Here is a 72,089-nt window from a genome sequence, read left to right on the forward strand (position 1 = left end):
GACTTACATAGAAAATATAAACCCTAAAGAAAATATAGAAAAATAACTAAATAACCCGGTTAGTAAATGGGCATTGAATGAAACAGACATCACTAGAGATAAAAATATAAGTAGAAAATACATACTGCATACATCACCTACCATTATAGAAATCAAAATTGATGCCACATTGATAGGCCAGCATGTCTACAAGAATAAGTAAGTATAACCATGAGAATTATACTGATGATGTAGAAAGTGTTAATTTACCTGTTTTGAAACTCATAATCCATAGCACACCACTTGTCACTCACAGTCCTGGGCGGGAACATGTCTCAATGGCAGAGCACTTCTTCTGCATGTGGCAAGGCCCTAGACTTTATCTCCAGCACTGCAAAACAAAACAAGAAAGGAAGTCAAGACCGTTTCCTTTCTCTCAGTTCTCTTGAGCCAAGCCAGTTATTTTGTGACTGTTTCTGATATCAGTTTTTGCTTTATCATTTCCATGATTGTTTGTTCACAGTGTTTGCCTCTGTATCCCCAATCTTTTCGTTTAGCTTCAGTACATTTTTCCCTTCTTCTGTGAAATCAAAGTATAAGAACTTAATCCCTGCCTTGAGAGCTTGTTTGGAGGTTCTAGCAGGGGAGCACAGCTACTCGTATACCCTCGAACCAAGATCAGTCCGTCTCTATTCAGGGAAGTCCGTCCTCTTCAACAGAGCGGGCAGCTTCAGAGGGACACACATGGAGCGGTGAGGGAGAAAGAGGACACCCACCTAGCCAGCCAGATCAGCCTAATCAACCCCAGCAATCAATGGGGTGACAGATGTTGCAGCAAGATCGCCCATAGCACAGTGAGTAGGGCATTTGCCTTGCACATAGCCGACCCTGGTTTGATTCCTGCATCCTTCTTGGAGAGCCTGACAAGCTATGGAGAGTATCCTGCCCACAGGGCAGAACCTGGCACGCTCCCCATGGCATATTTAATATGCCAAAATCAGTAACAACAAGTCTCACAATGGAGACTGCTCAAGCAAATTGATGAACAACAGGAGGACAGTGAGTGCTACAGTGCTATAATTCCCGCCTTTATCTTTACTTCTGTTTTGTTTGTTTGTTTAGGCGTCACACCCAGTGATGCTCAGGGTTTACTTCTGGCTCTGCACTTAGGAATTACTCTTGGCGGTGTTCAAGGAACCATATAAAATGTCAGGGATCAAGCTCTGGTCAGCGTCATGCAAGACAAACGCCCTACCCACTGTACTACCTCTGGAGCCCCCTTCACTTTCACTTCTTCCTCAGTCTTCCCTCTGAGCTTACCTGTCAAAGTTTGCATTTCTCCTTTTTTTATAAAGTAACCATCACATTGTATAAGGAACTACCATAGTGATCTCACTTTAACTTGATTGCCCCTCTAAAAACACTATCTTCTAAAAATAGGCACTTCTCAGATAATAAAAGCTTGGAATTCAACATAAGCAATTTCTCACTGGACAGGTTCTTGGAAACTGACTTGAAAGAAAATGAGACCCATCTTCCCATAGTCTAAAAGATATATACAAGAGTTCAGTTCCATCAGTCTACCTCTGGTTACAAAAGTACTGCCAAAATTTTTAAATGAAGATCCCAAATGCTTCTAATATTAAAAACATTTTTTTTTTGCTTTTTGGGTCACACCCGGCAATGCTCAGGGGTTACTCCTGACTCTGCACTCAGGAATTACTCCTGGTGGTGCTCAGGGGACCATATGGGATGCTGGGATTAGAACCTGCGTTGGCTGCGTGCAAGGCAAACGCCCTTCCCACTGTGCTATTGCTCCAGCCCCTTAAAAACAAATTTTGCCTTTATTTCTTATCAGAATTTTCCAGTTCAGTCTTGGATGGCCAGTGCTCATCTTGTTAACTGGAATTTTCCAGGCCAAACTCTGGAAAGGAAATCTTTCCCTCATGGGCACGTTACACGCATGCATATGCGTACATATACACACATGCATATGTGCACACTTGTACTTTCTAAGATCAATCACCAAAACACTCCAGTGTCCTTCTCATGCCCATAGTTGGGATGCTGGAAAAGCTCACACAGATGTGGGAATGTGCCAACTCTTCATTAGTGGTCCCAGCCAGGAATCTACTGTTTTTTCTCCACAATGAAAATGATCGTGGGCAGAACTGTTATTCAAGGACTGATGTATATACTGTGAGGGCCTCAGTACCACACATAACCAATGGATACAGATGGATAAAGCACACAGCCTGGAGGAGTAGTTCTTGCAATGCTCAGAAACTGTGACCACCAATCCAGAAGAGAGAGAAAATGTCGCTGTTTTTTGCTTCTCTCTCTCCTCTTTGCCACTAGGCATAACAGAGTCAAAAAAAAAAGAAGTAGGAGGGTCAGAGATATAGTACTTTGAGTCAGACATTTGCCTTGCTTGTGGCTGACCCACTCTCAATCCCCTGAACCTTGCCAGGATCTAGCCTTGAGCACAGATCCAGGAGTCAAGCACTTGGGCACTGCCAGGTGTGGATTCCTACCCCGCCCCCATCCCCATCAAACAAACATGAAATAGGAGAGAAAGGTGAGAAAGGTAAGATTATGATCTCATCATTTGGTGAGGAAAAATATCACTCCCATCTTGGAAGATGGGAAAGAAGGCATAATGTTTTAAAAGTACAGGACCACGTTCTCCAAGTAGAGTCTGACATATTTATATTAAAATAGTATTACTTTTAGGTAGAAATAGTCTCTAACACAAATAACTCAATTCCTTTATGCAATGATTCATTTGACATTGATTTGAATTTTTGAATTTTGACTTTTCACCTTTCCTAATAATGTCCTTAAATGATGATCCAAAAAGTACACACTCAGCTCCCGGGAGAGAACAAGGCAGAGTCTCCTACCCTGTGCCTGACTGTCTCCACCAGGGCCCAACAGCTGAAGACCTCCGGGGCCCAGCCAAGGCCATGCTGGGACCACTCTCCACACACTTGGATGGGCCTCACGCATAAAAGAACTGGCAGAGGAACCCAGGTGTGTGGGACCCGGGGCTGAGATCTCCAAGCCTGCACGGTTTGGGACTGGTCCTGCCAGTAACTAGACAGTTACACCCACCAACTGCCGTGTAACTCCAACAATGGCCAGGATCCAGAGATTATCACACTCAGCTCCCGGGAGAGAACAAGGCAGAGTCTCCTACCCTGTGCCTGACTGTCTCCACCAGGGCTCAACAGCTGAAGACCTCCAGGGCCCAGCCAAGGCCATGCTGGGACCACTCTCCACACACTTGGATAAGCCTCACGCATAAAAGAACTGTCAGAGGAACCCAGGTGTGTGGGACCCGGGGCTGAGATCTTCAAGCCTGCACGGTTTGGGACTGGACCTGCCAGATTATCACACTCAGCTCCCAGAAGCGCGCGGCCGCAAATGCGGCCGCGCGACATCTTATCATCTCATTCCTACTTTGGACAAACTGGCAGTCTACCAAATGTAACCGGCCCACATGGCAGAGTCTGGCAAACTCCCCGTGGTATACCCAATATGCCAAATACCAGTAACAATGATGGGTCTCATTCTCCTAACCCTGAAAAAGCCTTGAATATGGCACTTTAAAAAAAATCTCAGGGCTAGGATGAAGAAGACATTACTGGCACCTGCTTGAGGCAATCGATGAACAACAGGGTGGTCTTGTTCGTGATCGTGACTTTTCACCTTTCCTAATAATGTCCTTAAATGATGACCCAAAAAGTACCAAAGCCACTATTGCTACAAATTTCATTCAAACTCACTATCAAGTAATTAACTTTCCGTTAATTCTCCTTTTGTTTTTTAGCCTAACTATAAAGGGATAAAAGAGATCTAATTCTCTTTGCTACTTGTAACAAATTTACTTCCCTCCGATTCTGACAAAGTCTTCATTAAGATCTGTGGTTTTAAAGATACCACAAGCCTCTTGACAAGTGTTTGTTGAGCTGAGAGTATCCTATCAGATTATACTGAAAAGCAAGGTGTATTATTACCCTTCAGAGGAAATACTGGGTCCTTGGAAACAACTGATGATTTATTTCCTAGAGAATCATCCATAATTAACATTCTCCTTGGTAACTCCCTGTACATAAATTATCTTGCTTTGAAAATTCCAATACATGGAGACTTCTGGTCTACCTACAAAGGTTCCTTTGGGACATCAATAGCCAGAGGTTTAGTTACTCACCATGAACTACCAAGAAAGGAGCTTAAAAGAAATTCATGAACTGCAACGTTGTTTTCTTAGCAATTCCATGCAGAATTTGCCTGATTCGAGGAAATCTGATCCTTTTCTTGATAATGTATAGATTCAGCAATGATGGCATAACAACTCTCCCTTTTGGACAGTGTCTGAACAAAAATCTAAATGAAGTCAAAAGTGTTTAACTGGAAATACATTTCAAATAACAATATAAGTTAATGAGGAACCATCCATGCAATGCACTCAAGAGTAACTATTTTCCCACAAAGAAGTGACTGAGGGCTTCTATTGTTTGGACTTTGCGTATTCAATTCTCTAGTTAGGAACTTTGTCAAACTGTACAAGCTGCAGCATTCTCAATGCAATTTAGAACTCTCATCATTGGTGTAGATGGAAAAATAAATATTTTTCTCATGTAAGTCATATATTTTAATAAATAACATTTTGTAGAGAATAGCTGAACTCTCTTTCAAATAGCAAGGAAATACTACAATTTCCTAGGAATAACTATAGCTAGCAATTACCTTATTTCTCTGAAAATAACAACTTTACTGAGGGTTATAAAAAGTTCAAATAAATGAAAAAATGTCATGGTCTCAAATATGAAGACTCATTGTTGCAAAAGTGCTGATTCCTTTAAAATTAAGATATGGGATTCATGTAAAACAATAATACAGTAGACAAGTAGACAATTATGTGAACTTGTTAAAGGAACTAGTGTATTTACTTATTAGAGAAGATGAGTAAGATAATTTGAGGAACTTGAACAAAAATAATGATAAATAAGATCAGAGACATTCCCTATGAGTGACTTGTGTTTTACATAGTATAACAATGAAAGTAGCGTGGAACAAACATTCTGGTGATAGCTCAGAGATGCTTAAACTCAGAAACACATAAGAATTCAACAATTAATGCTCTTAACTTCATAGGTAAGTCAGATATAAGTCATATCCTACATCTTACGGAGAAATTAAAGACATATTGAAAAAGCAAGACAGTGTCATGTCAATTCTTATCCCAATTAAGATAAAATGGATATTTCAAATATAGATATAGTTCATGTAGAAAAGTGTCTAGGATAACCTAAGTATTTTAGAAACTACCAGACTGGGTTGTATAAAAATACAAAGAATCACAAAGAAAATGGCAGTATAATAATATGATCAAAAACATTTTTTTTCTAAACAAAATTATTTTTTAAAATTTTATTCCTTTTGCAAAATCATCCAAGCTACAGAAATTGAAAATTTCAAGTAAGCCTGAGGATTAATGGGTCTTCAGAACCTGGTAGGACATCTGACTATTTCACTGCTAACTTTTCACAAGTCTCAACGTGGCGCTCAAGTGACAAAGACACCCAGCTGTTGGCTCTGAGACCAGCTTTGTTGTCTGAGAAAAACCAGATTTGCCAGGTCAGATAAGTGGGCAGGAACCCAGACACATTCTCACAGTCCTCAGACTTCCTATTTCTCAGAAACCCAAAAGCTATCAACAAGTGGAAGCTTGGGGCAGTATCCCGGCCCCTCCCCCCTCCCCAAAACCCCTTTGAGCTTGCTAGGATGACACCATCCTCCAGAGAAGATTGATCCATGTAAACTGCATCTGGGACATTGCCACATCTATCTAGATCCACCAAGTTCAAAATAACAAATAGCATGAACCTACTTAGGACAGCAATGAGTAGAAATGCTGGATAGGGCTGAGTCCATGATTTTGGTTCGGGGCATAGAAAACTCAGGGTTGAAGAAATCAGTTCAAGTGGAGCATTTGCTAAGGCTCTTTTGAGAAGTAATAATTTTATAAATGATAGCAATATTGTCACAAATCAAGTAATTCTGAATGTTTTGAAATGATTCTTAATTGCTTTTCTCATTCCAAGTAAATGACAACCGTTTTACAGAGTATGTAAACTTCTAGTAAACCTTTGGAAAGTTCCTTCCAATTGAGGTACAAATATTTCTTCAATCCAATAAACCCATGCTTGGTTCTAGGACACCTTCTAAATGTTACAGATGCTAGTGACAGATCAGTAGATGAAGTAATTGATTTACTTTTGATTTATTATTGATTAGTGATTTATTTTCTGATAATTCTGTCATCTTTTTGGAACAAAGTAATATGAAATAAACTCACCGTATGCCTACCAATAGGGCCAAATAAAAAGCTTCATTTGAAACAGGGAAGATCCAAGCACAAAATAAAATTTAACATGATATATTTTAGATGCCAGAGTTGAAAACTTAGTTATATAAGTGAGAATAGGCTGTATACCATATTTTATTAAATGATTTGCATTTTTTATTTACATAGACTAAAATTATATAATAATCAGTCACTACACGTTGACTTTCTGGTAATTGCACTTCCCATTTTTTAAGTTTGGATGGAGCAAGTAATATAAAATAAATGTATTACATGCCTGCTAAGGGGGGGTATACTGGGTGGTAGCCGGGAACTTAGGGACATTGTTGGAGGGAAGGGGACATTGGTGATGGGATAATGTTGAAACATTGTATGCCTAAACAACTTTATTATGAACAACTTAGTGAGTTGACTTTTAAAAAGTATTCTTCTGCTCAAAAAAAATAAATAAAAAGAATAGTGTATAGATATACAACGAAATAATATACAGCCATAAGAAAATATAAAATCATGTGATTTGTTACAATTTGGAGGGTTATCATGTTAAGAAAATTAAGTTAGAGACAGGAAAATTTCAGATGACCTCACTCATCTGTAGTTTATAGTGAAACACAAGAGAACAGTCTGATACACTGACAAAAAAAAGCATGACGATTTAAAAATGAATTTACACATCAAGGCATTTTATGCATAATCATAATTAAGTGTTGTTTGTAATGAGAGAAAAATAGACTAAATATTCAAAAGTACTAAATTTGTACTGTAACATAGCTATAGTGTATAACATCATGGATCTACTAAAAATCATGTTAAAAGCAAATTTAATGAATTGACAATTTGCTTATAATGTGTGAAGTGGAGATGGCAGACTAATGAATTGTGTATAGAGAAAGCTTCTTGTAATACAAAATCACCATAGATTTATTCATTTTACTGAAGAGATAAGTGCATAAAATACACACTAAAGAAATATAATGTGGCCAAAAATTTTTTTCTTAATAATTAAATTAATTTCATGCCATTTGCTTTTCTTTTGTGTAGTTTTTATTATTATAGTGTTTTATTTTAAAATTCTGTCAATGTCAATGTTTTACCTTAATGGTCAAAAGAATAGCCTCATGTTGTGTGTTTATGCCTCAGGGGCCTTCTGTAGAATAATTATTTGTGCAATCTGTAGAATAATTATCTGTCTACCTACCTACCTATGGACACACTGAGTTTGCTAAGCTCTGAACCCTATTTATAGCCATTTTCTTCTTGGTTACTAAATTGGTATGCACTTTTTTTTATAATCTTCTCATAAAATCTCTTGAGTTTGTCTTTTTTTTTCATGTTCTTTGAAAAGAAACCACTTTGTGTTCCAAGAATGTTTTGAAAAATTCAATTATTTCTAAAACACAAACAGTTGTGGAAGTACTACTGGGTAATTAATAACAACATGTACACAGGCAAGCACTGGACTCTAATTAATTTATTCTGAGACGTGACTTGAAATTGATTGCTAATTTTAACTACATTAGACACTCTCTAGGTTGAATTTTTTCTGTATTTACAATTTTAATCAGTAAACTTTGTTGGAAAGTATTGGATTTTAAGCATAAAAACTTTGCATTTGTCTTCCTACCAACAGAAATGAGTTGTTAGATTCACCAACCAATTAATGAGGGGAGTTTATTAAGTCCAAAGAAAGGGAATGGACATGAGCCAAAATAAGTCTTTCCAGTCTTCCGCAGCCAACACAACAGATTTATATGCAAGAGTTATGTTAAATGTACATTTCTTTCATGAGTAATTGGTTACAGTTTGATCCTGTGTGTGGCTGTAAAAAAAAATAATGAAAGAATATAAATGGCATTATATTGCACATTTATAAATGTGCGCATTTGCTAAAATGAGGCACAATTATTTTATTCAATAAACATTGGCAGCCTCAATCCTAACACATTAGATAATATTTATGAAAAAGGTTTATGCAAATACTCTTCTCTGTTGGTTTCCATTTGCTTTAAATGGTACGTAGACTTGGATGATGCTGAGTATTCCAAAATTCCCAAGTTATGGACTCACTCTGCATTTTATTTACTATAGACCAAATGGAAAGTTTAGGAAGAACAACAAAAACAAGAGGCAAATTGTACTCTTGTCTTCTTTGCTTAAAACTTTATTTCACAGCTATTCCTTATGACATAAAAATACATTTACTATTAAAAGTTCAGGCTGGAGAAATAGTACAGTGGGCAGAGCACTTGCCTTGCAAGTGGCTGACCCCAGTTTGATTCCTAGCATCCCACATGGTCCCCTGAGCACCACCAGGAATAGCTTCCTAGGGCACAGTCTGGAGTAACCTCTGAGCATTGCCATGTACGTCACTCAAACCAAACCAAAACAAGCAAATCAAGACATAAAATTACATTTACTATTGAAAGTGAAGAACACTTATTCATTCATTTAGCCCATGTCTTTTCAGCCTCCACATTAGATAGTTGGGGATGGGGGAGATTTCTGCGCATTCTATGGTATTTAGTATCATCGCTAACCTCTATCCACTAGATGTCAGCTACCACCTTCAGTTCTCACTACAGGAAAGATCATCAGATCTTCATTTGGGAGCACTTGAATTAATCTATCAGTCAATTTCTTCTTCTCTTTTGAGATTTTGTATCTGGCACTGCACTGAACACAGGAAAAAAAAGAACTAAATCAAATGAGGCTTGGCTTCAAGGAGTTCAAAATCTAGAGATAGACAATGAAAATTGGTTTATGTGGAAGGATGCAATTTTCACTTCATCTGAAGAATCAGAGGTTTGATAAGGGCAAATGCAAATAAATTGAGTTCTGAGGAATGAGTAATACGTGAAATAGTTAGCCAGGTTATATTGCATAAAGCAATTTTAGAAGTCAATAGTTGGGCTGCCAAAGATCCAAATATAAGAGGATTTTTGTAAGGTGCAAATGAACAGCTCCTATCATCATAGTAATCTCCTCTTACATATTGGTTCTGAAAGATAGTACAGGGGTTAAAGTACTTGTTTTGCATATAATTAACCTGGGTTCAATCCTTGCATCACATGGTTGCATGAAGACCACCAGGACTAACTCCTAAGCACAGAACTGGTATTACCCCCAGGGTGTCATCCTCCCAAAATACAATATCTTAATCAGGAAGAATTCATAATAATGGTTTATGGTCCAGGATCACTGTAACATCTTTATCAGAAGATGACTGAGATTGTTACATAGCAGAATATAACATAAAATGATTATGCTAAAAATAAGTCTTAAGTATCTGATCAGAAAAATCCTGTCTTTAGGATATCAAATATAAAGCCGAGATTAGAGAAGCTAACAGACAAAGCAAGATCCCTTGAATTTTAGAGCTTATGAGTGGCCGGGAAACCAAAAAGATTTTTATGAAGGGGTTTATGAGAGCACGGAGAACTGAGTATCTTGTATTGAGATGTGATATTTCTTAAAACTTTGCCATATCATTAGTCTCACACCAGTCAAATAAGACACTTTCGTTTCTATCATAAGGAAGAAAAAATATTTCCCAGGTGATACATTAAAAAATAGCGTGAAATCGTAGATTTATGATGAAGCTCAAGAGCTTCTCATTTGTACATTCCAAGAAGCTGGGAAAGACCCAAGACAGGCATTAACATAATCATGTAAAATTTGTAGAAGATTTTTAAAAAACTAAAGCCTACGGCGAAGTGGGATGGATTTGAGAATACATTTAGTGTGGTTCTTGTGGAATATGTTTATTTGAAGCAACTTTCATGAACCCATTGCTAAGCTCCGTACCATTGTGCCAACTCAATGGATGGCAATGGAGAAAGGACAAGCCAATGTTATCCTACAACAGTCATAACCATTTCTTTTTTCAATATGCAAAAAACATCTGGGTGATTTAAAAAAAAACAAGGGTTTCAATTTAGGGAATCATGTAGAAGATCAGGTCGATATTCTTCCTGTTTTATTCAGATCTCATTTTATCATTTTACCATTCCAAGGCTAGTTTTGGTGAGGATCTCGGCTCCTTTCCTGCCTATCCAGGATCTTCCACTGATCATAGCTATTACCTTCTCAGAACCTGACCTGCAATGTGACCTACATCCTTAACTTCCCTTGAATTATTCCTTATATCAGTCACTTATGGGAAAAATTCTAATCTTGAATTTACCTTTTCGATGCCTGATTTAATGAAGGACCATGCAATTAGGAGTGTTTATAGTACTTACTAGATTTTACATTATAATCAAATGTTACTTATCATCATAAATGAATATTTACTTTATAATATTGTACGTATGTTCTTAAAGCTATATCCAAAAATGTTACGTAGTCTAAGTCCCACAAAACCATGCACTGCACTGTATCAAGTGAACTGGGACTTAGATATGAAATGAGACAAGGAGAAGGTGAATAATCAGTCCTTGCAGAGAGATGGAACAAAAAAAGGACCAATGTACTTTTCCTACTAGAAAAGTCAAAGAAAAGGTTCTTTAGAAGTCCCTGATCAAAGTCAATATTATTGATGACTCTTAATTTACTAAGTGGAGCTGAACAACATATATATTAAGGCATTAAGACACATGAATGATGATTTGGCCAATTACTTAACTAACCATATTCAAGAAGAAAGCAAGAAACTCTGGATCACAGAGTCGAATCTCAAAGTGAACAGTGATAACAGCTCAATAATAGAGATAGAAAGATAATAGAGTGTCACCACTCTTTTAAATGTAATTTCATATGATCTATGCAGCCAGTTTTGCTAAAAGTCTCAAAGCACTGCCATAGGCTAAGTAGTTAAATTCCATATTGTCAGAAAGTACACTCTTCCTTGAATAATGTCTCCTATTCCTTCTCTTTCAAGTGTTTTACTCAAAATTATTATATTTTATTAATAATTATTTGAGGCACTACTATACAAGTAAGCTTGAGTGACTGATTTAATTAATTACTGTAGAAATAGTTCTCTTTCATCTCTTTAAAATAACTTTATATGAATTATGTGATACTTGAAAGTCTTTTAAATACAACTATAAAAAATGTGGTCCTGAGAATAGTTGAAGTTTAATATTTTAACCTTCACAAGTGTCCAATTAATTTTCAATATTTTTAATTTCCAGGGTATAATTTATTTAAGAAAACTATTGTCTGATACTTTTACATTTACTTAAATATTTAATGATATTTAACCATAATTTTACATAGCATTAAATAGTTTTTTCACATGTTTAATGACTATTTTATCTTTATCTTTTTTCATATATCAAATATTTTAGCACATCTACTTCATCACTATTTTTTTAAATTTCAAGTTTCATCATTATTTCCTCCTACTTTTGTACATTTTATTATTACTTATATAATACAACTGCTAAGGTCGTACATTATTCTGCAATACAATTTTATTGTTCTCAACATTTCAGATATATATCTTATTTATTATTTTTTGGTTTCTTCATTTTTCTCACTGATTTGATGTTTTATAAAAGCTATATATAATCTCATGAGCTCAATGTATTTCAGATTTACCGATCTTGAATCTCATCTTCACACAGCACCATGTCTTTGCTAATCCTTGTGACTATAGGTTAGAATTAATGAATAATTTATCCAGCAATCTTGATAAAACTTCCAGGGATATTTGGGGGCGGGGGGCAAAAGTTGCAGACTGATTTTAACACGAGAAATGCAAAAAGTCAAAAGTATTCATATTAATATTGCAAAGGATAGAGAATTTTTCTACTACACAATGTACTTTAAAGCTAAGATTATTTTATCATTGCTTCCCATAAAAACAAATAGATATCATCTCATAGCTGGAGAATAGCTTACATCCAAAAGGGAAGGTGAAATTATTGATGAGGAAGTAGAAAGGGAACCCTCATCCTCTCTTGCTGGGGGATATAAACTGATGTAGTTTCTATGGAGATCCACCAAAAACTTAAAATGGGAAATACAATATAATTTTGTTAGTCCAACTTTGAAGCTTTTTCCCCAAATAATATGAAAACACTGGTTAAAGAGACACAGCCCACCATATTCACTGTAAAGTAAGTAAAAGTAAAGGCCCTCCTGTTGTTCGTCGATTTCCTCGAGCAGGCCCAGTAATGTCTCCATTGGAGACTTTGTTGTTACTGTGTTTGGCATATTGAATACGTCACGGGGAGCTTGCCAGGCTCTGCCGTGATTCACTGTAGTTTTACTTTTGATAGTCAAGAGATGTAGCAAGCTGAGGGTCCACTGATGGAAGACTGAGTAACAAAGAGCTAATATATACAACAGGCAGAATTTTGTTGTTTGCATCAACATGATTAGATACAACATTAGAAGATCAGCAAGCAAAATAAATCAGTGGGTGAAAGACAGATTTTGTATTTATTTCACCCATATTTGTAAATGTAATTTTTTTAAAAAAAGTTAAATGTGGTTTAGCTTAAGAATGAGGAAATAGCACAACAGGGTAGAGAATACAGAATCAGGCACAAACACGTATGGAGAAGAGTAACAAATCGCTGAAGTATGGAAAAGGCTTACGTGCTCCCCTATATATCAACATGGGGAAAGTTGGTATGAAAATGAAAATGAAAGTGCATCTTGCATACTTATACCTCATTCTCATTCGTACCGCTATTAATCTAAAAGGATGATAGACACAAATTTTCATTTCATTTCATTTCATCATCCTGTTATTCATCGATTGCCTCAAGCAGGCCCCAGTAACGTCTCTTTCATCCTAGCCCTGAGATTATATTCAAGGCTCTTTAGGAGAATGAGACCCATCATTGTTACTGGTATTTGGCATATTTGGTACGCCACGGGGAGTTTGCCAGACTCTGCCCTGTGGGCAGGCTACATTCAATAGCCTGCAAGTTTATCCAAAGTAGGAATGAGATAATAAGATGTCATAAAAAGATGTCCTGGTAAGATGTCGTGCGGCCGCAAATGCGGCTGCATGGTTCCGGGAACTGGATTTTATAGTCTCTGAGTCTTGACCATTGATGGGATTACACGACGCCAGGGGGCCAGGTGGTGGGTGTGACCCCTGCCTACTGGAATTTGGAGGATCTGGGTGGAAGATGCTCGACTCCAATCCGAGTAGGTTTGGAGATCTCGGCCCCAGAACCCGCGTGGCTTTGTCCCTCTGCCAGTACCTTCATGTGTGCGGAGAGTGGTCTCAGCATGGTGGTGGCTGGTCCTGGAGGTCTTTGGCTGCCAGATCCCTGGTCGGGGCGGGGAGGAAAGCGAGGAACAGCCAGGCGCGGGGGCAGAAGACTGCCAATAGATATATATGTGAGAAGAAAATCAAGACACTTGCTACATAATTGAAACTGGAGGAAATCGGGGTGAATAAAGACAGTTAGAAAATGGACAAATACAGAAAGATCTCTCTCATGTAAGGAATCACAAATCAGAAATCATCCTGTTAATCGTCGATTGCCTCGAGCATGTCCCAGTAACGTCTCTTTCATCCTAGCCCTGAGATTCTATTCAAGGCTCTTTAGGAGAATGAGACCCATCATTGTTACTGGTATTTGGCATATTGGGTACGCCACAGGGAGTTTGCCAGACTCTGCCGTGTGGGCAGGCTACATTTGGTAGCCTGCCAGTTTGTCCAAAGTAGGAAAGAGATAATAAGATGTCATAATAAGATGTCCAGGAGCTGGTTTTTATAGTCTCTGGGTCTTGGCCATTGTTGGGATTACACGGCGCCAGGGGGCCAGTTGGTGGGTGTGATCCCCACCTACTGGAGTTTGGAGGATCTGGGTAGAGGATACCCGGCCCCAATTCGAGTAGGCTTGGAGATCTCGGCCCCGGAACCCCGCGTGACTTTGTCCCTCCGCCAGTACCTTCATGTGTGCGGAGAGTGGTCTCAACTGGCCCCCTGGCGCCATGTAATCCCATCAACGGCCAAGACTCAGAGACTATAAAAACCAGCTCCCGGAAGAGACCAGTGCAGTCTCCAGCCCCCGCGCCTGGCTGCCCTTGCCGGAGCCCCTTGGAGGGGAGCGGGTTGAGCTTTCCTCCCTGCCCCGACCAGGGCTCCGGCAGCCAAAGACCTCCAGGACCAGCCACCATGCTGAGACCACTCTCATGTAAGGAATTTTTTAAAAAAATAGAGTAAGGGAATAACAGGTGGTCAATGCACCAGAACCTAAGAACTTCTCTACAAAACCAAGTGGCATGATTTGGGGGGGTTGGAGGGAGAAGTTGAGGAGGGATTCTGAGACAATAGAGGAGGGAATAAGATATTCTGGTGGAGGGTACAGAGTTGGAATGTTGCGTGCATGGAAATCAATTTATTTATTTACCATGCTTTTTAAAAAAAATTTTTATTAGTGAAACACCATGAGGTACAGTTTCAGACTTACAAATTTTTGTGCTTGGGTTTTAGTTATACAATGATCCAGTACCCATTCCTCCATCAGTGCCCATTCTCCATCATTTACATTGTTTTTTAAAATTTTTGTTAGTGAAACACCATGAGGTACAGCTGTAGATTTACAAATTTTGGTGCTTGGGTTTCAATTTTACAATGATTAAACACCCATCCCTCCACCAGTGCCCATTTTCCACCACCATGGGTCCCAGTATCGCTCCCACCCCCTATCCCCCCATCCCACCCTGCCTCTGTGGCAGAGTATTCCCTTTTGTTTACTATGCCTTTTGGGTTACACCTAGTGATTCTCACCTAGTGATACTCCTGACTCCACATTCAGGAATTACTCCTGGTGGTGCTCGGGGGACCATAAGGGATGCCGAGGATTGAAAACCAGGTTGGCTGTATGCTAGGCAAACACCCTCTCCACTGTCCTATTGCTCTGGCCCCAGGTGTGCATGAAACATTAGCGTGAATAGTATTATATATCATGGTGGTAAAAATAAAAACAATTTAAATGATGAAGAAATGTTTCAGCTAGGATTTAGTATCTTCTTCTTTTACTCCCCCTGTTGCATATATCCTCCCCCAACCCCCACTTTTTCTTTCTGATTCTCACATTACAGCTTTTTCTTACAAAGAACTTGTAGTTATATTTGTACACCAACTCCACACAAATACTAAACAATATCCCCGTCTCCACATCTAACTTAATCGTAGTTCTAAGGTCCTGGAAGGTAATGGAAGGTAATGACTTTATAAAATCCAGGAGTGAGATACCATTGCATAGTCATTATTCACTCTGACCAAAGTCAACACCCATCAATAGATAACAGGTAAAGTACGACACAGCAATGTAATAAAAAAAAAAAAACCTTAATATATGCAACACCTGAATGACTCTCTAGAACCTACTCTTTTAGCTGAGGGCCATGCCCTCATTTTGTGCAACAGAATTTTGGCTTTGCAAAAAAAAAGATAAATTTCTAAACAGAAAACATTTTAAAACTGTGTTGGATTGCTGTGAATCGTACAGTTATAGTCATTCATGATTGAGTTTCAGGAGTCGAATATTCTAGCCCCCATCCTTTCACCAGTGTCCACTGCTCTCCAACCCCTACTTTCCCTGCAACCCCTCCCCCACCTGCCTTTATGGTAGGCATATTTTCCTTTTTATTTATTTTTTCCTTTTAGGCACTGTGGTTTGGAATACTGTTAGGATATCATGAATACCACTTTACCTCCTCTCTGCACCCAGAGTCCTCACCCCAGAGTATTGATTTGCCTGCTATCACTGTCTTAGTGGTCCCTTCACTATCGTGACACACTTCTGCCATTGTGGCAAACTTCCTATTAAGGTCCAGTTCTCCCGCCCTTCATATCTATTGTCTTTGGGATTTATAGTCCTACTATGTTTCTTTATATCATAGATATAAAGATATAAAGGAATGAGTGTGACCATGTTGTGTGTCCCTCTCTCTCTGACTCATTTCACTCAGCATGTTACTTTCCAGATCATCCATCCAGAGCAAATTTTATTACTTCATCTCTTCTAATGTTTGCATATGCAGCATTTAGTGTCTTTGTTCAGTTACCTGTTCTTGGGCATCTGTGCTATTTCTAGATATTGGCTATTATGGATAGTGTTTCAATGAACACAGGACTGCACATGTCTTTGCTGCATTGTGTTTGGGTAACCTTAGGGTATATATATATTCCCAGGAGTGGAACTGCTGGGTCAAATGGAAGCTCAATTCTTATTTTTTTGAGGAATCTCCATGTTGCTTTTCCCAAAGGCTGGACCAATTGCCATTCCCACCATGACATTTTATCGAAGAAATATATCAAACACTTATGAACTTCATGTGAAACTATATCCACTCCCACAAAAGCCAAAGCAATCCTTGGGAAAAAAAGAAGACAGGAGGTATCACTTTCCCCAACTTCAAACTGTAGTTGCAATTAAAATAGCACGGTGCTACAATAAAGACATACTCATTGATCAACAGAGTAGAATTAAAAACCCAGAGACAGAGCCTTAGGGTAACATTCAATAAAAGAGCAAAAACTATGCAGTGGAGGAAGGAAAGCCTCTTCAATAATTGTTTGGAACACTGGTTGGCCACCATGAAAAACTGAACTCAGATCTTTTTTCAACACCAAATCAAATCAAAATGGATTAAAGATCTTAATATCAGACCTAAATCCATAAGGTGCATAGAAGAAAACACAGGCAGAACTCCCATGCCATGAAAGTCAGAGGCATCTCCAAGGATAAAACGCTACTGACCACGCAAATGGAAGCAAATATACACCAAAACAGAACTACATTGAATTAAGAAGCTCCTCTCCCTCCAAGGAAACAAAGACCAGATACAAAGACAGCTGGGAGAAATTATTTGTCAACCACTCATCTGATAAACGATTAATATCAAAGATACACAATGCACTGTTAGAACTTAACAAGAGAAAAAAATTCAACCTCACCCAAACCTGGGGAGCAGAGGTGAATAGAAACTTCCTCAAAGAAGAAATACAACTGACCAAAAGGCACATGAAAAAAAATGTTCTATATACCAATATTATACTATCAGAAAAATGCAAATTAAAACAAGATTGAGATATCACCTCACACCAAAGGGAGTAGCCCTTACCACAAAGAACAACACCAACCAGTGTTGGCATGGATGCAGGGAAAACCATTCGCTGCTGGTAGAAATGTAGACTGGTCCAGGCTTTTTGCGAAACAATATGGACATTCCTCAGAAGCTGTTTTTAAGGATAAGATGACAGAAGTTGCAAATAGCAGTAGATGTCAAGAATTAAGGAGAGATGGTAGGGAGGTGGCTATGCCTTAGTTAAAGGTAGTACAAAAAATCTTTGTGGTGATGGGAATATTCTATATTTGGATGACTGTTACTGTCACTGTACTCTTGATTGTCAATAGCCTGACCTGATAGTCTGCTAACATTTTGCAAGATATATCCATCTCAGGAAGCTGGATAAAAGTTACCCAAGGTATCCCTGACAACTACAGATGGGTCTGTAATTAGCTCAGATTTTGAAGTTCAATCTTTGTAAAGATTCTGGCTTTCCTCTCTCTTTCTTTGTTTGCTCTGATGGAAGGCAGCTGCCATGTTGGAAGCCACCTTAGAAGAAAGCCAATATGGCAAACAACTGAGAGAGAAATCCGTGGATGGTGATTCTGCCAGCACTCGTGAGTGAGCCTGGAAGCATATCCTCCTCTCATCTGGATTTCAGTGAGACCACACATTTTTAGCTAAAACTTTGCTTTTAAATCCCTTTGAAAAATCCAGAATGTAAACAGTCCAGGCAAAGTGTCCATAAACTTCTCATCCAAAGAAAGTCTAACCATAGATTTTTATTTTTTTGGTTTATCTTCATCATTAATCTTTTGGAGCATTTTAAAGCAGAACTAAAAGACCAAAGCACTACCCTATGACTGAGCACTCGTGGCTATCTATATAATCCCCAGACTTCATTTACAATTTTGTGCTGGCCTCATTCATAATCTAATGTTAATATAAGCATTATTTTTTACAGCCAAGAGCTAAAAAATTAGATTATAGAATGGAACGGTGAGTTTGATTCCTTTCTGTGTCAAAGCATTGCTAAGACAGGCATAACTTTTCTTTATATTTTAAATTTCAATATGGTTTATTCCAAACAATTACATTGGCAAAAAAATATTGTTAGAAGTAGCCACAAAGACAAAGCTTAGGGGACTGTTGTGTGTGTGTGTGTATATAAATATATATATATATATATATATATATATATATATATATAGCAAGCATCAGTTCAGAGGGGTCCATAGTCTTGTACATCTTTCAACAAAACAAAGTTTTCTAAACCATAAATACAGAGTCCAGAAAGAATATAGAGCCTTCTTAAGAACTGGCTTAAATTCAATGCCAATTTTATGGACTATTTTAAAGTTAATGATCAGGACCAGCTGTTAATTTTATTACACAGCCTTTACATGCCAAATATCTATCAAGTTTTGCCTCTCACATATCTGCTTATCAGTGTCTTTGTCAATAAGTACTAACTTTTGCATTGATAACTTAATGCTGTTCTCAATCACCTTATCAGCAAAGATTATATCAATGCCATTTTCCACTTCAAATTTTTTTCTGGGCTGCCATTTGTTTTTTTAATTGAGGTATAATAGTTTATAATGGTTTTGAAATTATTGCTTTAGACTTAGTGTTGCTACACCAACTCCTCCACCAGTGTGTAAAGATACCGCCACCCTTTTACCATTCAAGCACTATATATAATTATTTATTATTAGGCATTTCAGGCCACACCTAGTGGTGCTCAGGGCTTACTCCTGGCTCTGTGTTTAGCAATCACTCTTGGTACTCAGGACCACTGTAGATTCTAGGACTCAAACTGGGTCTGCAGTGTGCAAGGCAAGCACTTTAACCATTGTATGATCTCTCCAGCCCCAGATGCTGTTTTTAAAGGGTACCATTTGATAGCCAAGTTGGTAAACTCTTGGTAATCAGTTTCTTCCCCAGGCTTCCAGCATGCCCTATGTTGGATGCTCATCTTGGATTATATCCCAAAACTTAGCCATTGTTCTTCACTGTAAAACAAGTACTTATGGATTTTATTTTTTTAGTATTAACCACATGCTGTACAGAATCCAACCTCTCTAAACTATTAAAATTAAAAATGTTCCTACATTTAGCTCACTGCACTCAGACAATTCCAGCTCTTCCACTCATTTTCACTCATTGTAGCTGGGTTTGGCCTGAGCCAACCTGACTGAAGATGACACCACTTAGCTATAAACTCTTTCCTCCTGGAAGATCTACAGCATTTGTGTGCCACACCTCCAAATACCTATGAGACTGGCAACTTTTAATGCACCTCACTAGCCCAAATACCTTGTTTCATAGGGCTTCCACCCAGTCACTCAAGAGACCCAGGGACATGTTTAGGGCATACTCAGATTAGGAGGTGTTTTGGTCCAGGTGGATATGGGTGTTGAACTCATGGTCTTTTACATGCCAGCCAAATGCTCTACCACTAGCACAATCTCCCCAGTCTAAGATCAAATATCTTTTAATCATTTTCTCTAGGTAAAAAGATTTATATGTGTTAGATATGTCTACATAAAGCCCGGCAAGCTACCGAGAGTATTCGATATGCCAGACACAGTAACAACAAAGTCTCCAATGGAGACGTTACTGGGCCCGCTCGAGCAAATCGACGATCAACGGGAGGGCCTTTACCTTTACCTTTATGTCTACATAAAAGACACTGTAGTGCTCCATTTCTACATAGAATCTATTCACATATGACTGTTCAGCAAGGGATGAGCGTAGATTCTCACCAAAACAAAAGTAGGTAGGTAGATTGATTGAGGAATAAGTAGACAAGAGTTAACAACCTTTGATCAAATAAATAGTTATTTCATCATTAAAAGATAATTGTGGGCTTCTGTCATTCCATCTGAGCCCAGTGTGTGACAGAACCAAGCAGGCTTTCCTTAGTAAGGAGCAGAAAATCATTGTGCACAATTACAGTCAGAAAACAGCGTTAAAAAAAAAGAAGCTTTACTTAACTCCTCCCATCCAGGTATCTGCCAGGTATCCAGGGGTCTTTTCTGGAGTCATGGACTGAGCAGACCTGCGCATAGTCAGTTTCTAAGCTAGAACTGTGGGGAACAGGAACACCGATGGACCAGGTGAATAGCAGTAAATATTCCAGGAAATACCTTTTCTCCTCCAATCCAAGTATCCTCCCAGTATCCAGAGATCCTGGAGCTGTGGCCGCATCCCCTCCATATCCCATAAGAACAATAAGTTATCCTCTTAGGTGGAACTTTCCCTTGGGCAGCTTAATCACCAGAAACACATTAGGCCAATAAGTCATTAACCCTATCTCAATACTACACCAAAAACAAAATAGTAACAGTGAGTGTGAAGGTCTAAGCCACACAGATCACAATAGCAAAGCAACGCAGAAGCCCACCAAGCTTAGTTAGTGAAGGGACTAGCACAGAAAACGCCAACAGTAATGAAGCACTAGACAACCTCCCTGATGAGAAATTTAGAAAGGAGCTACTGAGGATGCACAGGGAGCTAAAAGAAGCAATAGAACACACCGCCAATAAAATTCAAGAGGATTTGAAAGTAAAAATGCGGAAAATGCAAACAAAATTACAAACTAAAATGACAGATCTGAAAAACCTGGTAGGTGAATTGAAAGACTCAGTCAAAGGCCTCAGCAGCAGAGTAACAGCTGCTGAGGACAGAATCAGTGAGCTTGAAGATGAAGTGCAGAGACTCTCCAGAAAAGAGCAGAAAATGGAAAAGAGACTCACAATCCACAAATGACTGTCAAAAGAAGATAGGAATGAAGCCAAGAGGAATAACATAAGAATTATTGGAGTCCCAGAGGAACCGGAAGAAAACCCTGATGAAGAAGAAACTGTCAAAGACATCATTGCTACTACATTCCCAGAACTGAAAAACACATACGACCATATTGAGGAGGTTGGAAGGGTACCAGCTACAAGGAATCCAAATAAAAATATATCAAGACACATCCTGATCAAAGTGATGAAAACGTTAGACAGAGACAAACTTCAGCAGAAAGATGGGTCAAAACCCCATAATAATAATCTCTCTCAATGTCAATAGGCTAAACGCGCCAATTAAAAGACATAGAGTGGCAGGATGGATCAGAAAATTGAACCCAACATTCTGCTACCTGAAAGAAACATATCTCAACAGTCAGAGCAAACATAGATTCAAAGTCAAAGGCTGGAAAACAATCCTACAAGCAAACAACTTCCATAAAAAAGCTGGGGTGGCCATTCTGGTATCAGACTACATTGATTTCAGACTGAAGAGGGTCATAAGAGACAGTGAAGGTCATTTCTTATTGATCAATGGATCTGTACAGCAGGAATAACTTACACTCCTAAAAGTATATGCACCTAACAAGGGACCAGCAAAGTACTTAAAACAACTACTCATAGACTTGAAGAAAGATATCAATAGTAACACAATACTAGTGGGAGACTTCAACATCACTCTATCAAGTCTCAATAGATCAACCAAACACAAGCTTAGCAAGGATATATTTATCTGAGGAAAGAAATGGAAGAAAGAGGCTTAGTAGATATATAAGGACACTTTATCCTCAAAAAGCTGATTACATATTCTTCTCAAGTGTGCATGGGACATTGTCCAAGATAGACTACATGTTGAACCACAAAACATCACTTAATCACTTAACTTCCCGTTAGTCGTCTATTTGCTTGAGCGGGTGCCAGTAACGTCTCCATTTGTCCCTGTCGCGTGCTAGTGTAGCCCAATGGCATCTGTTTGCTCTGGGAACATGAAGAGCCTCAAACCGATCATTCATGATCTTCACGAAGAAGTCTGACCATCTGGTAGGTGGGCGGCCACGTGGTCTTTTGACATCCCATGGAATCCAGTCAGTAACAGCTCTAGTCCAGCGGTCGTCTTTAAATCTCATTACGTGACCAGCCCATCTGATTTTTGACACCTTGGCAAATGAGACAGTGTCCCTGATTCTTGATCGTCGACGGATGTCAGAACTCCGGATTCTTTCTCTCATTTGAGTGAAACGTGATATTCCAAGCATAGCTCTTTCTATTCTTCTTTGGGAGACCTGAATAGCATTCTCATCTTGTTTGTGTAGGGCCCAGGTCTCTGAGGCATATGTTAATGCAGGAAGAACAGTGGAATCAAATAGATGTGCCCGGAGCCACAAAACATACCTCCATAAAACTAAGAAGATAGAGACTGTATCAACGATCTTCTCAGAACATGATGCATTGAAAATAGAAGTAAATAACACACACAAGCAGAAAATCAAATCAAAACCCTGGAAATAAAACAGCTCACTATTGAACAATAAGTGGCTTGGAAAGAAATCAAAGAGGAAACCAAAAGATTCCTGAAAACAACAAAAATGAGGACATGTGTTACCAAAACTTATGGGACATGACAAAAACTCTGTTAAGAGGAAAGTTTATAGCTCTATAAGCATTCCTCAGGAAGGAAGAGTGAGCCCACATAAGTAACCTAAACTCACAGTTTAAGAGCTTGGAGAATGACCAACAAAAAAGAACCCAATACGAGCAGAAGAAAGGAAATAATAAAACTCAGAGCAGAAATTAATGAGATGGAAACTCAAAAAACAATCCAAAAGATCAATGCAACCAAGAGCTGGTCCTTTGAGAAAATAAACAAGATCAATAAACCTCTAGCAAGACTCACAAAGAAACGGAGAGAGAAAACCCTAATAAACTGAATCAGAAATGAAAAGGGGGACATCCCACCAGAAACTATAGAAATTCAAAGGATCCTCGAGATTACTTTAAGAAGCTTTATGCCACAAAACAAGAAAACTTCGAGGAAATGGATAAATTCCTGGATTCCTATAGCCTCCCAAGGCTAACCCAAGAAGACCTAGAATACCTGAACAGACCTATCACCATCAAGGACATTGAAACAGTAATAAAAAGTCTTCCAAAGCACAAAAGTCCTAGCCCAGATGGATTCACTAGTGAATTCTTCCAAATCTTTAAAGAGGACTTACTCCCAATCCTCTTTAAGCTTTTCCAGGAAATCAGAAACACTTCAAAACAGTTCTTATGAAGCAAATATTACCCTGATACCAAAAGCAGAGAGAGATACCACAAAGAAAGAGAATTACAGGCCTAATGAACACAGATGCAAAGATACTCAACAAAATGTTAGCAAATAGAATTCATCGACCCATAAAAAAGATTATACAACATGACTGAGTAAGATTCATCCCAGGGATGCAAGAATGGTTTAACATTCAAAAATCAATCAAAATAATTCATCATACCACTATCACTATCACTATCAACCCGTTGTTCTTCAATTTGCTCAAGCGGGCCCAGTAATGTCTCCATTCATCCTTGTCACATGCAAGTGTAGCCCAATGACATATTGGGGTCTCCTTCACGGTCAGGGGAATGAGGACCATTCATTGCTACTGTTTTTGACATATCGAGTATGCCACGGGTAGCTTGTCAGGCTCTGCCCTGCAATCAGTATACTCTCAGTAGCTTGCCGGGATCTCCAAGATGGATGGAGGCTTTAGGAGCAGCCTCTAATCACCTTTACAGGTGTTCCTTGTCAGGATATAGGCGGGTATGATACTCTCAGTAGCCTGCAAGGTTCTCTGAGAGTGAGAACTAGAGAATAAGAGGTCGCGTGGCCGTAAATGCGGGAGCTTGGTTTTATTGTCTCTGGATGGCCATTGATGGGGTTACACAGCAGTTGGTGGGTGTAACTGTCTAGCTACTGGAAGGTGGGGGAGCTAGGTGGAGGGTCCCAGTCCTGAACTGAGCAGGCTTAGAGATCTCAGCCCTGGGTCCCGCACACCTGGGTTCCTTTGCCGGTTCCTCGTCCAAGCGTGTGGAGAGTGGTCTCAGCATGGCTTTGGCTGGGTCCCAGAGGTCTTCATCTGTCAGAGCTCTGCTCAGGGAGGAGAGGGAAACTCAACCCGCCTTCCTCCAAGGGGCCCCAGTGAGGACAGCCAGGCGCAGGGGCAGGAGACTCATCATATCAATAAAATAATAAAAACTATATGATCATATTGATCGATGCAGAGAAAACATTTGACAAGATCCAGCATTCATTTATGATGAAAACTAGCAGCAAAATGGACATCGAAGAAACTTTCCTCGATACAGTCAAAGCCATCTACCACAAGCCCACAGCAAGCATCATTCTCAATGGGAAAAAACTAAAAGCCTTCCCTCTAATATCAGGCACAAAACAAGGTTGCCCACTTTTGCCACTCCTATCCAATATAGTACTGGAAGTACTGGCCATAGCAGGTAGGCAAGAAAAAGATATCAAGGGCATACAGATAGGCATGGAAGAGGTCAAGCTGTCACTATTTGCAGACTATATGATAATGTACTTAGAAAACCCTAAAGACTCTACAGAAAAGTTTCTAGAAATAGTAAATTTGTATAGTAAAGTGGCATCCTACAAAATCAACAGCCAAAAGTCCACAGATTTCTTATATACTAATAACAAAAGGGAAAAATGAGACACTGAAAACATAATCCCATTCACAATAGTATCTCAGAAAATCAAGTACCTCAAAATCAGCATAACCAAAGGTGAAGGACATACAAGGAAAATTACAAAACACTACTTCAAAATATAAAAGAGGACACTAGAAAATGGAGACACATTCCCTCCTCATGGATAGGGAGGATTAACATTACCAAAATGGCAATACTTCCCAAAGCTCTATACAAACAGAATACCCATGACATTTTTCAAAGAAATAGACAAAACACTCTTGAAACTCATATGGAACAATAAACCCCTACGGATAGCTAAAGCAATCCTTGGGGTGAAAAAGATGGGTGACATCACCTTCCCCAACTTCAAACTGTACTACAAAGCAGTAGTAATTAAAACAGCATGGGCTAGAAACAGACTCGCAGACCAATGGAACAAAGTTGAATATTCTGTCACAGTCTCCCAAATATATGACCACTTAATCTTTGACAAAGGAACAAGAAATGTGAACTGGAACAAGGAAAGCATCTTCTTCAACGAGTGGTGCTGGGAAAACTGGATAGCTACCTGAAAAAAGAATGAACTTTAACCTTTGTCTAATGCCAGGCACAAAAGTCAGATCAAAGTGGATTAAATACTCAATATTAGACCTGAACCCATAAGATACATAGAGGAAAATGTAGGCAGAACCCTCCATGACATTGAAGCTAAAAGTATCTTTAAGGATGAAACGCCACTGACAAATCAAGTAGAAACAAACATAAACAAATGGGACTACATCAAACTAAGAAGCTTCTTCACCTCTAAAGAAACAGTGACTAAACCAGAGAGAGAGCCCACAGAATGGGAAAGAATATTTACCCAATACCTATCTGGTAAGGGATTAATATCCAGGATATACAAGACACTAGAAGAATTGTACTAGAAAAAAACCTCCGATCCCATTTAAAAAATGGGGAGAAGAAATTAACAGAAGCTTCCTCAAAAAAGAAAAATACAAATGGTCAAAAGGAATGCGAAAAAATGCTTCACATTGCTAATCATCAGGGAGATACAAATCAAAACAACAATGAGATATCATCAAACAACACAGAGACTGGCACACATTCAAAAAAAAAAAGCAATCAGTGTTAGTGTGGATGTGGGAAAAAGAGGATGCTCTTTCACTGTTGGTGGGAATGCCTTTCTGGAAAACAATATGGACATTCCTTAAAAAACATAAATTGAACTTCCATATGACCCCACAATATCACTTCTGGGACTATATCCCAAGCACAGTAGAAATGACATCTGTACCTATATGCTCATTGCAGCACTGTTCACAATATCCAAAATATGGAAACAACCCAAGCGCCTGAGAACAGATGACTGCCTAAAGAAACTTTGGTACATCTACACAACGTAATACTGTGCAGCTGTTAGGAGAGATAGTCATGAAATTTGCTTATAAGTGGATAGACATGGAGAGTATCATGCTAAGTGAAATGAGTCAGAAAGAGAGGGACAGACATAGAAGGATTGCACTCATTTGAGAAATATAAAAAATAACATAATATGAGACTAATACCCAAGGACAGTAGAAACAAGGGCCAGATGGATTAGTCCATGGTCGGAAGCCTGCCTCAAGTACAGGGAGAGAAGGCAACTAGGATAGAGAAGGGGCCATTATGACAAAGATAGCTGGAAATGATCACTCTGGATAGGATCTTGGTGCTGAAAGTAGGTAAATGAGCAAATATGACAAATATGATAACCTCTCAGTATCTGTGTTGCAGACTATAGTGCCGAGGGAGGGGGAGAGAGCAAGAGAACGCGTGCGCACGAGAGAGAGAGAGAGAGAGAGAGAGAGAGAGAAGAAAAGTGCTTGCCATATAGGTAGGCTGGGGGGGTGGGTGGGGGAGTGATGGAAGGGACACTGGGGACATTGATGCATTGGTGGTAGAAAATGGACACTGGTGGAGGGAGAGGTATTGGATCATTATATGACTGAAACCAAATCATGAACAGCTTTGTAACTGTGTATCTCACAGTGACTCAATTTTTGTTTTCTTTTTGGATTACACCCAGCCATGCACAGGCAGTCTCTGCCTCCGCGCCTCGGTGTTCCTTCCCGGAGTCCCTTGGAGGGGAGCGGGTTGAGCTTTCCTCCCCGCCCCGGCCAGGGCTACGGCAGCCGGAGACCTCCAGGACCAGCCACCACCATGCTGAGACCACTCTCCGCACACCTGAAGGTACTGGCAGAGGGACAAAGCCACGCGGGTTCCGGGGCCGAGACCTCCAAGCCTACTCGAATTGGAGTCGAGCATCTTCCACCCAGATCCTCCAAATTCCAGTAGGCGGGGGTCACACCCACCACCTGGCCCCCTGGCGCCGTGTAATCCCATCAGCGGCCAAGACTCAGAGACTATAAAATCCAGATCCCGGACGAGAGCAGCGCAGTCTCTGCCCCCGCGCCTCGGTGTTCCTTCCCGGAGTCCCTTGGAGGGGAGCGGGTTGAGCTTTCCTCCCCGCCCCGGCCAGGGCTACGGCAGCCGGAGACCTCCAGGACCAGCCACCACCATGCTGAGACCACTCTCCGCACACCTGAAGGTACTGGCAGAGGGACAAAGCCACGCGGGTTCCGGGGCCGAGACCTCCAAGCCTACTCGAATTGGAGTCGAGCATCTTCCACCCAGATCCTCCAAATTCCAGTAGGCGGGGGTCACACCCACTACCTGGCCCCCTGGCGCCGTGTAATCCCATCAGCGGCCAAGACTCAGAGACTATAAAATCCAGATCCCGGACGAGAGCAGTGCAGTCTCTGCCTCCGCGCCTCGGTGTTCCTTCCCGGAGTCCCTTGGAGGGGAGCGGGTTGAGCTTTCCTCCCCGCCCCGGCCAGGGCTACGGCAGCCGGAGACCTCCAGGACCAGCCACCACCATGCTGAGACCACTCTCCGCACACCTGAAGGTACTGGCAGAGGGACAAAGCCACGCGGGTTCCGGGGCCGAGACCTCCAAGCCTACTCGAATTGGAGTCGAGCATCTTCCACCCAGATCCTCCAAATTCCAGTAGGCGGGGGTCACACCCACCACCTGGCCCCCTGGCGCCGTGTAATCCCATCAGCGGCCAAGACTCAGAGACTATAAAATCCAGATCCCGGACGAGAGCAGCGCAGTCTCTGCCCCCGCGCCTCGGTGTTCCTTCCCGGAGTCCCTTGGAGGGGAGCGGGTTGAGCTTTCCTCCCCGCCCCGGCCAGGGCTACGGCAGCCGGAGACCTCCAGGACCAGCCACCACCATGCTGAGACCACTCTCCGCACACCTGAAGGTACTGGCAGAGGGACAAAGCCACGCGGGTTCCGGGGCCGAGACCTCCAAGCCTACTCGAATTGGAGTCGAGCATCTTCCACCCAGATCCTCCAAATTCCAGTAGGCGGGGGTCACACCCACTACCTGGCCCCCTGGCGCCGTGTAATCCCATCAGCGGCCAAGACTCAGAGACTATAAAATCCAGATCCCGGACGAGAGCAGTGCAGTCTCTGCCCCCGCGCCTCGGTGTTCCTTCCCGGAGTCCCTTGGAGGGGAGCGGGTTGAGCTTTCCTCCCCGCCCCGGCCAGGGCTACGGCAGCCGGAGACCTCCAGGACCAGCCACCACCATGCTGAGACCACTCTCCGCACACCTGAAGGTACTGGCAGAGGGACAAAGCCACGCGGGTTCCGGGGCCGAGACCTCCAAGCCTACTCGAATTGGAGTCGAGCATCTTCCACCCAGATCCTCCAAATTCCAGTAGGCGGGGGTCACACCCACCACCTGGCCCCCTGGCGCCGTGTAATCCCATCAGCGGCCAAGACTCAGAGACTATAAAATCCAGATCCCGGACGAGAGCAGCGCAGTCTCTGCCCCCGCGCCTCGGTGTTCCTTCCCGGAGTCCCTTGGAGGGGAGCGGGTTGAGCTTTCCTCCCCGCCCCGGCCAGGGCTACGGCAGCCGGAGACCTCCAGGACCAGCCACCACCATGCTGAGACCACTCTCCGCACACCTGAAGGTACTGGCAGAGGGACAAAGCCACGCGGGTTCCGGGGCCGAGACCTCCAAGCCTACTCGAATTGGAGTCGAGCATCTTCCACCCAGATCCTCCAAATTCCAGTAGGCGGGGGTCACACCCACCACCTGGCCCCCTGGCGCCGTGTAATCCCATCAGCGGCCAAGACTCAGAGACTATAAAATCCAGATCCCGGACGAGAGCAGCGCAGTCTCTGCCCCCGCGCCTCGGTGTTCCTTCCCGGAGTCCCTTGGAGGGGAGCGGGTTGAGTTTTCCTCCCCGCCCCGGCCAGGGCTACGGCAGCCGGAGACCTCCAGGACCAGCCACCACCATGCTGAGACCACTCTCCACACACCTGAAGGTACTGGCAGAGGGACAAAGCCACGCGGGTTCCGGGGCCGAGACCTCCAAGCCTACTCGAATTGGAGTCGAGCATCTTCCACCCAGATCCTCCAAATTCCCGTAGGCGGGGGTCACACCCACTACCTGGCCCCCTGGCGCCGTGTAATCCCATCAGCGGCCAAGACTCAGAGACTATAAAATCCAGATCCCGGACGAGAGCAGTGCAGTCTCTGCCTCCGCGCCTCGGTGTTCCTTCCCGGAGTCCCTTGGAGGGGAGCGGGTTGAGCTTTCCTCCCCGCCCCGGCCAGGGCTACGGCAGCCGGAGACCTCCAGGACCAGCCACCACCATGCTGAGACCACTCTCCGCACACCTGAAGGTACTGGCAGAGGGACAAAGCCACGCGGGTTCCGGGGCCGAGACCTCCAAGCCTACTCGAATTGGAGTCGAGCATCTTCCACCCAGATCCTCCAAATTCCAGTAGGCGGGGGTCACACCCACCACCTGGCCCCCTGGCGCCGTGTAATCCCATCAGCGGCCAAGACTCAGAGACTATAAAATCCAGATCCCGGACGAGAGCAGCGCAGTCTCTGCCCCCGCGCCTCGGTGTTCCTTCCCGGAGTCCCTTGGAGGGGAGCGGGTTGAGCTTTCCTCCCCGCCCCGGCCAGGGCTACGGCAGCCGGAGACCTCCAGGACCAGCCACCACCATGCTGAGACCACTCTCCGCACACCTGAAGGTACTGGCAGAGGGACAAAGCCACGCGGGTTCCGGGGCCGAGACCTCCAAGCCTACTCGAATTGGAGTCGAGCATCTTCCACCCAGATCCTCCAAATTCCAGTAGGCGGGGGTCACACCCACTACCTGGCCCCCTGGCGCCGTGTAATCCCATCAGCGGCCAAGACTCAGAGACTATAAAATCCAGATCCCGGACGAGAGCAGTGCAGTCTCTGCCTCCGCGCCTCGGTGTTCCTTCCCGGAGTCCCTTGGAGGGGAGCGGGTTGAGCTTTCCTCCCCGCCCCGGCCAGGGCTACGGCAGCCGGAGACCTCCAGGACCAGCCACCACCATGCTGAGACCACTCTCCGCACACCTGAAGGTACTGGCAGAGGGACAAAGCCACGCGGGTTCCGGGGCCGAGACCTCCAAGCCTACTCGAATTGGAGTCGAGCATCTTCCACCCAGATCCTCCAAATTCCAGTAGGCGGGGGTCACACCCACCACCTGGCCCCCTGGCGCCGTGTAATCCCATCAGCGGCCAAGACTCAGAGACTATAAAATCCAGATCCCGGACGAGAGCAGCGCAGTCTCTGCCCCCGCGCCTCGGTGTTCCTTCCCGGAGTCCCTTGGAGGGGAGCGGGTTGAGCTTTCCTCCCCGCCCCGGCCAGGGCTACGGCAGCCGGAGACCTCCAGGACCAGCCACCACCATGCTGAGACCACTCTCCGCACACCTGAAGGTACTGGCAGAGGGACAAAGCCACGCGGGTTCCGGGGCCGAGACCTCCAAGCCTACTCGAATTGGAGTCGAGCATCTTCCACCCAGATCCTCCAAATTCCAGTAGGCGGGGGTCACACCCACTACCTGGCCCCCTGGCGCCGTGTAATCCCATCAGCGGCCAAGACTCAGAGACTATAAAATCCAGATCCCGGACGAGAGCAGTGCAGTCTCTGCCTCCGCGCCTCGGTGTTCCTTCCCGGAGTCCCTTGGAGGGGAGCGGGTTGAGCTTTCCTCCCCGCCCCGGCCAGGGCTACGGCAGCCGGAGACCTCCAGGACCAGCCACCACCATGCTGAGACCACTCTCCGCACACCTGAAGGTACTGGCAGAGGGACAAAGCCACGCGGGTTCCGGGGCCGAGACCTCCAAGCCTACTCGAATTGGAGTCGAGCATCTTCCACCCAGATCCTCCAAATTCCAGTAGGCGGGGGTCACACCCACCACCTGGCCCCCTGGCGCTGTGTAATCCCATCAGCGGCCAAGACTCAGAGACTATAAAATCCAGATCCCGGACGAGAGCAGCGCAGTCTCTGCCCCCGCGCCTCGGTGTTCCTTCCCGGAGTCCCTTGGAGGGGAGCGGGTTGAGCTTTCCTCCCCGCCCCGGCCAGGGCTACGGCAGCCGGAGACCTCCAGGACCAGCCACCACCATGCTGAAACCACTCTCCGCACACCTGAAGGTACTGGCAGAGGGACAAAGCCACGCGGGTTCCGGGGCCGAGACCTCCAAGCCTACTCGAATTGGAGTCGAGCATCTTCCACCCAGATCCTCCAAATTCCAGTAGGCGGGGGTCACACCCACTACCTGGCCCCCTGGCGCCGTGTAATCCCATCAGCGGCCAAGACTCAGAGACTATAAAATCCAGATCCCGGACGAGAGCAGTGCAGTCTCTGCCTCCGCGCCTCGGTGTTCCTTCCCGGAGTCCCTTGGAGGGGAGCGGGTTGAGCTTTCCTCCCCGCCCCGGCCAGGGCTACGGCAGCCGGAGACCTCCAGGACCAGCCACCACCATGCTGAGACCACTCTCCGCACACCTGAAGGTACTGGCAGAGGGACAAAGCCACGCGGGTTCCGGGGCCGAGACCTCCAAGCCTACTCGAATTGGAGTCGAGCATCTTCCACCCAGATCCTCCAAATTCCAGTAGGCGGGGGTCACACCCACCACCTGGCCCCCTGGCGCTGTGTAATCCCATCAGCGGCCAAGACTCAGAGACTATAAAATCCAGATCCCGGACGAGAGCAGCGCAGTCTCTGCCCCCGCGCCTCGGTGTTCCTTCCCGGAGTCCCTTGGAGGGGAGCGGGTTGAGCTTTCCTCCCCGCCCCGGCCAGGGCTACGGCAGCCGGAGACCTCCAGGACCAGCCACCACCATGCTGAAACCACTCTCCGCACACCTGAAGGTACTGGCAGAGGGACAAAGCCACGCGGGTTCCGGGGCCGAGACCTCCAAGCCTACTCGAATTGGAGTCGAGCATCTTCCACCCAGATCCTCCAAATTCCAGTAGGCGGGGGTCACACCCACTACCTGGCCCCCTGGCGCCGTGTAATCCCATCAGCGGCCAAGACTCAGAGACTATAAAATCCAGATCCCGGACGAGAGCAGTGCAGTCTCTGCCTCCGCGCCTCGGTGTTCCTTCCCGGAGTCCCTTGGAGGGGAGCGGGTTGAGCTTTCCTCCCCGCCCCGGCCAGGGCTACGGCAGCCGGAGACCTCCAGGACCAGCCACCACCATGCTGAGACCACTCTCCGCACACCTGAAGGTACTGGCAGAGGGACAAAGCCACGCGGGTTCCGGGGCCGAGACCTCCAAGCCTACTCGAATTGGAGTCGAGCATCTTCCACCCAGATCCTCCAAATTCCAGTAGGCGGGGGTCACACCCACCACCTGGCCCCCTGGCGCCGTGTAATCCCATCAGCGGCCAAGACTCAGAGACTATAAAATCCAGATCCCGGACGAGAGCAGCGCAGTCTCTGCCCCCGCGCCTCGGTGTTCCTTCCCGGAGTCCCTTGGAGGGGAGCGGGTTGAGCTTTCCTCCCCGCCCCGGCCAGGGCTACGGCAGCCGGAGACCTCCAGGACCAGCCACCACCATGCTGAGACCACTCTCCGCACACCTGAAGGTACTGGCAGAGGGACAAAGCCACGCGGGTTCCGGGGCCGAGACCTCCAAGCCTACTCGAATTGGAGTCGAGCATCTTCCACCCAGATCCTCCAAATTCCAGTAGGCGGGGGTCACACCCACTACCTGGCCCCCTGGCGCCGTGTAATCCCATCAGCGGCCAAGACTCAGAGACTATAAAATCCAGATCCCGGACGAGAGCAGTGCAGTCTCTGCCTCCGCGCCTCGGTGTTCCTTCCCGGAGTCCCTTGGAGGGGAGCGGGTTGAGCTTTCCTCCCCGCCCCGGCCAGGGCTACGGCAGCCGGAGACCTCCAGGACCAGCCACCACCATGCTGAGACCACTCTCCGCACACCTGAAGGTACTGGCAGAGGGACAAAGCCACGCGGGTTCCGGGGCCGAGACCTCCAAGCCTACTCGAATTGGAGTCGAGCATCTTCCACCCAGATCCTCCAAATTCCAGTAGGCGGGGGTCACACCCACCACCTGGCCCCCTGGCGCTGTGTAATCCCATCAGCGGCCAAGACTCAGAGACTATAAAATCCAGATCCCGGACGAGAGCAGCGCAGTCTCTGCCCCCGCGCCTCGGTGTTCCTTCCCGGAGTCCCTTGGAGGGGAGCGGGTTGAGCTTTCCTCCCCGCCCCGGCCAGGGCTACGGCAGCCGGAGACCTCCAGGACCAGCCACCACCATGCTGAAACCACTCTCCGCACACCTGAAGGTACTGGCAGAGGGACAAAGCCACGCGGGTTCCGGGGCCGAGACCTCCAAGCCTACTCGAATTGGAGTCGAGCATCTTCCACCCAGATCCTCCAAATTCCAGTAGGCGGGGGTCACACCCACTACCTGGCCCCCTGGCGCCGTGTAATCCCATCAGCGGCCAAGACTCAGAGACTATAAAATCCAGATCCCGGACGAGAGCAGTGCAGTCTCTGCCTCCGCGCCTCGGTGTTCCTTCCCGGAGTCCCTTGGAGGGGAGCGGGTTGAGCTTTCCTCCCCGCCCCGGCCAGGGCTACGGCAGCCGGAGACCTCCAGGACCAGCCACCACCATGCTGAGACCACTCTCCGCACACCTGAAGGTACTGGCAGAGGGACAAAGCCACGCGGGTTCCGGGGCCGAGACCTCCAAGCCTACTCGAATTGGAGTCGAGCATCTTCCACCCAGATCCTCCAAATTCCAGTAGGCGGGGGTCACACCCACCACCTGGCCCCCTGGCGCTGTGTAATCCCATCAGCGGCCAAGACTCAGAGACTATAAAATCCAGATCCCGGACGAGAGCAGCGCAGTCTCTGCCCCCGCGCCTCGGTGTTCCTTCCCGGAGTCCCTTGGAGGGGAGCGGGTTGAGCTTTCCTCCCCGCCCCGGCCAGGGCTACGGCAGCCGGAGACCTCCAGGACCAGCCACCACCATGCTGAAACCACTCTCCGCACACCTGAAGGTACTGGCAGAGGGACAAAGCCACGCGGGTTCCGGGGCCGAGACCTCCAAGCCTACTCGAATTGGAGTCGAGCATCTTCCACCCAGATCCTCCAAATTCCAGTAGGCGGGGGTCACACCCACTACCTGGCCCCCTGGCGCCGTGTAATCCCATCAGCGGCCAAGACTCAGAGACTATAAAATCCAGATCCCGGACGAGAGCAGTGCAGTCTCTGCCTCCGCGCCTCGGTGTTCCTTCCCGGAGTCCCTTGGAGGGGAGCGGGTTGAGCTTTCCTCCCCGCCCCGGCCAGGGCTACGGCAGCCGGAGACCTCCAGGACCAGCCACCACCATGCTGAGACCACTCTCCGCACACCTGAAGGTACTGGCAGAGGGACAAAGCCACGCGGGTTCCGGGGCCGAGACCTCCAAGCCTACTCGAATTGGAGTCGAGCATCTTCCACCCAGATCCTCCAAATTCCAGTAGGCGGGGGTCACACCCACCACCTGGCCCCCTGGCGCTGTGTAATCCCATCAGCGGCCAAGACTCAGAGACTATAAAATCCAGATCCCGGACGAGAGCAGCGCAGTCTCTGCCCCCGCGCCTCGGTGTTCCTTCCCGGAGTCCCTTGGAGGGGAGCGGGTTGAGCTTTCCTCCCCGCCCCGGCCAGGGCTACGGCAGCCGGAGACCTCCAGGACCAGCCACCACCATGCTGAAACCACTCTCCGCACACCTGAAGGTACTGGCAGAGGGACAAAGCCACGCGGGTTCCGGGGCCGAGACCTCCAAGCCTACTCGAATTGGAGTCGAGCATCTTCCACCCAGATCCTCCAAATTCCAGTAGGCGGGGGTCACACCCACTACCTGGCCCCCTGGCGCCGTGTAATCCCATCAGCGGCCAAGACTCAGAGACTATAAAATCCAGATCCCGGACGAGAGCAGTGCAGTCTCTGCCTCCGCGCCTCGGTGTTCCTTCCCGGAGTCCCTTGGAGGGGAGCGGGTTGAGCTTTCCTCCCCGCCCCGGCCAGGGCTACGGCAGCCGGAGACCTCCAGGACCAGCCACCACCATGCTGAGACCACTCTCCGCACACCTGAAGGTACTGGCAGAGGGACAAAGCCACGCGGGTTCCGGGGCCGAGACCTCCAAGCCTACTCGAATTGGAGTCGAGCATCTTCCACCCAGATCCTCCAAATTCCAGTAGGCGGGGGTCACACCCACCACCTGGCCCCCTGGCGCCGTGTAATCCCATCAGCGGCCAAGACTCAGAGACTATAAAATCCAGATCCCGGAACCGCGCGGCCGCATTTGCGGCCGCGCGACATCTTATTATCTCATTCCTACTTTGGACAAACTTGCAGGTTGTCGAATGTAGCCTGCCCACAGGGCAGAGTCTGGCAAACTCCCCGTGGCCTACCAAATATGCCAAATACCAGTAACAATGATGGGTCTCATTCTCCTAAAGAGCCCTGAATATAATCTCAGGGCTAGGATAAAAGAGACGTTACTGGGGCCTGCTCGAGGCAATTGACGATTAACAGGATGATGAAAAATGAAATGAAATGCACAGGGATTATTCTTGACTCTGCACTCAGGAATTAACTCCTGGTGGTGTTCGGGGGACCATATTGGATGCTGGGAATCGAACCCCAGTAGACTGCATGCAAGGCAAACACCCTGTTCACTGTGCTATCACTCCACCCCACCCCCTTTTTTTCCTTTTTCAGTACTCTATTTTTTAAAAAAATGAAGGTCTAAAATTGAATGAATGAAGGTCTAAAATCAAGGAACCTCATCCTTGGAATTCTATATCTGTGGCTGGGAATTAAATCAAAACACCAAAAGCTCTTGAAGAAATCGATATTTCATGAAGCTCTGTTGCTACTAAGTAAGTTTGTTTGTCTCTACAAGGCAAGGGCTGGAGCAATAGCACAGCGGGTAGGGCGTCTGCCTTGCACGCAGCCAACATGGCCGACCCGAGTTCGATTCCTCTGCCCCTCTCGGAGAGCCCCGCAAGCTCCCCGTGATGTATTCGATATGCCAGACACAGTAACAACAAAGTCTCCAATGGAGACGTTACTGGGCCCGCTCGAGCAAATCGATGATCAACGGGAGGGCCTTTACTTTACTTTACTTTACAAGGCGAGGGATCATGCCCACAGCCTGACACATGCCAGGCAAGTGCTACCATTCAGCTACATCCGTGGCCCTGCAAATGATTCGGGAGTGAGCACTTGGTGCCCAAATTCACCCTCTGTGCAGTCTATTCCTGGTCAACTGCTTCTGTCTCCACTCCAGTCTTACTGACTGGAACGCCTCTGGGAACAGCACCTGCCCTGTTTCTCCCTTGACCTGGCCCTTTCTGGTTCCCCGAAAGTTTCCTTCTGACACAAATCTATTTCTTCCTGTGCCAGTCCCCTACTTTTCCCAGAATTTGAAGAAGGACTGGAATTACATGGAATTTCCTTAAGCCCAGGGGGAATGACTCTATCAGACATCTTTTACAGACTGAAGACAGTGATCTCAAACTGGTCAAGCTGTTCAAGGGTGAGAGTTGGCACACTGGGGGATCTGGAACTCAGACTGCTTCATTTTCCTTGAGCCCTGTGCGTAATGTCTCACAATGCTCTGTAGGGTTTTGGGCCCCTGAGGGGTAGATTGCGCAAGGAAATTTTAGAGAAATCATTTAGAAAGTGCCAGCCTCCCTGCTAACGATCGCTGATATGTTTATTTCTATCCCACAGTACTTCTACCTACGTACCCGATTCAGATAGCGCATGCTCTGCTTTTGTTCAATTATTCCTTGGATTTTAAACACTTCTAAACTGCATCCTTATTACTGACACTGTGCTCGATTCTGTGCATCAGGCTGAATAGGACAAAGGTGCCTCTACTTTGCTCAGTGTCAGTGACACTGTTAGTTGGGTTGCCATGAGGCTATAGTCACCAAACTAGCTGTTGTTGGTATCTCTTCTTCGGGACACCAGAACGTACTTAAAAGAAATCCATCTTGTATCACAGGCTGACTACACTCTTTCCCTGGAGTTGCGGGGTGAGAAGGATGCAGCCCTCAAAAGATCCTTCTAATATTCACCGGAAGTTCAGGGCAAGAAGTGCTATATCTGTGATCTGTACTTGCAAGGTACTCAGCAACAGAATATGTGGATTCCCAAATAAAGCAAAGAACTGATAATTGTCTAATTCTGGATTAGCTCTTAGTGGACTTTGTCATTCCATGAAGTTTAGACTTAAGAAAACAAATTAGTAGCATGAACCCCAGCTGTTGACATTTCCCCCTGCTTCTTGGTGCCCTATTATCTCAGCTGGTCGCGGCATATCTCAGCAATTACCATAGTTCTGCAGGCAGCGCTCGGGCCACTTAAGCTGACACTTTGAAATATTAGTGCGGAAGTGCTGCAGGTGTGGTGCGCTGAGCTGGCAGAGACCCAAAAGCAAGTTTGCATCAGCCCAGATTTTGAAAGTTTCATGCACTCGCCCTTATGTTATTAAGCACTTTCAATTAGAGGCAAAAACCCTATTTTCTTTGGCAGGTCTTCGTTTCATCAACAAAGTACTATCACGCATCCTGTGGAAGGAAACGCTCAAAAGTATCTAGGAGGGGAATGGAGCGCTAGCACAGCGGGTGGGGCTTTTGCCTTGCACGTGGCCGACCCGGGTTCGAGTCCCAGTATCCCATATGGTCCCCCGAGCACCGCCAGGAGTAATTCCTGAGTGCAGAGCCAGGAGTAAACCCTGAGCATCGCCGGGTGTGACCCAAAAAGAAAAAAAAGTATCTAGGAGGCTGCTGGAGGAACTCCTCCTCCACCCACAGTCAGGGAACCAAGCAGGGGGGCTGGGAACGACAGCTTGTGAGCCCCTCTCCCCTACCGCCCTGCCCAGACATTTTTTTTTCTCTGGTCTTGGAAAGGTTCACACACTCCAGCGCCTCCAGTGCACAGTCTAACAGGCACTTCGCATTGTTCACACACTTTCTTACCTCCTTCTTCCACGCACCCAACTCAGTTTCCCCTCGCTGCGTTGGGATCATTTCACGTAGCCAGGTGTGAGGCAGATGGTCGGCTGAGATGATGCTCATGTATAATCAGAATCAGTTTTGAAATACTCTTAGTGCTCGGCCACATTGAAGATCTGATGAATGTTCTTTGGGATAGGAGCATGGCCCCTCTATCAGTCAGAGGTGGGTCCTGCCATGCTAGGTATTGAACGACCTGATGTTCTTTTGTTGAGGTCTTATTTAAAGCAAAAATTCAAAGTGTTGTGGGTATCACGACCATCCTGTTATTCATCGATTGCCTCGAGCAGGCCCCAGTAACATCTCCTTCATCCTAGCCCTGAGATTATATTCAAGACTCTTTAGGAGAATGAGACCCATCATTGTTACTGGTATTTGGCATATTGGGTACGCCACGGGGAGTTTGCCAGACTCTGCCCCCCACCACTGGTTGTGGGTATATAAAATGATTAAAAATTATTGATAATCGGGGGCTGGAGTGATAGCACCACGGGTAGGGTGTTTGCCTTGCCGACCCAGGTTCGATTCCCAGCATCCCATATGGTCCCCTGAGCACCACCAGGAGTAATTCCTGAGTGCAGAGCCAGGAGTTACCCCTGTGCATCACCAGGTGTGACCCCAAAAAACAAAAACAAAACAAAACAAAACAAAAACACCAAAAAATATAGATAATCACTGAGGAGGGAACAAACAGAAAGAAAGGGAATTGTACTTTCTACTCGGCATGGATTTCAAATTAATTTCTCAAACTACCGAAGTGCCTCTTAAATATAGAATACACACATAGCTATAGATAGATATACACATACACACACTTCACAGATTTTACACCATATTCCTATGTGAACTAACGTTTCGGGGGGAAAAGAAACAAGGGTACAAGTTCACGCAGCTGTTTGGATGTTCAAACCATGCAAACATTTAGAAACACTCAAAATCCAGAGTGGGGAATCCAGTGCAGGACTGAGTCTAATGTGTGTATGGCTCCCATGATACTTTAATTTAAAAACTACTCTCTCCCGCTGAAAGGCGGGAGGAGACACTCAGTTCATGACTGCTGGGAGAAATAAACGTGTGAGGGGTGTTATAACACCTTCAAAGGGCACTGATGCGATCCAACAGTGGAAATATCATTCAGTAAACTGGGAATCCTAAATATTGTAGTAATAACTAGAGCCCAGAAGGAAGGGGCAGCTGTCTAGACTCAACCACCAAAAGTAAGGTAGACAGAGTTCTGTTTGAAGACTCAGGTCAACGCTCTCTATGTTCTTTGGCTATTAAACCTCTATTAGATTGATTTGTGTTCACAGAGCTGCTCTTGGGAGTAAAAGCAGGGCTGGGTACAAATTGGATGGACATGGAGAGTATCATGCTGAATGAAATGAGTCAGAAGAAAAGGGCCAGATATAGAATGATTGCGTTCATTTGTAATATATAAAATATATATATATAAAAAGGCCCTCCCGTTGATCGTCGATTTGCTCGAGCGGGCCCAGTAACGTCTCCATTGGAGACTTTGTTGTTACTGTGTCTGGCATATCAAATACTCTCGGTAGCTTGCCGGGCTCTCCGAGAGGGGCGGAGGAATCGAACTCGGGTCGGCCATGTTGGCCGCTTGTAAGGCGAACGCCCTACCCGCTGTGCTATCGCTCCAGCCTATATATATATATATATATATATATATATATATATATATATATTAGAAGAATAATATCCACGGCCAGGGAAAATAGGGGTTAGGAGGACTGGTCAATGGTTGGAACTAACCACAAGTTTGTGTGGGACTGAGGATAGCTAAGATAGAGAAGAGACCGCCATGACAATAATAGCAGGAAATGATTTCAGAAGTAATTAAATAGGAGGTTGAGGTATAACCAAATGTTAGAATACAAATCAGCAATAAAGAGAAATGAGTTCTTATTCCTTGGAGGAGAGCAGTTGAGTTTCCCTCTTGGCCCCGAGCAGAGCCCCGACAGCTGAAGACCTCCGGGACCCAGCCAAAGTCATGCTGAGACCACTCTCCAGACGCTTGGATGAGGAACCAGCAGAGGAATACAGGTGTGCGGGACCTGGGGCTGAGATCCTCCAACTGCCATGTAACCCCATCAATGGCCATCCAGAGACTATAAAACCAAGCTCCCAGAAGACCTCATATTCTCTAGTTCTTACTCTCAGAGAACCCGGCAGGTTACTGAGAGTATCATACCCACCTGCATGCCTGACTAGGAACAACTGTAAAGGTGATTAGAGGCTGCCCCAAAAATCTCCATCCATCTAGGAGAGCCCAGCAAGCTACCGAGAGTATCCCGTCCACACAGCAGAGCCTGACAAGCTACCCATGGCGTACTTGATATGTCAAAAACAGTAACAATGAATGGTCCTCATTCCCCTGACCTTGAAGGAGCCCCCAATATGTCATCGGGCTGCACTTGCACGTGACAGGGACGAATGGAGACGTTACTGGGCCCGCTCAAGCGAATTGAAGAACAACGGGGTGATAGTGATATAGTGATAGTGAGTTCTTATTATTTAACAAACAAACACTGCCCAAAATATTTAACATATTTGAGAAATTTTAAAGGCACTTAAAATTGCAAAAGGTTACCTAGTGCTTGAATATATAGCACAGCAGTAGGACGTTTGCCTTGCACACAGCCGACATGGCCGACCCGAGTTCAATTCCTCCGCCCCTCTCGGAGAGCCCGGCAAGCTACCGAGAGGATCTCACCCGCACGGCAGAGCCTGGCAAGTTCCCCGTGACGTATTCGATATGCCAGACACAGTAACAACAAAGTCTCCAATGGAGACGTTACTGGGCCCGCTCGAGCAAATCCATGATCAACGGGAGGGGCTTTACTTTACTAATCCTATTGCTTGCACTCTTAAAGTCCTCAAACCATAGTGTTGTATGAGTTTAATGGCTGTGAGGGGATCAACATGTCAGGGATTAAATGTGGGTGGATGAAGATAGAAGCTAGAGAGATAGTTTAGAGATAAGACCATTGCTCTGTATGCAGTTCAATACTCAGTACCCCAAGGTCCCCTAAGCACTGCCCAGTGTGGCTCTGGAGATCCCCAAGTACATCTGGGGTGATCCAATGACTACTGGGTCATTGGCTATTGAGCACCACTTAAAAACCTTCCTCCTCCATGCAAAAACACGCATGAAGAGATAGCATGAGGGAATTCTTTTCTGGCTGAGAGAAGATCTCTAACACGAGTATCCACAAATACCCGAGTATTTGTGATGACACAAATCTATGCACAGAACAAAATCATACAGAACCACCCCATGAAGTGAAGGTGGGCTTTTTTTTAATGGCCAGAACAAAATATCTCAGTGGTCTATTTGACAGTAATGTGTAAAATTAGTGTCTCAGCTTAGCAACATATGCTGCTGCTGCTGCTGCTGTGTAAAATGTCACTCTGGGTTGACCGTATCAAGGGTACCAGGGACTCTGCACTAGTATTGTAACTTTCTGAGCCTATTGTTCAAAGTAAAAGTTGGAGGGAAAAAGAAGCATCTGGACAATTTCTTCTAACAGGGAGCCTCTGCCTCCTGCTTTGGAAGCACAAGGTCTTCACGACTGCCTGGATCAACAGAAATGCAGAGAGTTACGTCATGTGATTTCTAAGCAGAAATAAAGGAAGATCATTGAGTTTCCGCTGACCACACACACAGGGTACCTGCTTTGAGGGCTTCAGCTCTCTGCAGTTGAGGGACCATGCTGTGATGAGCAGTTTATACACAGAGAAGGAGAGGTCAGAGCAGACTGCCAACTGCACCCTGTCCCTGGAAGCCTCCTAGCCCAGTGCCAAATATTTAAGCCTTCCCAGCACAAAATATTTTAATGAAGTCTTTGAGAAGACCCCAGACCCACCCAACATCTGACTGCAACCACATGAGAGTTTCCAAGACTGCAGGAGCTCAATCAACTCCAGATTTGTGAGCAGATGCAATTATTATTATTATTATTATTATTATATAATATAGAGATCTCCAAGCCTGCTCAGATCGGGGCTAAGCATCCTCCACCCAGATCCTCCAACTGGGTCACATCCACCAACTGGCCCCCTGACACGGTGTAATCCCATCAACGGCCAAGATTCAGAGACTATAAAACGCAGCTCCCAGAAGAGAACAGCACAGAGTCTCCTGCCCCCATGCCTGGCTGTCCTCACTGGGGCCCCTTGGAGGGGGGCGGGTTGAGTTTCCCTCCCCACTCCGACCAGAGGCTACTGAATGTAACCTGCCTACATGGCAGAGTCTGGCAAACTCCCCGTGGCGTACCCAATATGCCAAATACCAGTAGCAATGATGGGTCTCATTCTCCTAAGCCTGAAAGAGCCTTGAATATGGCACTTTTTAAAAATCTCAGGGCTAGGACGAAGGAGAGGTTACTGGGGCCTGCTCGAGGCAATCAACAAACAACAGGATGGTTGTGAACGGGTAGGGCGTTCACCTTACATGCAGCCAACATGGCCGACCCGAGTTCGATTCCTCCACCCCTCTCAGAGAGCCCGGCAAGCTACCGAGAGTATTCGATATGCCAGACACAGTAATAACAAAGTCTCCAATGGAGACGTTACTGGGCCCGCTCGAGCAAATCGACGATCAACGGGAGGGCCTTTACCTTTACCTTTTATTATTATCACTATTATTGGGCTGGAGTGATAGCACAGCAGGTAGGGTGTTTGCTTTGCATGCAGCCAACATGGCCGACCCGAGTTCAATTCCTCCACCCCTCTCAGTGAGCCCGGGAAGCTACCGAGAGTATCTTGTCCACTTGGCAAAGCCTGGCAAGCTACCCATGATTCGATTGGTATTCGATATGCCAAACACAGTAACAAGTTTCACAATGTTACTAGGCCCACTCGAGCAAATCGATGAACAATGGGAGGATAGTGATAGTGATAGTGATAGTGATCACTATTATTGTTGTTGTTGTTTTGGTCTATTATGTGGACACAGAGAAGATAAACATATTCAAGATCATACTGGTGAGACAATTTCCAATTTTCCCAACCGCCCTTCAAGGCTTCCCCTAGAGCAGGTTCTGAATGATTGATTTTATATTGCTTGCTATACTTTGCTAAAAATGATTAAAAACTATTCCCTTAGAAGGTGTATGAATATTCTTGTATTTCACCATGGAGCCATTAATCTCTTGTAGAAGAGATTGTTAACATGTTGTTACAGGTTAAGCCATGTGTGTTTATATTTTCTTAATCAAGTTTTGTTGCCTTCTGGTTTACATCCCATCCAATGTGGTGTGATACTCCTGGTTCATCAGTTGGTGTAGTTTGAGATATCATGGCTGTGCACTCCCAGAATTCAAGAGATTTTGAATGGGGTAATACAGTTGAAGTTAAATTTTTAATTGTTTGATTGGATGGTGACTTTGGGTGCCCCAGACAACAGAATCTGGTGCAGGTTCCAGAAGCATCTCTGCAACTTGTGGATCTCTTTCAAGATTTATTGATAAATCTAAGGTAACTTTTGGACCCTGGAGTTACTTGCCGAGATTGGGTCGGTTACTTTTAGCCTTATCTGAAACATGCATCAGGAATTTTGAATACTCTTTCTTAAAAGGAACACAGACATATCAGAGCGGAGACTAAGATAGTCTTCAGTTACAGAATGCTTACACATCCTGTCACCTATCTTCCTTTTGCTTCCATCTCTTCATCAGTAAAATGAGAAGGAAGACTATTTGATTACTAAATCCCTATGCAGACTGAAAACCTAATGATTCATGCAGAATCACGCAAAACCTATTCCTGTGATAGCACAAGGAAACCTACTTACTCATGATACCATCATTGTGATGAATTCTGCTACTGCAAACTGTCAAAATGCAGTGATGATTGGTTGGGACCTACAAAAAAAAAGTTCAAAGCTCTCTTTCTCCATTCCCTTCTTGTGTCTCACTTCTCCAAGCCTCAGACAAAATAAACCACTGGCCAGGACTGCAAATCACATGCACCATTCAAAGACCTGTCATCATTCAGTGAGGAGCAGAGACAAGGAAGAAACCTCTTATTTCCTTTATAGCTTAATCTGCCGTCGGCTAATGAAGCCTGTTTGCACAGACAGCCCCAAGCATTTCAATGTGTAAGTGAATCCACCATGATCCACAGCATCTGAATTCAGCGTGGCGGATTTAATGAGGCACTGTGTGGGAAATGATTACCAGGCGGACACAGGGGCCAAATGATGCTGGGTGACACGGAGGACTTGCCTGCCATCAGGAGCCTTGGGGATGCATGTCAAGCAGCTTGAAACTCTAAATGTGGATGAGCAGAAAGAAGGTGGTCGGAATGTGACTCCTCTGGAAATGCAATTAGCCTTCCATTGCTCCCGCACCGCTGAATTCATGGATCTGTTGTTTCATTCACACCCTGCTCACCCCTCGCCTGCCCCTCTGCCATGAAACAAGTTCACACCCTGTGTTTTCCAGGTGCTGAGAAAACCATTTGCACTTGTCACTAGCACTTTCTCTCGGATTCGTTGAAGCAAAGAATGGAATGTTACCTGCACATTTCTCTGCGAAGTGCAGCTACTACATCTTCCCTGGCCTCTGACATTGGAATCTCCTTGGCCTCTAGCTATGCCAGTTTGCAGGTTTTGCTGAAATTCTAGGGGCCCTTCTTATTTGGCTTTCGCCTCACACCGCTTCCTTGCAACAACGCCAACTCTAGTGCATCTGGGTGCTCAGTACATGCTAAGCTTTGCTCGGGAAGCTTCTGAGCCTGATCTCATTTAACTGTCCAGAAAACAATTTTCCATGTCATACGAGAAAAAAAGCCCTAAAATCCATGGCTTGGACATAAAAAGGAGCTCATGCGAAGGATTTAAAATCTGATGCCATAGGACCTCTTTTGCATGACATCTGTTCACACTGCACTGGGGCTTCCCAGAGGTGGAGAACAAACTGCCGTTGGTAACTCTAGACTCAGCAACTATTCCTGTAGTGAGATTGGCACAGTCGGATTGTGACCTTGGGAAGCTGGGGTTGGACTATTTTGGCATGAACAGTCAGAAAAACTGCTCTCTGCGGGAACTGGTGTCCATGTATGCATGGAAGGAGAAGAGGGCAGGGAGATCCTTCCATTTCCAGGAGATTCTGCTGCTAACTCCCTTTCCTGTGGAGGCATCAGGAGACAGAAGGAAGTGGCAGAAAGAGGACTGTGGTTGAGAAACAGAAGAAGCAAAGAAAGTGCCATGACAGGCTCATAAATGAGCCAGAAGTTAGGCCTCGGTTTCGGTTCCACAATTCCTGGAATAAAGCACAGATACCTGGAATTGAGTCATGATTTCCACGAAGTGATATAGCCATGGTGAGGTTAACTAGAGTTACCAATCAGATGCAGATGGGATCCCCACCCCAACCCCCATGTAATCCTTACGTAACTCCAACTTAAAACCAATTAGCTCAGTACAAGAAGTGGAAAGCCCCTCCGACTGCAGCAAAAAGGATGGTCCACAGAAAGTTCCTGTTTTATATTATGGTATAAAAGTCCCTCACTTTTCAGACTCAGGGCCGGCTGTTCTGAGAAGGCCGCCACTGTGTAGGTGACCCAGAGGACCACCTTAGCTCAAACTAGCCAATAAAAACCTTCTGCTTATTGCATCTCAATTTGTGATTTCTCTGGGGAGATCTCAGCCCGATTTAACATGGTAAGCCAATGAGGTCAGTTCTGGTGAAGCAGGAAGTGACAGAGCAGGGCATCTCAGAGTCCATGAGAGTTAATCAGACTCAGGGAACTTAGGGGTATCTACTTTAATTTCCTATTTGGTCTTTTCAAGGGTTTCTGAAGCTAGTACAAACTTGAAAATGGCCAGATTCAGACCCAGTGCCTTTTGTCCGTGCCTCTAAAGGATGGGGAACTTGATTTGGGTGTTGCATTATCTATAGAAACTCACGGACCATGGCTTGCTTTCTTCCCCCTGGTTTTCTACTTGTGTCTCCAGTCCAAATGCTGCCACAGTATCACCCCTGCTCAGCCAGGGCATGACCCACCTCCATCCTCCTATGTCTGCATCTCTTACTGATGCTACCCAGATAATACTACTGAGTGTGTCCTGCCCTGGTTTAAATGCCCTGGCAGCTTCATTTCTGAGTCAACAGCTCCTAATAGAATATGTGAGGATCTGTAGTTGGCACCTGGGTATTTCTTCAGAGGCATAATTACCAAATAAAGGATGACAATGATTAGGATATGAGGGATTGAAACAGGTTAAGCAGATATTATGATCTTCTAGATGTGCAGCTTCTCAGTATCAAGCCAAACCATGGCAGAAGGGAAGTTGTTCTTATGTTGTTGTTGTTTCCCAAAAGGGGACAGATTCAGATTGTGTGTAGGTGTGTCCATGCATTGAAGGTTTACCCAATATATGCTATCTCCTAATTTTTATTAAAAAATCACCTTGTTAAAGATTGGAGAGACAGTACAGGAGGTAAAGCATTTGCCTTGCATGAAGTCAATTCGGATCAAATTCCCAGCCACAAATGGTCCCCTGAACACTGCCAGGGATAAAGGTAAAGGTAAAGGTAAAGGTAAAGGCCCTCCCGTTGATTGTCGATTTGCTCGAGCGGGCCCAGTAACGTCTCCATTGGAGACCTTATTGTTACTGTGTTTGGCATATCAAATACTCTCGGTAGCTTGCTGGGCTCTCTGAGAGGGGCGGAGGAATCGAACTCGGGTCGGCCATGTTGGCTGCTTGTAAGGCGAACGCCCTACCGCTGTGCTATCGCTCCAGCCCAGGGATAATCTTGCATACTACCAGGTTACCACCCCCAAAACAAAACAAAACAAAACAAAAAGAATCTTGTTAAGGCCAAGTAAATTTCTATGAAATAATTCTGACTTAAGGGACTACACTTTTTGTCAAAAAGGCTAGAAAATAAAATATAATCTTTAAATTTAATTAGTCCATTGGGATTGAGTTATTAACTACCTTGAATGTTCCAGGGACTAGAACAATAACTGCCTGAATACCTGGGGCCAAATGCTCAACTATTTTTATGCTTGAATTTTCTCACCCAGAAAGTAGGGAAATTTAAATGAAGCCAAGGTCATGGAATATAAGGATTAAATAAGGAAAGTGCATACAAAAATCATGACACAGAAATACAAACTAGTTGCCAGAGTTATTAAAACACATATAAAAGAATTTGTTATCATAATAGGAGTATAAATTATTATTGTTAATATTTATTGAACACTAATCCTTTAAAAAAGGAGAAAAGCTATGGGAGTAATTGAGGTGATGAGAATAAAAGCCATGTACGAAGAAGGATCAGATTCAGCAGAAACAACAACAATAGGTAGAACCCAGCAAAAAGCTACTTAGGGATATCAGAAACAGGATTGATAATTTTAAAAAGGAAAAGGCAACTCACTTCTTCTTTCCATATCTGTCTCCACACTGTGGGTTCCATATGGCATTGCTGGACACACACCCTAAAAAATTAAATATTTGCTCAATTGCTTATTTGTCCCTAGAAACCCATTAGAAGCCTAGTTCTCTTATTTTCTGTTTAATAATATCCAGGAAGGATTTACAATTTCTGGTTCTTTTTATATGCCCTTTGATAAGCCAGCCAGCTCTACCATTGAAATCTTCACCTGGGAAGGAATTCTCTTAGGTCTCGAGAACAAAATAAGAGGAAGAAAAGCTTCACCTGTACAGCTGGGAAACGGTGTTCTTGTGAGGAAAAATAAGAATGCCAACAACTGAAAGAAAAAAAATTGAAACAGCTGAGTTTAGAAAACTGTGTCTTTTAATGCCAGGAACTGTCAGAAAGAAGCATCAGTGAAATCTTTCACACATTTCTGTCCAGGCAGCAAGATCATGTGCTTGGCTGTCTCATGCCCCAGCTGTGAGATTCCTCATTCTTACCCTGCTGAGGCCATGGGCAGATGGCAGGGGCAAGGACTGCCACTCCCCATGACCTGCCTGGCACATGGAAGTCACTCGCCATATCCTGCCCTTCTGGCTACCTCAGAGTGGGCTTGCTAATCTTGCCTTGGAGATTGCAGAGCTCTAAGCAAGACATACGTCTTGGAGTAAGTCTCCTCATAAGTCTAAAATTGCTTCTAGACTTGGTGAAATGGAGACTTGTCTTGTTGAAACCACTGGAAGAACAAATATCCGAAACACTTCGCATCAGTGAGGACCAGAGCCACATTTCAGTTTTATGAAGACTCTGGTGTCACTGGAAAATTGAATTTTATTAGCTAACTCTGGAGGCGATTCTTGGTGAGGAAATTGTTGAAGGGATAAATTTTTTCTGTCTGATTATTCATGCCAACAGAACCATAGCTTCTCATTTAGACATTTAAACATTTAGACATTTCTCCTCAGAATCGACAGTGTCCAAGTTAAAATTTTTATTTTATTTTACACTTGTTTTGATTCTTTATCTGAAACCTTCTTCTTACCCCTAACTGCCAGAATTCTGAGAAACATCCTTCAATTTATTCCCAATGGCCAATCAATCACTGAAGTGTCTTGAATCTACTACTTCCTTCCTCTCAGTGCCTTCCATTTCTCCCCATTCTAAATTATCAGGATTCCCCTCAACTTTCAGCTAATTCTCTATTTAGAGATCAGACTAAGTTTTACAGAAACAAATAAACTCTTCACTTTCTAGTTAAAAAAACCTCCACTTCCATTGTTTTCAGTTTAAACTCCTTGACACAGTTAACAAAATTCTCAGAATCTGATACATATCTGCCTCTCCAACTCTTAAAATTCTGCATTATAATGAAGTTGGATTATTTTTAGTCTTAGAAAAATATTTTTTATATGAACCAACACTTGTAGCGTAGACCATCTCCAAGATGACCACCAGAGATGTGTACTTCCTGCTCTCTGGTAACCCTGTACTCATGTCATCCTTATTTCACTGCATTAGGTTTGATCTGGTCAACCTATTTAATATGGTATAAATAACCATCTAATTTTGCAGCTAGATCATAAATAACATTACCCCTTCTTTCTTGGAATCTTTTATTACACTGAAGGAAACCAGTGACCATTTGTTGAGACATGTCAGCATCCCCATGGTAAAATCCACACACTAAGCCACTAATGTCTTCTCACAGAGCCAGCCCCTACTTGCCCACCAACTGTGTGAAACAGATTAAAAGTGAATCTGCCAGTCCAGGCAAGAGAAAACAAGTTGAACTTATGTAGTACTTGCTTGCGATCAGCTATTCTAAGTATTCTCCATATCGTAACTTGTCTAATGCTCACAACTTCCCAAACCAGGTACCACTTCGATTCCAATTTCTATCATGAAGACATGGAGATACCTAGATTAGAAATGATTCTTTACATATCCTCAAGCTATCATATTTTGGAGTTAGACTTACCCAAGGACTTATAAAATCAGCTATTCTCATCTTCTTGACTCAAATTATTTGTGTTTTCAAAATAGAATCACACGGGTTCATGTTCATTATAGAAATTGTGTGTCATGTATATATTCTTGGTGCTCAGGTGGGAGACACTGTGTCCTTTTTCTTTACCCTGAGATGCTGGGGAAGAATTTCAAGCAAGCCCCTCACTCCAGCAGATGACAGGCACGTTCAGACCCCCTGCACAGAGTGGAATCGTGTGCAGAGTCACTCTCAGAGAGCTGCTTATGTGCTTGTCTTCCCTCACCTCCACTCATCCCTGTCAATTAAAAGCTACCTCTACAACTGCTCTTGGAACACTGACAAGCCAACCTGAAGTTAAGGTCAAATCAAAGAGATTAAGAAAAAGGAACACACCCGGTGTCATCTAGCAGATTCGGTAATGACTTGTACACTTAACGGTCCTTCCAGATAATTCCCAATTAACAATCATCTTATATAATGACCTCATAAGTTCCCAGAACTTTGAAACCCCTAAAGTGTCATTATGAGACCATTATCAACCTTGGTACAAGGTCGTTTATGATGGAGATTCAACCTCTTCAACAATCTGGTCAAAGCTCCTTGGGCTCCATAGCTGACAGAACAAATGCATTGTGTGTTGCTTGCAAGATATGCAGATGTGTGCTTCTATTGCCAATATCTGAGTACTTTCCACTGAGAATTTATATCTTGCCTTAAGATATACAAGAGAATTCTTTTTAAGAAAACTGAAATCCAGCTCAATATTTTCCTCCAAATTGATAAGCATTCCTTTCATCTCCCAAATTAGTAAACACATTGGAGATAATCTATTATCTGGAAAAATCAGAGATTTGGTTCTCTTTAAATATTCTCACAATCAGACAGTAAAGTTTAGGTCTTAATATATGAAACCTGATCACAAGATCCATTATCAGGTCAGACCATTGTGGAGGACTCCATCAGAAGCAAGAGCCTGCGTATGTGTCTAGCCCAGTTGCTTCCTTGCCCCTTGAGGGCCCTAGAATACTGAAGAAATCTCATCTACTTATTCAACTTGTCAAATCCTTTATTCACTTAACAAATTGAAGCAGATTCCTATGTCATACCAGGTCCTGTCTCAGTTGTTTGGGAATAATGCACTCAAAAGGCAAATAAGACCCAATCTTCTGAGAACCTATTACTGCATCCTAAAGGGAATGAAAACAAACAGGGATGCCAACAAAGGTGGAGCGAAGTAAACAAATCATTTTATAAATCTGACCTTGAGTAACACCTAGAGTTGAAGACTGAAAAAAATGGGATGAAGGGCTATTGTGTAGGGTGGGTTTCACAGGGAAGAATCACTGAGTAAAAACCTAAAGGAAGCACTTTTGTATGATTTAAAAAGCAAGCACACCTAGCAATCACAAAATGCAACAATCAATCATGGGAGTGATGTTGTGTAATGAGGAAGCAACATAAAATGTGAAAACACGAGAGTGAAACACAAAAAGTGAAAACCACTTTTTTTTTTAAAGTGAGTAGACAGAGCTGGTAGGAATAGAGCCATAATTCCTGGATCTTTAGTTGACCTTACCGCTTGTGAAGACTAAAGGACCATGGTGAGTTTTTGCCATGTTGAACCAAAATTCAATAAACTTGATTGAACGCAGATCATGTATCACATGTCATTATAAGCTACCTAGTTGCCAAGGTATCTGCATCCACAGTTTCGAAACAAAAACACTTTAATGTCCACGTCCAGCTTGATCAGAAGTAAATAGCTAATGATTGGTCCGGCAAGGAATCAAACCCTTGGTTGACCTTCTGATACCAAATCCTATGATATGAAGAGGGAGAAAAAGTATCACAAAGAATAGAATATTGACTACAATTGGAAATCCAGCCTTAAATTCTGTACTTGGCCTCTGGTTGGAAGGACAAGAGATGGTGGTACTGCCAAGACAGTTTGAAACTAGAAAATTCTAACAAGAATTCAATTCAATATATTATAGGAAACTATATAGAATCAGAGAGAAAGACAATAAACAGACCTGGCAGAGGCTACAGAGAAAATACCGCCAGTGGTCAGAAGATTTCAGCTTTCCATGTTGAGTCTTTAGACACCTATAGGCAAAGTGGGAACAATTTCCAGTCACCCCAAGGCACTCCACATGCATCCCACTGTACCATCTGTGGAAACCAATAAAAGCTTTTAAACAAGAACCAATCTTGGGAGAAGAATGATAAATATCACAACGCATCCAGGACAAACCAAATTGGAACTGCACCCCTTCATACACACCCATCCCTCCTAATTTCAGTACCATGAGACATCTATCTGAGTGACAACAGAGCTGGACTTTCAAAGTTCCAGGCATTTCTTTCTGGAACATTCTTTTTTACTTAATTTTACTTCATAAATTGGGACATAAAACATTTCCTTAAGATTTTAAATTAACTTGGTGTCAGTTAAAGAAACAAGAATGCAATGTAATCTCACCAAGGATTTTGGAAAACAAATTTTAAAACCCTTTTATGCTAGGTTCTATCATTCTCAGTAGATTGGTATTATTCATATAATTCTCTATCATTCATATTCATATGATTTCATTCAAACTTGTCGTGATGTTTCTCAGATTTCCTAAAGAAGTACCTTAGGTCTTAGAAAGAGATAAGATGCGAGGCTGTGCCCCCAGAATTTCTGATTTACCCAATCTGACCTGTGAATTTGCATTTCTACCAAGTCCTCAGGCCAGGAGGCTACAGTTAATCCAGAATATGATCCAGGGAAGTACTGAATGCATGTCTAATAATCAGCTCATAGCCTGATCATTTTACATATTTTTGCTTATTTGTTTTGGGGACAAACTCAGTGGTGCTGAGGGCTTAGTCCTCACTCTATGTTAAGGTTCACTCCTGGTGGGCTACGGGAACCATTTGAGTGGCAGGGATTGACACTAGGGTCAGCTGCCTGCAAGGCAAGCGCCCCATCTACTTTACTATCTCTCAGACCCACAGATGTTTAAAAATAAAATTGCAAGGCCTGGAGCAACAGTACAGCGGGTAGAGCATTTGCTTTGCATGAGGCCAACCCAGGTTCAATTCCCAGCATCCCATACAGTTCCCCGAGCACTGCCAAGAGTAATTCCTGAGTGCAAAGCCAGGGGTAACCCTTGTGCATCACCGGGTGTGACCAAAGGAAAAAATAAATAAATAAAATTGCAGAGAGAGTAAATAATTTCCTTATATTTCAGTTCTAGTCAATGTTCAAAAATTGTTTCTTTCACCCCACGTATCTTTGCTTTTCAATTCTCAGGACACAGGCTGAGACTAGATTATAGTAACAGGAATTATAGGCCCCAATTTTCTTCTCTTTTTGTGGCAACAATCTTACCGCTCAACTTTCTTCCTTTTAAAAAAATTTTTTTAAAGCAACTTTTGGTTCAATAAAACCAAAGCGGTTTACAACGAAGGGTGAGCATGGCTTGACCCTTTCTTTCTAGCACCTCGGTGTAATAACTGACAAGACCAGCAGCAGAACCCAAGGACGTACTTGTCAGAAATGAACAGTGAAAGTGCAGCCATTGAGAGACCCAGGGAAAACCGACGGCCACTCTGTGGGATGAGTGGGAGGGGAGACAGAATTTCAGAAGACATGGGATTTCACAAAGGAGTCGTCCACCCCTATCAGTTCTCATCACTAAAAATCATTCCAATGAAACTTAATGCTGGCCTTGTTCTGCAAAGACTGCCATCACAGACAGTCACACCCAGTTATCAGTGTGCAGAATGAGAACTCATTTTTTTTTAAAAGACAAAGATTCGGTTCCATGAAAGAAGAAGAAACCTGACTGAAATGTGATCAAGCTAAGATGGTAACTTTAGAAATCAGACCCAAACTGTTTTTCTATTGCTGGGTAAAAAACAAAAAAAACCCCAAAAAACCACAATTTGTGATTACTTGAAATGCTATCGACTTTCTATGGGTCAAAAAGTCCAGGTGACCTTGGCAGGATGGCATAAGGTCAAAATCAAAAGTGTCTGAGGCACTGTGTTGCTTTGGAAATGCTGAGGATGGATCTGCTTCCATATTCATTCATTCAGCTGCCTCCAGAATTCAGTTCTCCTAGCTGGAGGACTGAGGTCCTTTTCATGATTTTTGTCATCATAAGCCATTCTCAGGCCCTTATCCCCTATTTCCTCCACCCCAGAAGTGAATCACCTCCCTCCAGACAAATCTGCCTCAGAAGGTTTCAATCTCCTGAGTCACAGGAGGGTCAGGATACTTTCTTCTGCTTTAAAAAAATAATTGTTTTTATTGTGGTGCCATGGTTAAAAAAATACTATTCATAATAGAATAGTTTCAACACCATTCATAATTGAACAGTTTCAATTCATATAATGTTTCAACCTCACCATCAGTGTCAACTTTCTCCACCAATATCCCAAGGTTCCTTCCCACTCCCAGCCTGCCTCCCTGACAAAACGTTGTTTTTTGTAAACACTCTGTGGCTAACAATACACAGTTAATGCTGGGTTTTGTTTGGAACAATTCAGCCCCACATCCTCCCCCCCCCCGAGTGTTCACTTCCCTCTACCATTGCCCCGATGTCGTCCACCCCTTCCTTCCCATGGCAGGTTTCCCACCGAAGACCAATTCTCAGTGCATGTTGCTTCAGCACCTTTGTGGTTCTCCTTACTTTTTTTTATATCCCACATATGAGAGGGATTGTTCTGTGTCCAACCTTCTCTTGACCAACTTCACTCAGTGTGATATTCCCCAGATCCTTCCATGCAGTACCAAACTGAATTATTTCATCTTTTGTAATCCATCATATGTATCTACTATAGTTTCTTTACCCAATAATCTATTTTCAGGCGCTTGGGTTCTTTCCAGATTTGGGCAACTCTGAGTAGTGCTACCATGAATATCAAAGTACAAATGCTGGGGCTGGAGAGATAGCCCAGCGGGGAGGGCGTTTGCTTTGCACGTGGCCGACCCTAGTTCGACTCCCAGCATCCCATAGGGTCCCCTGAGCACCGCCAGGAGTCATTCCTGAGTTCAGAGCCAGGAGGAACTCTTGAGCATCGCCATGTGTGACCCCCCCCCCAAGAAGCAAAAATAAATTAATTAAAATACAATAAGAAAATTGTTTTAAAAAAAGTACAAATGCTTTTTATCTGAAGATTTTTTGTAGGCCTTTGGGTGCCTATGCTCAGAACTGGAATTTCTAATCATATGGAAGGCAAGCTCCCCGTGACATATTTGATATGCCAAAAGCAGTAACAACAAGTCTCACAATGAAGACGTTACTAGTTCCCACTTGAGCAAATTGATGAACAATGGAAGGACAGTGCTACAGTGCTATGGAAGGTTTTAGTTTTCAGTAGTTCTTCGTTTTTAGAAGTGTCCACATTTCTTTTTTTACAAAAAGGCAGTACCAGTTAACATTCCCACCAGCAGTGAATGAGGTTCCCTTGGTTCCAAATCCTCTCTATAATCCTCTCTGATTGTTTTTGTTCTTTGTGATATGTGCCAATCTTACCAGTATATGATGATATCTCTTTGTTGTTTCTATTTGTATTTCCCTGATGATAAATGATGTAGAGTATCTTTTCATCTACCATTTGGCCATCTCTATGTCTTCTTTGGGGAAGTTTCTGTTTATCCTTCACCACCATTTTTGATGGAGTTTGGTGTTTTGTTCTTATAAAGATCTACCTGTGCTTCATGTATCTTGCATATTAACTCTTATTCGAATGGGTAGTTGGCAAATATTCTCTTCTTGTCTTTGGGGTTCTTCTGCTTTATTTTTTTGAACGAAATATTCTGCTATATTAGAGCAGAAGTACCTGTAGGGTTGAGCCTGCGTTAATACTTTTTATGTTTTAAACTCAACTGATGAACTTACTGCATTTTCAAGATCCCTTTCATAAGAACATAAGAGACATCACTTGATTAATACCAGAGAGAAAGGGGTATTAGGATCATCTAGAATTCCGTCTGCTACAGGAGCTCACATTCTTTTTTTTTTTTTTTTTTTTTTTTTTGGTTTTGGGTAACACCCGGAGTTGCATAGGGCTTACTTCTGGCTCTGCACTCAGGAATTACTCTTTGTGGTACTCCAGTGACCATCTGGGATGCTGGGAATGTAAGCCAGGTTGGCTGCATGCAAGGCAAATGCCCTACCCACTGTGCTATCGCTCCAGCCCCAGCAACACGGAGACATTAGAAAACAGACGTGAGATTGTCATGATCGGGGGCCAGCTTGGCCAAAGGAAGACTTTGAGCTGAGCCGTGTCCATTGGAAAGGAGCAAGCAAGAAAGGTGGAAGGAATTGCATTTAGACTGGGGGTGTTTTCATAGGAAGAAGACAAAGACAGCACGGGAAGAAGGAACATGAGTGTAGCCTGAAGACAGTAAAGTGATGATGAGAAGAGGCTGTTGTGTCTATACGGGGCCCTCCACTCTTCTAAGGTGAGCAAGGCAACTGCAGGTCACGCCACATCCCTTCGTAAGCTTCTAAACAACTTCAGCTGGTGAGTAAAAGAACCTCATTTATGCATCTAAGAAAACGTCCCATTGGCATGAGATCGGGCAGGGAGCCTGGGTAAATGCCTTGATTGTGCATGCTTGTAATTTTCAAAGTTCTACCAACCGTGCACCCCTTCCTACCTTGCTTCGTTCCTGTGCCTCCCCACGCATCTAACTGATTGGCCTCCTACTCCCGTGCCATGACTCACTTCACTTCTGCAATTTTCACCTGTTTCCCTGATGGAGTGTTTTAGGGAGCTATTAAGGTCTGATTAAAAACACTAGTCTAGACAAAAAGATACTAGCTTTGACCAGTGTTAAAAAGGGAGAGAAGTGTTTAGATTCACTTCTGTGTTTTGCATATAAGGTAGCCCAGCCTGCTAACTTTATTCTAAATGTTAAAAATAAGTGCTTTTAAAATTAGTCACCTGCTGCTGGTCATGACTTCTTATTTGTCCCTATACATTTCCCAGAATGTTTGACTTTTTTTTTTGACTGATGCTGTTTTTCTTAAAAAAAATTGCTATTTTAATTTTTGGTAGTTTGTTGTCTGCCATCCAAGTACTAACCAGGCCCGATCCTGCTTAGCTTCTGAGGGCTGGAGCGATAGCACAGCAGGTAGGTGCTTGACTTGCAAGCAGCCAATATGGCCGACCCGAGTTCGATTCCTCCGCCCCTCTCGGAGAGCCCAGCAAGCTACCCAGAGTATCTCACCTGCACAGCAAAGCCTGGCAAGGTACCCATGATGTATTCAATATGCCAAACACAGTAATAACACAGTAATAAGTCTCATGATGGAGACGTTACTGGGCCCGCTCGAGAAAATCGATGAACAACGGGAGGACAGTGATAGTGACAGTGACAGTTTGTTGTACTGATTACTGATTGAGTCTCTTTCTTTCTTCTTTTTTTTGAATATTTTTTGAATCACTGTGAATTAAACCCTTGCAAAGCTGTTCATGATTAGGTTTCAGGTTTCAGTCATACAGTGTTTCAATACCCATTCCTCCACCAGTGTCCCCAAATTCCCTTCGTCATCACCTCCCAGTCTAACTCTATGGCAGGTCTCTCTCTCTCTCTCTCTCTCTCTCTCTCTCTCTCTCTCTCTTTCCCCCCACATTTGGGGCATTCACGGTCACTATCACGATCACCCTGTTGTTCGTCGATTGCCTCGAGCAGGCACCAGTAACGTCTCCTTCATCCTAGCCCTGAAATTCTAAAAAGTGCCACATTCAAGGCTCTTTCAGGGTTAGGAGAATGAGACCCATCATTGTTACTGGTATTTGGCATATTGGGTACACCCCGAGGAGTTTGCTAGACTCTGCCGTGTGGGCATGTTACATTTGGTAGACTGCCAAGTTGTCCAAAGCAAGAATGAGATAATAAGATTTCTTCCGGGAGCTGGGTTTTATAGTCTCTGAGTCTTGGCCATTGATGGGATTACACAGCGCCGAGTGGGGCGGGGGGAGCAGTTGGTGGGTGTGACCCCCACCTACTGGAAGATGGAGGATCTGGGTGGAGGATGCTCAGCCCCGATCCGAGCAGGCTTGGAGATCTCAGCCCCAGGACCCGCATGCCTTTGTTCCTTTGCCGTTACCTTAATGCGTGTGGAGAGTGTTCTCAGCATGGTGGTGGCTGGTTCTGGAGGTTTTTGGCGGCCGGGCCTCTGCTCGGGGTGGGGAGGGAAACTCAACCCGACCCCCTCCAATGGGCCCCAGCGAGGACAGCCAGGCGCAGGGGCAGGAGACATTGGTGCATTATGGTTTGCAATACAGATAATGAAAGGTTGACATGTATATCCTTTAACCTACTTTTAACACTTAGTTCTTGTTCAGCGTCATCATTTCCAACTATTATTGTCATACTGGTCCCTTCTCTATCTTACCTACCCACCATCCCACACACATTTGTGGCAGATAAAAACCACTGACCAGTTCTCCTAGCCCTTGTTTTCCCTGGACTTGGATATTAGTCTTCTACTATAAGGGCTATTCACCCCAAATCCTTCTGATAAGAGGTTAATATCAAAGATATAACAGGCACTGGTAGAAATTTACAAGAAAAAAACCCAACCCCATCAAAAAATGGGGAGAAGTAATGAACAGAAACTTCCTCAAATGACCAAAAGGCATATGAAAAAATGATCTTCAACACTAATCACGAGGGAGATGCAAATCAAAACAACAACGAAATATCATCTCACATCACAGAGACTGGCACACATCTAAAAGAACAAAAACAACTGTTGGGTAACATTGCTTTGTCCTTCAAGAAGTTTAGGTTTAATCTGGTTACACCCATCACGGTGCTCCTGAAGCACTTCCACTTCCATTGTGTTTATCTGTAAACAATCTTACCTATGCTCTCCCACCCAGTTAATCAGCTTTCCCCTTAATCAGACTTTGTTAGTTTGTAAGATCAGTTTCCCAGAAATCTATGATTTTATATGTATGAGTGAAATATTGCCTTTCTCTTCTCCTTATGCCTTATGAACAGTTTACTTTAAAGTAATATCCTTTTTGTATAGATACAGGAAGACCGTTAACATTATGCTTTGTAATTTAGGATTTGATTGGCCTTGAATATTATTCACTCCCGGGCATCATCTTTCTTGACTTAAGCCTCAGTTGCCCATAGTTCCTAACACCCCAAAAGCAGGGTCCCGACGAGGGACTGAATGGACCCAGGGCAAGCAGTGAGCTACCCTGGCAGCGAAATGGGCCAGGCCAAAGTGCCACGATTCTTAACTATAAGTTAAGAGTTTGATCATAGACAAATGCTGTCATGATCCAAAGGTAACGACAAGACTAGGATCCTGCTAGGGGTGGGAAAGACTATCTGGCCTGAGCACCGTAGTCTGAGATCGAGATGGCCCTAGGAGAGCAATTCTATAAGTTTAAGATATTTCTTACTGTATCCATACAAAATGATTTATATTATATTTTATATGCTTGTTGGACAAGGAGAGGAGAGGCACGCCCATGGAATTCTGCTCTAGGGTGGGTCCTCCTGCTAAGGAAGGATCTGTCCTAGGAGCGGTCTTCCCTGAGGCTAAGATTTCTACCCCTGTTCATCTCCACCCCTATCGATTGTGACCACACCTATGTGTAATTGTTCCCCCAATTCCTCAGGAGAGAGGATTTAACTGTACTGTAGGAGGGAGACAGGAGAAGAGAAAGAAGGAAGAAGAGAGTTCAGAGAGGGTCAGAACCCAGACTCCAGAGAAGGAGGATGAAGGGGAATGGAGAAGGAGAATGAAGTAGCATGGGAGCAGAGACAGGAGAGACGAGGAGAAACAGAGAGAGATGGGAGCAGAGAGAGAGATAGAGAGACAAGGGGAGAAGAGGAAAGAATCAGAATAAACTACGACTAATGCCTACCAGCCTGGCCCTCGTTCCTTCCCCCGCCTGACCATCGCCATCGACCTCTCCGGGGTGGTAGAAGGGTGAGACTACCGAACGCGGGTGGCGGGAGAGATAGAGCCGCCGCCGTGTGGGTGTCGTGCCCCCCAAGTTGTGTGAGTTTACACAAACAACCAGTGCTGGTGCGGATGCAGGGAGAAAGGGGCCTTCCTTCATTGTTGGTGGAAATCCTAACTGGTCCAGCTTTTTGGAAAACAATATGGACATTCCTCAAGAAACTAGAAATTGAGCTCCCATTTGTCCCAGCAATACCACTTCTAGGAATATATCCTGGGGTCCCAAAAACACACAACAGAAACACCATCTGCACTCCTGTGTTCATTGTAGCACTATTCACAATAACCAGAATCCGGAAACAACCTGAGTACCCAAGAACACACAAGTGGATAAAGAAACTATGGCTCATCTACTCAATGGAATACTACTCAGACGTTAGGAAAAATAAAATCACAAAATTTTCTTAGAAATGGATGGATATTGAGAGTGTCATGCTGAGTGAAATGAGTCAGAAGGAGGACAGATATAGAATGACTGCATCACTTGTGGTATATGAAATATGTTTGAAATTTTAAATAGGCAAGGACACAGCAGATGGAAACTTCTCGTGTCCTCTACCTAAATAACAACTTAGATAAAGATCATTTACTTGCTCAGAAACATATCTCATTAACAAACAAACAGTAGAAATATCATGAGAAAATGAAGAATCCTTCCATCATACAAAACCCTGTATATTAATGTTCATGGGAGCATTGTTAATAATATACTCAAAGTGGAAACAATCCAAAAAGAAAGATACATAATAGATGTGGTATAATCATAACAAGAACATTATTCAATAAGAAAAATTAAGAAACTGCTGATATTTGCAACAGAGATCCACATTAATAACATGGTACTGAAAGAAGCAAAAGGAAAAAGAAGTGAAAAATCATATATTGTGGGATCTGTGTTTACGAAATGAGCAAAATATGACAAATCTACAGACAGACTCTGCATTGGAGACACATTGGCGCACAGGTGGTAAAGGGAGACAGACTGCAAAAGAGACTGAAGCTTCAGGGGATGATAAATTTCTGTGACTCCCTCCATGTGTGGTACAGTTTATTTTATTATTATTTTAATTACAGTAGGGCTGTAGCACTGTCCTCCCGTTGTTCATCGATTTGCTCAAGCAGACCCAGAAACGTCTCCATTGTGAGACTTGTTGTTACTGTGTTTGGCATATCGAATACGTCACCGGGAGCTTGCCAGGCTTTGCCGTGAGGGTGAGATACTCTCAGTAGCTTGCCTGGCTCTCCGAGAGGGGCAGAGGAATTGAACTCGGGTCGGCCAGATTGGCCGAGTGCAAGGCAAATGCCCTGCCACTGTGCTATCACTCTAGCCTATTTTAATTAATTTATTGTTATTGAGATGCCAATTTGCAGTGGTGCTGAGTCACTGTTTCACAAATGTTGTTTCTTTTTGTTTTCTTTTTGGGTCACACCTGGCGATGCACAGGGGTTCCTCCTGGCTCTGCACTCAAGAATTACTCATGGTGGTGCCCGGGGGACCCTATGGGATGCTGGGAATTGAACCCGGTTCAGCCGTGGACAAGTCAAACGCCCTACCCACTGTGCTATCACTCCAGCCCCAGTTGTTAAGTTTCTGTACCAGCCCTTCCATCAGTTTTAAAATTGCTCCATTCTCCCATGGTCCCGTTTCCCACTCCACTTTCCAAAGGGAATATCAAATTTCAATATTGGAATCTTCTAAATTGGAAAAATATTCTCAATATAAATTGGGATGAGAGTTGTCCTACTCTATAAAGTCATGGCAATTATTTAAATGAAAATTAAACTTCTTAGTTTAAGATAGTCCCATTTGTCTATCTCTGTTTTCACTTGCTCGGCCAGTGGCGTGACATCTTTGAAGATACCACTAACTTCAATATCGTAGAGAGTTTTGCCAACTTTGTCTTCAATAAACATTATGGATTCCGGTCTGATGTTTAGGTCATAAATCCATTTCGATCTTACTTTTGTGCATGGCGTTAGGCAGAGATCTGAGCCCACTTTTTTGCATGTAGCCGTCCAGTTTTGCCAGCACAATTTATTAAAGAGGGTTTCCCTGCTCCATTTCACTTTTCTTGCCCCCTTATCAAAAATTAGATGATTATATGTTTGGGAGGAGATGTCAGTATATTCAACTCTGTTCCATTGGTCTGCAACTCTGCCTTTGTTCCAGTACCATGCTGTTTTGATTATTACTGCTTTGTAGTAGAGCTTGAAGTTAGGTAGGTTGATTCCTCCCATTTTCTTTTTCCCAAGAATTGCTTTAGCTATTCGTTGGGGCTTATTGTTCCATATAAATTTCAGGAGTGTTTGCTCCATTTCTTTGAAGAATGTCGTGGGTATCCTTATAGGGATTGCATTGAATTTGTACAGTGCCTTGGGAAGTATTGCCATTTTGACAATGTTGATTCTCCCCATCCATGAACAGGGGATTTTTTCCATTTCCTCGTGTCCTCTTTTATTTCCTGAAGTAGCGTTTTGTAGTTTTCTTTGTACAGATCCTTTACTTCCTTAGTTAAGGCGATTCCTAGGTACTTGATTGTCTGGGGCACAATTGTGAATGGAATTGTTTTCTTCATTTCACTTTCTTCTCTTTCACTATTTGCATATAGGAAAGCCATGGATTTTTGGGTATTGATTTTATAGCCTGCCACTTTACTATACAAGCCTATTGTTTCTACTTCTGCACCTCAAAAGAAACAGTGACCAAAATACAAAGACAGCCTACAGAATGGGAAAGAATATTCACCAAATACGCATCCGACAAGGGGTTGATATCAAGGATATACAAGGTACTGGTTAAACTACACAAGAAGAAATCACCCAACCCCATCAAAAAATGGGGCGAGGAAATGAACAGAAACTTTCACAAAGAAGAAATCCGAATGGCAAAAAGGCACATGAGAAAATGCTCTACATCACTAATCATCAGAGAGATGCAGATCAAAACAACAATGAGATATCATTTCACACCACAGAGACTGGCCCACATCCATAAGAACAAAAGCAACAGGTGCTGGCGTGGATGTGGCGAGAAAGGGACCCTCCTTCACTGCTGGTGGGAATGCAGGCTGGTCCAACCCTTTTGGAAAACAGTATGGACGATTCTCAAAAAATTAGAATTTGATCTCCCATTTGACCCAGCTATAGCACTCCTGGGAATATATCCCAGAGAGGCAAAAAGGTATAGTCGAAGTGACATCTGCAATTGTTTGTTCATTGCAGCACTCTTTACAATAGCCAGAATCTGGAAAAAACCTGAGTGGCCGAGAACAGATGACTGGTTAAAGAAACTTTGGTACATTTACACAATGGAGTACTATGTAGCTGTTCGAAAATATGAAGTTATGAAATTTACATAGAAGTGGTACTACATGGAAAGTATCATGTTAAGCGAAATGAGTCAGAAAAAGTGGGATAGACACAGAAAGATTGCATTCATCTGGGGAACATAAAGCAACAAAACGGGATACTAACACCCAGGAATGGCTCAGATTAGTACCAGGAATTTTGCTCCATGACTTGAAGGCCAGCCACATGTGCTAGGTGAGAAGGAAGCTCAGATAGAGAAGAGAGCACCAAATAAAGGGTGTTGTGAAGACCCTCCCAGGGTGGGAGAGACATGCTAAAAGTAGTCTATAGACCAAACATGATTGCCACTCAATGCCTCTCTGGCAAAACACAGTACCCAAAAGAAGAGAGAGAGAACAAGGGGGAATGCCCTGCCACAGCGGCAGTGTGGGACGGGGGGAGGATGGGGGGTGGGAGGGATGCTAGGACCCGTGGTGGGGGAGGATGGGCACTGGTGGAGAGATGGGTACTTGATCATTGTATAACTGAAACCCAAGCACAAAAATTTATAAGTCTATAAATGTACTTCATGGTGTTTCACTAATAAAAAAATGATTAAATAAAATAAATAAATAAATAAATAAATAAATGAAAATTAAATCCTGAAAATTATTATGATGAAAATGCTGCTAGTACAAAAGAAAGTTTAAAGAAAAGTTAGTTGACTATGTATGAGTAAGTTTAGACCAAGAGAAACTTTGGATAATCATTAACTTGCCTTAAAGGTGCACTTTCAAAAATATTATTTATTCTACAAGAAATAGAATTCAGGAAATATATCATGGAAGAACAAGCAAATTGTAAAAAAAAAATGGCGATGTGTTTCAGTGGGTAAATGGATAAACAGAATGATAAGCTCGCCTTCCCACAAAGCACTACTATTCAGCAATGAAAACCATCCATCTAAAGTGTAAATTGGTAAGTGAAAGGGACGAGTCTGAAAAGGCTACTGAACTGTATGATTTGTTTCTGTGACAGTCTGTAAAAGGCAAACAATAGTGACAATAAGAAGGCTCAGTAGTGGGACTGGAATGGGATTAAATGCGAAAAGCAGTTCCATGATTTCTGACATGGGAAGTTAGCACAAAGGGTGCGCCATGATGCCAAAAAAAAAAAAAAGAGGTATCAAAAGTGGGGAATGGGACAGCCACAGTTAGAAGCAAAAGCTTTGAAAAACCAGATAGCATGGACTCAAGATGAAGAGAGTTAAACACACCCAAGGAAAAGCAGGAGGTTATAAAGTTGGAAAGAATCACATGAACTGAAATTGCTGGCTAGACATCATAGCCACGGTTTGTCGAAGCTGCATGTTATTTTATTTTATTTTATTTTATTTTATTTTTCTTTTTGGGTAACACCCAGCGATGCACAGGATTTACTCCTCGTTCTGCACTCAGGAATTACTCCTGGCCGTGCTCATGGGACCATATGGAATGTTGGGAATCGAACTCAGGTAGGCCACATGCAAGGCAAACGCCCTCCCCGCTGTGCTATTGCTCCAGCCCTCCCGCCCCCAGAAGCTGCATGTTATTTTAAAGCTATGAAGTTATTATGGACTGTACCTCTACATTTTTCGGTCAAAGATCTAAAGATTTGGGACTCCACAGAAAGTTTTAAGCCTGCTATATATCAAATATATGACACATAAAGCAATAAAATGTAATGTTATGATACAAATATGGCATATATTATGTATACACACAGTAGAAAGAAATGAGAAGTAGAAATTTCTCCACCTGAAATTCTCTTTGCCTTGCTCACACCCTTTCTTTTCTCTCAACTCTCAGATGAGTCTGAATTCTCCCCTGCGTGCCTTACCTGTGCAATTCACCTTTTCTATCTCACACTCAGCGACATCCTTGAACCCTTCACATTTCTCTTCAAGTGTGTCATACATGTTCCCTAAATAATAGCAGACTATGCATAGCATTTTATAATTTTTCTAAATTTAAGAATATATTTCTTACACATTCTATTTCTTGCAAAGAATAGTTTGTGAATAAATTATATGCAAGGTATTATTCCGGTTACTGGAAAGTAGTAGATAACCAGTTGCCCAATATTCTGAAAAGAGAAAAACCAATGGTATGACATGCATAAGGAGGAAGGATTATGTCATAAGGTGATGGACTACAATGTGACTGAAGTCTACAGTTAGAGTTTAGGTGGAAAGACACAGTAGCTCAGAAGGGTTGGCATTTGAGTTGAAAACTGAATAATAAGTAGGAGTCAGTCATTGAAAGAGCAGAGTGGAAAAGGCATTCAGCAAGAAGTGGTAAGGCATTAACTTCTGCAGAGCACAGCAACCAGATTCACCTCTGAAGAGTATTTTAATCACACATTATTCTATTACATACACGGTCCTCCCGTTGTTCATCGGTTTGCTCGAGCAGGCCCAGTAACATCTCCATCATGAGACTTGTTGTTACTGTGTTTGGAATATCGAGTACGTCACGGGTAGCTTGCCAGGCTCTGCCGATTCTATTAAATGGCTATCATAATACAGTCTGACCAACATTTGGGTTGCTGAAATATTTATGGGATATATATATATATATATATATATATATATCTTGTGATATATATATATCCAGGATATATATATACACACATATATATTTCCCATAGTCATTGATAAGCAGTGCTAAAATTTTAGTATAGTATTTTGTTGTTTATCCTATCCATAAGTTACCTTTGTATTATAAAGATACATTTTTACATGTTCTTTGAAAATAAGTCAGGTTCGCATGCCACTTGAGAACTTCATTTATTTAACATTCTATTTAAGGAATCTTTCACATTGTAAATATTTGGGATATACAGGCACGAGATATATCTACATGTATATATATACATATATATATATATCATGTCTATTGTTGGAGGGATAATACACCAGGTAAAGCAATTGCTTTGCTCATGTCAGACCCAGGTTTGACATCCAGCACCCTATATGGCCCCCAAAGTCAAACCAGGAGTGATCCCTGAGTGCAGAGACAGGAGCAAGCCCTGAGCATAGCCAGGTGAGGACCAAAACAAACAAACAAAAATAGTGTTTATTATTTTTACGCTAAAGAACATTCATATGAAACATAAAAATGGCATACAAATATTTACAATGTGAAAGATGGCTTAGGGACTGAAGCTGATAGTACAGCGGGTAGGGCGTTTGCCTTGCATGCAGCCAAGCCTGGTTTCCCAGCATCCCATATGGTCCCTCAAGCACTGTCAGGAGTAATTCCTGATTGCATGAGCTAGGAGTAACCCCTGTGCATCGCTGGATGTGACCCCCGAAAAATAGCAAAAAAAAAAAAAGAAAAGAAAAGAAAAAGAAAGATGCCTTCAATAGAATGTTAAATAAATAAAGTAAATGAAGTTATCAAGTAGCATGCAAACCTGGCTTATTTTTAAAGAACATATAAAAATGTGTCTTTAGAGTACAAAGGTAACTTATGGGAGGATAAACAACAAAATATTATACTAAAATTTTAGCATTGCTTATCAATGAGTAGAGGCCAATTAATTATTTCTTATTTTTATATTCTGACTTCTCTAAAATGGCAATGTATAACTTGCAACAAAAAGCAAAAAGTGAGGATTTTTAAGGAGAAAAAAGCAGATTACAAAACAGCACCTACATTATTATTCCATTTTTCAAAGTAGTTCAATGTGTTTGGGTTTATTTTTCTCTGGGCATTCCAGGTGTATATTTGTGTGATTGTTGAAACTGTTATATCTAAATTGTGAGACTGCAAATTATTTCTTTTTTTCCTGTTTTAACAACTGAATATTTTTTAAAATCAAATTTTGATAGAAAAATTTGATCATTTTTCATTATAAAAAGGTGCTATTACAGAACTGCCTTTAAATGTTGAAAAATGTAAATTACCAAGTAAATGATCTTTAATAGAACTCTCATTAGATGATGACTTAATTTAATATTAAATATATAAAGACCTGTACAAAGTTAACCCAGATGAAAATTGCAACTCTCTACAAAATATTTGTCAATGTATTTTTACACAATATATTTCCTATAGGATGAAAATAGCATTAACATCTGATTTGTTATACAGCAGAGGCCTCATTTTTTTCTGCGGAGAATCAGACAGTAAACATTTTATGCTCTGCAGACCTACTGGTATCTTCTGAAATGATTCGACTTCACTGTTGTACAGAAACACAGCTGCAAACAGCTTTGCTACTATAAACCTTCACTTGTTTTAAATTCCTACACTGGAATTTGAATAGCATTTAATTTTCACAGCACTAATATGATTTTAATTTTCAAGTTTCAAAAATGTACCAGCCATCCTTAGTTTAGAAGTCACATAAAACCAGGTGGAAAGCTGAATTTGGGCCACAGGTCATACTTAGTTGATTTTACACTTTCCAGCTTCTTCAAAATGCTGTGACTCCAACACACTTAAACATTCAGTCCCTGTCAACTTCCAGGCTGTCACTCCACACCACTTCTCTATCTGATCTGAAAATAAACTAGGTTCTCTTAGAGATGTGGCCATTGAATTTCCCACAGGCTTTTAACGGAAATGTCCATTTCAGCATCAAACCAGATTTCTATTTCATCCTGAAGAAATATTACTCTGCCTGAGAATAGAGTCCCTAAATTTCCCACTCAGTGGCTAAAGGGGCAGCTTTTAAATGAACAGTAATGTCGATAAGAACTTCCCAGAAGAATCTCTGTTCCCAGGTGAAAAATTGTAGGCAGTCAGTTACCTGAGACAAGTCAAGGGTATCAAAAGAGAGTCGAGCTAGAGGGGGGAACTTGTACCAAACCTGAAGATCAGGTTTATTAAAAGCCTGGTAATATTTTAAGCTTCCCATTTTGGAAACTAGTTTCAAATAATGGTAAATGGAAGTAATATTCAGCAATGCATAAAATGATCATTTGACATGCTTTTAAAGACTCTGTTTCATAGGCTGTACTGAGGATTGAATGGGCAGAGTCCAATAATGGACTTTTAGCAAACAACATGTAAACAACTGATAGATTGATTTACTAAACTGTGCACTCAATTTTTCAGCATAAACTATGCCAAAGATTCAACCGTAAACTCAGGAAAAAATACCTCAGTAGACGACAAAGACAGTCATAATTCAGAATTTTTAATTGAGTACCATGGTCCTTAATACAGTTATTTACTGCACTGAAAATACTTTAGATGCCATAACACTTTATAGTTCAGTACATACATTGCTCAAAAGAAGTTGTCATTATTTAGTTTGCACTTTTGCCATTCAATGAAGGACCATGAGCATTACTTGGTATGCAAGAACCCTAAAAATACTGAAATTTTCTTTTACAACTTATAAATACCCATACTTCCATAATTTATTTAAAGCAATATAAATACCCATATTTCCTATCCCCAGGAAACAAAAACATGCTCTAAAGTTTTAAGGAATTAAGAGCATTTTCCCTTAGGATATTCAATACACAATAGGTAAAGGTAAAGGCCCTCCCGTTGATCGTCGATTTGCTCGAGCGGGCCCAGTAACGTCTCCATTGGAGATTTTGTTGTTACTGTGTTTGGCATATCGAATACTCTCGGTAGCTTGCCGGGCTCTCCAAGAGGGGCGGAGGAATCAAATTCGGGTTGGCCATGTTGGCCGCTTGTAAGGCGAATGCCCTACCCGCTGTGCTATTGCTCCAGCCCAATACACAATAGTAAATTGATAATATGACACTGAGTATGAGTATTTCCATTACTTTTAAAGACCAGAGTCTGCATATCTCCAAATGCCGTAATTTTACTAAGATGTAGAGTTAGTCCTTGGAAAAGATGAGGTTGGTGGGAAAGACCCTGATTCTTGAAGGAAATACACTCACCCTCAACAGTGTCTGTGTTACATTCAAACATTGATGTTTCTTTTGCATCATATAACACAAAATCTTTTAAACGCTGTGATCATACTAATTTTAAAGTTTCATTCTTTGTAAAAAAGAGTGATCAAGTAATATTTAAAATTATAATAGCAATTTTAAGTTGCTAGCCTGTGAAATAATGTCTTATGGGACAATGTTGTCAGGCAGAAAATTTTGGAACATGAGAAATATGATCATTTATGTTTTATGTGTGCTTGAGGAGTGAAAGATGTGGGGACTACTTTTCAGCGTCACTGAGCTGTTCCTTAATAGAGACTGCTCTGATGGGTATTCGAAGTCATATTCATATAGAGAGTTCAGTAGCTCTCCCTGATCTGCTGGAGGCGTTCCAAGAATCCCGGTGGACGTCTGAAATCAATGGCAAACCTTGCATACACTATTTTGCACTAACATGTACATGTGTATTCAACAGTTTAGTTTATAGATTTCATACAGTAAGAATGAAAATATTAGCTGGTAATAAAACAGAATGATTATAACACTCTACTGCAATAGCACGGCGGGTAGGGCGTTCGCCTTACAAGCGGCCAACATGGCCGACCCGAGTTCGATTCCTCCGCCCCTCTCGGAGAGCCCGGCAAGCTACCGAGAGTATTCGATATGCCAGACACAGTAACAACAAAGTCTCCAATGGAGACGTTACTGGGCCCGCTCGAGCAAATCGACGATCAACGGGAGGGCCTTTACCTTTTACTGCAATACAAGTTATGTCAATGTGAATTCTCTTTCTCTCTACCCTGCCTTCTCCACACATGAAAATATTCTAAATCCTTCTTGTGCAGAACATTTTTGGAAAAAGATGAATCTTGGGTAAGTGAAGCCATGGAAAGTTCTTGTGGATGATTCTGATAATGAAGATGCTGACACATGATCTTATCAATCAGCAAAATAAGATCTGACATCCATTTTTGATAACACAGTCACACAGTCCTCCCGTTATTTATCGATTTGCTCGAGCGGGCCCAGTAATGTCTCCATCGTGAGACTTGATGTTACTGTGTTTGGAATATTGAATACATCATGGGTAGCTTGCCAGGCTTTGCCGTGCGGGCAAGATACTCTCGGTAGCTTGCCGGGCTCTCCAAGAGGGGCAGAGGAATCGAACTCGGGTCGGCCATGTTGACTGCGTGCAAGGCAAATGCCCTACCGCTGTACTATCACTCCAGCCCATTTTTTTCTATTTCTATTCTATTTTTTTATTTTTTTATATTTATTTATTTTTTAATAGTGAGGCACCATGAGGTACAGTTGTAGACTTACACATTTTTGTGCTTGGGTTTCGATTATACAATGATCAAACACCCATCCCTCCACCAGTGCGCATTTCCCACCACCACGGATCCCAGCATCCCCTCCCCCCCAGCCCCCATCCCACCCTGCCTCTGTGGCAGGGCATTTCCCTCTCTCTCCTTTTGAGTGCCATGGTCTGCAAAAGAGGCATTGAGTGGCAATCATGCTTGGTCGACAGTCTACCCTCAGCATGCTCTCCCATCATGGGCATATCCTCCCAACACCCTTTATTTGGTGTTCCCTTCTCTTTCTGAGCTTCCCCTTCCCCTAACATGTGTGGTTATCCTCTGGGTCATAGAGTAAAATTCCTGGTACTAATATCTGGTACCATACTTGGGTGTTAGTTTCCTATTTTGTTACTTTATGTTCCCCAGATGAATGCAATCTTTCTATGTCTATCCCTTTCTTTCTGAGTCATTTCGCTTAACATGATACTTTCCATGTCGTACCACTTGTATGTAAACTTCATGACTTCGTCTTTTCTAACAGCTACATAGTACTCCATTGTGTAAATGTGCCAGAGTTTCTTCAACCAGTCATCTGTTCTCGGGCACTCAGGTTTTTTCCAGATTCTGGCTATTGTAAAGAGTGCTGCAATAAACAGACAATTGCAGATGTCACTTCGGCTATACTTTTTTGCCTCTCTGGGATATATTCCCAGGAGTGGTATTGCTGGATCAAATGGGAGCTCAATTTCTAGTTTTTTGAGAATCATCCATACTGCTTTCCAGAAGGGCTGAACCAGTCGGCATTCCCACCAACAGTGAAGGAGTGTCCCTTTCTCACCACATCCGCGCCAGCACCGGTTGCTTTTGTTCTTGTGGATATGGGCCAGTCTCTGTGGTGTGAGGTGATACCTCATTGTGGTTTTAATCTGCATCTCCCTGATGATTAATGATGTGGAACATTTTCTCATGTGTCTTTTAGCCATTCGGATTTCTTCTTTGTCAAAGTTTCTATTCATTTCATCTCCCCATTTTTTGATGGGGTTGAATGTTTTCTTTTTGTGGAGTTGAACCAGTATTTTGTATATCCTTGAAATTAACCCCTTATCAGATGTGTAGTTGGCGAATATCCTTTCCCATTCAGTTGACTGTCTTTGTATTTTGGTCACTGTTTCTTTTGAGGTGCAGAAGCTTCTTAGTTTAAGATAGTCCCATTTATCTATCTCTGTTTTCACTTGCTTGGCCAGCGGTGTGACATCTTTGAAGACACTATTAGCTTCTATGTCATGAAGGGTTTTGCCAACATTTTCCTCAATGTATCTTATAGATTCCGGTCTGATGTTGAGGTCTTTAATCCACTTAGATCTTACTTTTGTACATGGAGTTAAGCAGAGATCTGCATAATTTGTTAAAGAGGCTTTCCCTGCTCCACTTCACTTTTCTTGCCCCCTTATCGAAGATTAGATGCTCGTATACTTGGGGGGGGGGGGACGTCAGTATATTCAACCCTGTTCCATTGGTCTACAGCTCTGCCTTTGTTCCAGTACCATGCTGTTTTAATTATTACTGCCTTGTAGTAGAGTTTGAAGTTAGGGAGGTTGATTCCTCCCATTTTCTTTTTCCCAAGAATTGCTTTAGCTATTCGTGTGGGCTTATTGTTCCATATGAATTTCAGGAGTGTTTGCTCCAATTCTTTGAAGAATGTCATGGGTATCCTAATAGGGATTGCGTTGAATTTATACAGTGCTTTGGGAAGTATTGCCATTTTGACAATGTTAATTCTCCCGATCCATGAACAGGGGATATTTTCCATTTCCTCGTATCCTCTTTTATTTCCTGAAGTAGAGTTTTGTAGTTTTCTTTGTACAGGTCCTTTACTTCCTTAGTTAAGGTGATTCCTAGGTACTTGATTTTCTGGGGCACAATTGTGGATGGGATTGTTTTCTTCATGTCTTTTTCTTCTCTTTCACTATTTGCA

The sequence above is a fragment of the Sorex fumeus genome, unplaced genomic scaffold (genome assembly GCF_029834395.1).
Source record: "Sorex fumeus unplaced genomic scaffold, SorFum_2.1 ptg000166l, whole genome shotgun sequence".
Lineage (NCBI taxonomy): Eukaryota > Metazoa > Chordata > Mammalia > Eulipotyphla > Soricidae > Sorex > Sorex fumeus.